The sequence below is a fragment of the Camellia sinensis genome, chromosome 3 (assembly GCF_055761805.1).
Source record: "Camellia sinensis isolate YWXY chromosome 3, ASM5576180v1, whole genome shotgun sequence".
NCBI lineage: Eukaryota > Viridiplantae > Streptophyta > Magnoliopsida > Ericales > Theaceae > Camellia > Camellia sinensis.
Window position 1 is genome coordinate 55,323,172 of NC_138963.1, and position 72,089 is coordinate 55,395,260.

At 37.5% G+C, this 72,089-nt stretch overlaps 4 protein-coding genes and 1 long non-coding RNA gene across 5 annotated transcripts; 2 read left to right on the top strand and 3 right to left on the bottom strand.

The window, feature by feature from the left end:
* The first annotated feature begins 779 nt into the window (after positions 1 to 779).
* On the top strand, positions 780 to 2,765 carry LOC114300680 (metallothionein-like protein type 2). Its single transcript, XM_028245539.2, has 3 exons — positions 780 to 1,186; positions 2,162 to 2,239; positions 2,505 to 2,765. Exons 1-3 carry the CDS (start codon positions 1,122 to 1,124, stop codon positions 2,596 to 2,598), a joined length of 237 nt encoding a protein of 78 aa, XP_028101340.2. The 5' UTR covers positions 780 to 1,121; the 3' UTR covers positions 2,599 to 2,765.
* Positions 2,766 to 2,960: 195 nt separating this feature from the next.
* Positions 2,961 to 8,219, top strand: LOC114300679 (Tetratricopeptide repeat (TPR)-like superfamily protein). The gene is made up of 2 exons (XM_028245537.2): positions 2,961 to 5,613; positions 6,497 to 8,219. The coding sequence occupies exons 1-2, from the start codon at positions 5,242 to 5,244 to the stop codon at positions 7,745 to 7,747; spliced, it is 1,623 nt and encodes a 540-aa protein (XP_028101338.2). The 5' UTR covers positions 2,961 to 5,241; the 3' UTR covers positions 7,748 to 8,219.
* Positions 8,220 to 10,014: 1,795 nt separating this feature from the next.
* OEP16-1 (outer plastid envelope protein 16-1) lies at positions 10,015 to 39,534 on the bottom strand. The gene is made up of 6 exons (XM_028245543.2): positions 39,239 to 39,534; positions 39,094 to 39,145; positions 19,923 to 19,954; positions 11,797 to 11,830; positions 11,607 to 11,674; positions 10,015 to 10,444 (listed from the first exon to the last, which is right to left on the bottom strand). The coding sequence occupies exons 1-6, from the start codon at positions 39,350 to 39,352 to the stop codon at positions 10,304 to 10,306; spliced, it is 441 nt and encodes a 146-aa protein (XP_028101344.1). The 5' UTR covers positions 39,353 to 39,534; the 3' UTR covers positions 10,015 to 10,303.
* LOC145820858 (uncharacterized) lies at positions 17,126 to 19,603 on the bottom strand. Its single transcript, XR_014362903.1, has 2 exons — positions 18,360 to 19,603; positions 17,126 to 18,323 (listed from the first exon to the last, which is right to left on the bottom strand). It is a non-coding gene; the product is annotated as an uncharacterized LOC145820858 (long non-coding RNA).
* Positions 39,535 to 48,222: 8,688 nt separating the features above from the next.
* CXIP4 (CAX interacting protein 4) lies at positions 48,223 to 56,102 on the bottom strand. Its single transcript, XM_028245536.2, has 3 exons — positions 55,945 to 56,102; positions 54,489 to 55,496; positions 48,223 to 48,483 (listed from the first exon to the last, which is right to left on the bottom strand). Exon 2 carries the CDS (start codon positions 55,466 to 55,468, stop codon positions 54,503 to 54,505), a length of 966 nt encoding a protein of 321 aa, XP_028101337.2. The 5' UTR covers positions 55,469 to 55,496; positions 55,945 to 56,102; the 3' UTR covers positions 48,223 to 48,483; positions 54,489 to 54,502.
* Positions 56,103 to 72,089: the final 15,987 nt, after the last annotated feature.

A 72,089-nucleotide genomic window follows, 5' to 3' on the forward strand; every position in this document is an offset into this window, starting at 1 on the left:
ATTATATGTGTGTTTTTACTAGTAAAATTGACAAATATCCCATTGTTAAAAAAATTTATTTAATAAAATTAATTGAAAAAATAAAATTTTTAATTATTCTTTTATATAATAATAAAATTACTTAAATTAGTAATTGAAATAAATTTTTAATATTATTAAAAATTATTAATTAATTTAATAAATAAATAATTTATTATAAAATTATAAACTTCAGGCACACGAGATGTTATTTTTTAAAACTGCACAAAATAATATATATTTTAAATAAATTTATTTATAACTTATTCTTAATTTTATAACAATTGTGATAGAAACCCCCGTACATGTATAACCCCTACAATTCCTACTCTCATTCCAACCACTCATAACGTGGGGTCCACACTATGAGTGGACTCCACACACATTAATGAGCAAGGATCCCCTTCTTGACTTTCCTTCTTGACTTCCTACTCGATGGGCTATTGGGTCTAACTTTGGGCCCAATTTCGATGATCAAAACTATTCATATTTTAAAATTTGTCATGTACATCATATCTGCAAAAAATCAAATTGATCAAATATCGAAAGAACTAAAAATCGTTTATTAAAAAAATTTAATAAATAGTTTATTGTTTAATAAAAATTTTAGTTCATGTGATTTTTGATATCTGATCGACTTAATTTTTTACAAATATGATATACATGACAAATTTTAAAACATGAACAGTTTGAATTATCAAAATTAAACTCAAAAATTAACCCAATAACTTATCAAATAGGAAGTTAAGTAGAGTGGTCAAGGAGGGAATTGCTCCACGTTAAGGGCCCCAATCAAATTGGGGACCATAGAATCCCAAAAAAAAGGATCCAAGCATTTTTGATTTTATAATCACTCATGGGATGAAAAGTCATGCATTACATGGGCAACATAACAATGAAGACGTTACTCTGCTCTGATTCTTACACGTGTACGGGTGGATCAACACCACTTTTTCCTTCACCTGCTCTATAAAGTCAAGGACTCTCTGCCCATTAAAATCATCCAAGAGCTTTTTGTGTTTGGGTGAATTCAATTTCCATTGAAGCCATTTTCCGTAGCTTTCTCTTTTTCTCTTTCTTTTTCTCATCTTAAGGGAGGAGGAATGTCTTGCTGCGGAGGAAACTGTGGCTGCGCCTCTGGCTGCAAGTGTGGCAGCGGCTGTGGAGGGTATATCCAACTTCACTACAATTTTATTGTTATTATATATATATATATATATATATATATTGGGATTTTCAAAAACAGAAAACAATGAAAAGTTCAAAAAACTTGAGAAAATTACAACCAAAAAAAATTTAGAGTTTTAATTTTGTCAATTTAAATCATAATTTTTTTAATTAATTTTTAGATTGTATGTTTCAAATCCCGAAAAAAAAATGTTATAATAAGAGTTGAGTCTTTAAATGATCTTCTTGATGAGTCAAGGCATATTTAAGGTTTGTTCATATCATATAACGATTTTTTCATTTAAGCCTTGTTTTGGATGGGGGGTTGGTTTTTAGGTTTTTTTCGCTAGTCTGTGTTAAAAAGTATTGTTTGGATAGATTTTTTGATTTTTTTTTTTTTTACTTTTGTAAGAAAAAAATAAAATAATTATGATTTAGATGCAGTATTTTGTTTTATTAATTTTTTAATTTATGTTGTCATTTTATGACTAAAATAGTTCCAAACCACATGCCAAACATAGCCTAATATTAACTGGTTTTTGGATTGGATGCATTTAAAACTCTAATGAAACAATTTTTGAAAATTTGAAATTAATTTTGATTTGTCTTGAATGGTAGGTTGTTTTTAAATAAGTTTGCCAAATAAATTTTTTATATTTTAAAAAATAAAATAAAATAAAAGTAAGAAGCAAATTTTTTTGGGTTGGTCATATCGTAAGATATTTAAAGTAGATTATTTGAGCAAGTTTATTCCGCTCTATTAACTCGGAAGCTAAGATCTCACCTCACTTTATAATCACTTGGACTAAAATCTCATCATTGATACCTAAGTCTCATGATCACTTCAACTACAACTTGGATCTGAATACAGGGTTAAACATATCTAAAAAAAAATTATTCTAAAATTAATACGTCTAAGAAGTATCTTGTTTATGTATTTGTTTCTTATCCCTTTGATTGGGTAATTTATTGGCAGGTGTGGGATGTACCCTGACATAGAGAAGAGCACCACTACAACCACCACCATAGCTGGTGTTGCACCACCAGTGAAAATGTACGTGTATATATAATTATCATTGAACATGTTTGTTTTAGGGGTGTTTTGGGAACAATGGTAATAAGTCAGTTTTTTGGTTTTTTAACTTTTTTTTTTTTTTTTTTTTTTAATAAAAAAAGTCAACTTTTTTACCCAAAACAATCTAATTTTTTTGTCAAAAAAAAATCAATTTTTTATCAACTTCTCAAAACACTGCTTAGTAAAACATATAGATTAGTTTTCCAATAAAAAAAATATGAATTTAAATTGTACAACCTTTCAGGGACTCAGAGGGGTCTGAGAAGAGCTCTGGAGCTGAAGGAGGTCATGCTTGCGACTGTGGATCAAACTGCGAGTGTGACCCATGCAACTGTTAAGATGACTTGGGTTCTAATGCCAAGCCTCAACCAAAGCACCCTTATATGTTTAGTTTGATATTAAAATAAAATTAAAAAAAAAAAAATGTATGGGTTTGGGTTTTTATTTTATGTATTATGAGGATTTGCGGGTTAAATGCAATAAAATAATGGACTTGGTTTGTACAGGTGAAGTTTGTATTTGTGTCTGCTTTGTGGGATTTGGAGTTTGATGATGTATGTATGTGTGAAAGGAGGGTTGAATTGTATGGAAACAAATTGATGCATATGAAATATCTAGACGCCTTCAATTGTGGTGTAATATTTGCATCTCCACCACCCAACAGTTATTAAAACAATACTGATTGGTCGTCTGAAAAATCATAATTCAAAATATCTAAAATAACGTCGACGTCATTTTGATACATTTGAATTATAAAAATTTGAGTCACTAAATATTTTTCTTTTTAAAAATAATAAAAGATAAAATCCTCCAATAATTTGACTAGTTAACTATTGAAATTATGTTTTTTCTTTAAAAAAATAATAAAATAAAATAAAATCCTTCAATAATTTGAATAGTTGGCTGTTTGGTTCCTTGAAAATCATTGGAAAGTAGAAGTTCTATTATTAGACTGGAATAATTTTTTTTCTTTATTTCTCTCTTGTTGATGGTATAAAATTAAAAAAATATATATATTATTATTTAATTTTGATTTTTTATTTATCAATATTATAGGATGTTAGTTAATTTGTTAGTAAAATTTAATTATAACTAAAGTGATGTTGTGCTCTATCAACTCGTATCCCTAATTTTTTTTCTTTTCATCACACAAGTTCGTTTATTTTTAGAAGTAAATTGTTCAATTATTTTTATATAAAATAATAAAAAAATATAAAAATGTTAAACATTGATGTTTTAAAAAAATGTCTAAAAAATTTTAAAAAAATAAAATAAAAAAATTTCAAAAAAAATAAAATAAATAAAATAATGATTTACTCAATAAAAAATACAAAAAATTAAATATTAATGTTTAAAAAAAATGTCCAAAATATATAAAATAAAATAAAAATTCTAGTTCAGTAGAATATTTTTCTAATACCTAATTTTGGAGGCCCATTTACATCATAATTCGGAACTCACTATCAATCCCTTCTTTATCTCTCAAAATAGACACAATATTAATGTGTCTCAACTCACTACTAATTCCAATCTCCCGTTTTTAACTTTCCAAACAAACGGCCACTGGGCTACTCTCTAAGATATAGATCACTGGGCTAAAGTGGGTACGTGGTAGGCCCCATAGTGCAAATTGGACAGTCCAACGACGTGCACTGAAGCCTGCCCCATTCATTATTTATCTTACATATGATCTTATTCTATGAAAAATCTTATATGTTCCTTGCACAATTATAAAGAAATTATTTGTCTATTTTTTCTTCAGACTAGTTATAAGAATTTAAATCTGAACTTCAATTAAGTTAGGAAGTATTTCAACCTATAAACTCAACCAAAGTTTACATTATTCAATAAAAATACTATATATATCATGAATTTTATTCTTAAGATTTTATTTTTTGAGGACTGGATGTTTAAGCTAGTTTAGAGCAACTCTAATCACTCTCTTCATTTTGCAATGGCTAAAATATAAGAAAATATATGTTCTTTATTTTACCTAATTCCTTTTTATCTATACATTCCAATGTTACTCTTTATTTTACCTATCTATCAATGGATTCGTTTGGAAAGTGTGTTGACTTTTTAACTTTTTGGTTATTTTAGCCTGAGGCTAAAAAGTCTCGTTTGAGAATGACTTTTTGACTTTTTATAAGAGAAAGAATGTAATGATTATGGATTAGATGTAATATTTTATTTTATTGAACTAAAAATCTTTTTTATTTTTGTGTGACTATTTTAGTCAAAAAAATCTCAAACCTCAACTTCCTAAACAAGCTCTATACAAACTCTTTGAAGAGTCTTTCAAGGCTCTCCCAATGTAGTTAGCTTTGACTTTTTTTGCTAAAACAATTATTATAATAGTTAGTTTGTGAGAGCGACTAAAATATGATAATTTTATATAATAACCACCAAGTCTCTTTTAAAAAGTTGTTCTTACACACTTCTCAATTTTTTTATTTCTAAATTTACTGTGAAAGTGAGATGAACAATTAGGAGTTGTTAGGATGACCTAAATAAGTGTATTTTTTATCTTTTTATGAAAAGATGTGCAAAAAAATAGAGAAGTGATGTGATGAAAAAAAAATAAAAAGATAAATTATTGTGTATGTCAAACTTGGCCTTAGTAAGATTTGGGCCACACCTATAATAAATATGGTTCATAATTTTAGTTTTTGAATAATTTTCTCAATAATTTTTCAATTTATATCATCTAATATTATATAAATAATAATATATACCAAAGCTGAACTCAGACTAAAGAAAACAAAAAATGCTACGAATTTATCCTTATAAAATTATAATTTATTTCAAATGTGCTTGTGTAACAGAAATTAAATTGACCAAATATGGGACCCACAAATAATATAAATTTGAACCACTAATTCATTTTTCTAAATAAATTCTGAATTTATAAGTATGAATTTATGGTATTATCGTGAAGAAAAACATTGTGGAATTCATATTCATTCAAAACGTAAATCAACATGAAAGCAGTGGCCCTTTTGTTTGAGATTGAGAGGAGGAGGGTCTTTAGAGTCGTAATACATGGAACCATTTCAATCTCTCTCTCTGCCGCTACCCAATTCCATTCTTCAAGTTTCAGCTTCTCCCCCCTCCCCCCTCATAATCATTATTCATCTGAGAATGAGACTTCAGTTTCGACCCACGAAGGAGGAAGAGAAGAAGAAGAAGAACCAAAGAGCTTGTGTTGGAGGATTGAGAAGCTCCCAAGAACAGAGCCTGTTGGGTCTGCCTTCCAGAGCTGGATGGGTGACGGATTTCCCATTCACAGAGGCCATGTCTTTCACACCATCAACCGCCTAAGGAAGCTCCATTTCAACAAACGCGCTCTCGAGGTCTCCCTTTCTCTTCCTTTATATATGGCGCATATATCTATGTTGGGCAGTGTTTATTTTAGCTTGTTAGGCAATGCAATGGTGTTGGCTCTTTTTATGTTAAAAGAGTGCAAAGAATCTATGCTCACTATCTGTTTGTTTATATGCTTCGATGAATTGTTCCAGTTGCATAATAAGGTGAAATGCAGGCAATGTTCAACCTGCATATATGAACCTTACATCTACTGTGGGCAGTGTTAAGTTTAGCTGTTAAGGCAATGGTGTTGGTTCTTTAGCTTAATAAGTGTGCAAAGCATATAAGCTCATTATCTGTTTGTATATATGCTTCAAAGAATTGTGACAGTTGCATACTGAGGTGAAATGCAGGGTATGTTCAACTTTATTTAGTCAACACTTGATTTCAATTACTCGATTGTGTTAATCTTTACCCATTATGTTGTTGTGAAATGTATCAACAAACTGCATTGCCACCGTAATCGATTTTGTGTGTCTTCTCCAATAGTTTATTAAGGGAAAACTTGAACATCTTGTTTGCCTTCTGGGGTTATCTTGTGGACTGCCCAAGTTTCTGTACAACTTAGACTCATCATATTCATCATTGTTTTCAAACCAGAGAATGATCTTCACCTTCATTTTCAAACATGTGGTCGTTATGCTACTTTTATTTTAATGAAGTGACAAACCATCATCACTGTAGTTTTTTAGAATTCCCGTCTTATTACTTTGTATTGGATTTAGTTCAACATTTTAGTACTGATTTCTTGTTCTGCATTTTAAATGGTGTTTAATATCCCTTCATAATGTCTTCATCAGCATGATGACGAAAGAAGAATTTGGGTTTTATTAAGGCTGACCTTGAGTATCTACCTGTAACTTTTAACAGGTGATGGAATGGGTGATCAGGGAGAGGCCCTACAGGCCAAAAGAACTAGACTACTCCTATCTATTAGAATTCACAAGTAAGCTTCATGGGGTATCACAAGGGGAGAAACTTTTTTCTTGTATCCCACCTGAATTCCAAAAGGAGTTGCTGTACAACAATCTTGTTATTGCATGCTTGGACAAAGGCATGATAAGGCTTTCACTTGCATACATGAAGAAAATGAGGGAACTGGGTCATCCGATCTCTCACTTGATTTTCAACCGCCTCATTATCCTCCATTCTTCGCCGAGCCGTAGGAAGGCCATCACAAGAATCCTTAGACAAATGAGGGCTGATAAGGTGGATCCGCATGTTTCCACTTACAACATTCTGATGAAAATTGAAGCTAATCAACACAATATTGAAGGATTGGTTAAGGTATTTGTTGACATGAAGAGAGCACAAGTTGAGCCAAATGAGATATCCTTCTGCATATTAGCAACTGCACATGCCGTTGCAAGACTGTACACTGTTTGCGAGGCCTATGTTGAAGCAGTCGAGAAGTCAGCAACGGGAAATAACTGGTCAACATTAGATGTCCTTCTTATATTGTATGGATATTTGGGGAAGGAGAAGGAGATAGATCGAATTTGGGGTATTTTGCAAGAACTTCCTCATGTCAGGTCTAAGAGTTTCTTGGTGGCTATTGAAGCATTTGGCAGGATTGGGGGCCTAAGTCGTGCTGAACAGCTTTGGTTGGAAATGAAATCAAAGAAAGGGTTGAAATCAACTGAGCAATTCAATTCAATGATATCTGTTTATTGCAGGCTCGGGTTTATTACTAAAGCAACTAAGCTGTATAAAGAAATGGAGCAAAATGGATGCAAACCAAATGCCATAACATATCGACACCTTGCTCTTGGTTGCTTGAAAGCGGGGTTAATGAAAGAAACTCTAAAAACACTAGATTTGGGAAATGATTTGTCGGCAAGTACCAAGATCAGGAAATCAACCCCGTGGCTTGAGATTACTCTTTCAATAGTTGAAATTTTTGCTGAGAATGGTGACATAGAGAATGCTGAGAAGCACTTTGAAGAATTGAAGAAAGCAAATTATACTAGGTATACTTTTGTGTACAATACCTTGATTAAGGCTTATGTCAAGGCCAAGATTTATGATCCAAATCTTTTAAAAAGGATGATTCTGGGAGGGGCTAGGCCAGATTCCGAGACCTATAGCCTCTTGAAACTTGTTGAGCAGTTTCAAACCTAATTGTGTGCTGTTATGATTGGTTAAGTTGAATTTTTTTCAGTGTATTGTAGTTATTTTGTATGTTGGAAAATAAACATGGAAGAGATGGAGGAAACCACGATCATTCTGCAGGAGGATATGACAAGAAAGCTTGAGCATGCCAAGAAAGCTCGGATTGAGTTGCCATCCACCCCTAAAATCTTTTTGAAGTTATAAATTTTTTGCATTCTCTTGGAACTTAAAGCATATCATTCACATCTGTGTATATTACCTAGTGTATACAATTTTATTTTATTTTTTTGTTTAGCAATTTTTTGCCAAGTACAGATGGAAACGGAATACACATGTTCAATTCTGTTTGCCTTTCTGTGACCTGTTTGACAGGCTCAAAATTTATGGCCGTGACTGCTACATAATGTGATTTTCTGATTTCTGGAGACAGTTTGAGATTGTATGTATGCAGCTAGTAAAAAGAATGAGATTGTTCGCTCAATATTCCTTTATGTTTGGTGAAATTTGAATTTATCCTTGAAATCTTTTGGGCAATGTTTGGATGGAGAAAAGTTCAACGACGAATTCAGATCATTTGGCCAATATTAGAAAATTTGGCTTAATAATTCAGTAAAAAAAAAAAAAAAATTGTTTCTTTCATTTGTTCTTTTGAAGGCTCAGGTATGAATTCCTCCTATAGCTCTGTGTATCATCAATATTCTTTATTTTTTGGGTAAATTACCAACACCCCCCTCGAGGTTTGACTAAAATACCGATTCCTTTCGAGGTTTGAGAAATTACATCCCGCCTCCTGAGCTTTATATTTGCATAATAAATTGCTCCTTGAAGTTTATATTTACATAACAAGCTGCCCTCTCATTTGTTATACAAATATAAATTTTAGGGGACAATTTGTAATTTTTCAAACCTTAGGGGAGAATTGGTATTTTAGTCAAACCTCGAGAGGAGTATTGGTAATTTGTCCTTATTTTTTAAAGCAGTTTTCTATTTGTAGAGACCAATCACAAAACCGAACGTAACCTCTCACATGAGAATGAGATTCCCAAAAGATCAAATCCGCCTCATATGAAAAGTTTGTATCTGATTTTATGATCGGTTTCCGTGTTCTTAAACTTTTTTTTTTGAAAAGTCCTTTCTTCATTGTGAAACAGAACCCTCCATGATAACAGGTTTTAAGCTCAATTACACACTTTTTGCAGCACTTCAAAAACTATTTAATTTGAACACTTTAAAATAAACAATACATTAGTCGTGTAAATTTGAACAAAAGTAAATGATAAATGCACTTCATAGAAAGCCCCCAGCACACTTTTCATTCAACAACTTGCAATTTAGTTCAATAAGAAACCCTGAACGAGTTGTTCAAGCCAACAAGATTGGGAATCTATGATTATAATTTGTGATGAAAATTACGAAAATTTATGGTGTATGTAATGTTAATTTATGATAAAAAAAAATTATGAATGAAGAATTTATGGTGTACATCTTAAAATAAAAATTATAATTTTGTGGTGACTAGAAAATTGTGCTTTTTGGGGCAAATTACACTTTGTCTCCCTTTATATTTGATTATTTTTTCACTTTGACCCTTGGAATAATTTTTTCTTCTTACTTTGGCCCTTCATATTTTAAGTTTTTTTTAATTTACTTGTAAAATTAACTTCTATTCAAAATTAGATAAAAAATGTCACGTCAACTACCATATGACATAATTTTTTTTTTCTTTTCTTTTGAGAATATAGATATATATTATATTGAGACTTGAATTTGTTTCATAAGTATGAGTTATATATAATAAAATATTTTTAAGCAAGTGGCTATCAATGTGTCATTTCCTATCAAATTTTGGTCATAAGTTAACTTTAAGAATAAATTGAGAAAAACTTAAAATATAAAAGGTCAAGGAGAAAAAAAACCTCAAAAGTCAAAAGTCAAAAAATAACCAAACCAAAAAAGGAGTAAAGTGTAATTTACACTACTTTTTGTGATGGAAAAAGTTATCATTTTATGATTTATGTTCAAAAAAATTTGTTGTTTCGGAGTGCAACCTAGTAGCATCTCAATAAGTAATTCTTGGATGAAGTCCCTTCCCAAATTATTTCTTTCCATCATCACAATCATCTATCATCTATACCATTATAAAAATATATCAATTGTGATAGAGACCCCACACATACATGACCCCTACAATCCCCATTCTCATCCCAATCACTCATAGTGTGGGGCCTACACATACATGAGTGAACCCCACACACATATCAAGGGCCAAGATCAAATTAGGAGTTATGGAACCCCCAAAAAAGGGGGTCCCAAACATTTCTCATAGAGAAAAGTCATTATTGATTCTTGTTGGCAAGCAACTAAACACTAATTAGGAGAAAAACAGACATTACACCAAATAATTAGGAGTGGGAAGGCAGTCATGGTTTGAAGTTACTCTATCAACATAATGGGGATGTTGTTATCACTTACAAACTGAGAAGTTTCAAAGGACAGTGACAAAATAAACATCTCAAAGTATTTCCTCAGAATTAGCTGAGGTAGGGAGAAAAACCAGTTCGAGGTTCAGGTGAGCTGGTTGAAGAACTCGGCTGCAGTCGCAATGGCACCTCCAGCAATGGCATCCATTACAATCTTGTCTCGATTGCTGTTACTGGCTGCGGACACCAAACCCCCAGCTAATGCACCCCCGAGCATTGCATTTTTCTGCAACAAGGGCATTGTTACTTTCAAAAGAAAGAAATGAAATAAGTAGAGACATCACAGACAGTAAAAATGATATGAATTGAAAAAAAAATAAAAAGGTTAAAAACAAAAACAAACAACATGAACTCAAAAGGGCCATTTTCACATCAGGAAGTTTTGATTCCAATAAAGAATGGTTGAGCCTTGACATTATTTTTTGTTCTCATTAATTAATAGCATTATACAGTCAAACCATCTGATGAAACAGAGCAATATTGGGAATATGTGCAAAAAAACTTTGTTAGAACTTTGGAATCCTTTTGAAAGATGGGTCTAAAAAAGATTCAACCTTGGGCATTTTTCCTTTCAAGGATAGGCTGCATTCGACATTATGCAAGTGCATGCATATGATAGTGGATAAGGACTGTCACACCGGTAGATAAAATGAAAAAATAAAATAAAAATGTATACATAATTTCAGATAAATGATGCGTATTTTTATCTAGCCATCATCAAGGAAAGAAATTTCATGGGAAGTAGGGAGTCCCATTAAATTTTTTTCTCTTTCTTTTTGGTCAGAAGTCGACAGTAATCCACTCAACGGGCAACACATTTCCGGTAGCGTACTCACCAACATACCCAAACCTTGTGACAATGGGGAGCAAATACAGGTCTCTAGTACAAACAAAAAAAAAAAAAAAAGGGACAACAACAACAAAAACAAAAGACTTCACTAACAGTCTAGATAGCAAGATGGTGTGTTAAAGAATAAAGCTTTGGACCCCCAGTGGGGGTACTGGGGGTCACCTCCCATTGGTTCAAAAAAAACAGTTTTTTTTTTTTTTTTTTTTTTGAGTTTTCAGCCAACCGCAGGCCGACACGTGGCACTGGGGGGGTCACCCCCACTGGGGGTCTGTAGCATTGCTGGTGTGTTAAATGGGCCAATGCAAAAAGTGATTTCTTTAAAAATGCTCCCATAAGCTTCTGTTGGAGAACTACATGGATTCTCAGTATGCAGTCTAATGGTAAGTATAATTATGGGGAAAAAACATGGAGATAAAAAGAAATAGCAGACTGAGAAACAGCAGTAACAACTATGGAGCCTCATGGAAAATTGCTTTAGCTTTGAAAGAAGGCTCAACTATGGTACGGAAATTAGTCAACAATGAAATGCAGAATTTACCCAGTCCCGGGTGCCACGTACTCTCTCCATCCCATACTCCATTCCCACATATACTCCAGCTATAGTTCCTGGCAGTAAAATAAACAAATTTCTTAAAGGAAGTCCTTGTGTTTCAGATATATCATACCAGCAATCTCAGAAGACCTTCCCAATCTCTCATATTCAAGTTTCAAATATGATTGATACTTACCCCAGTAGGCACCTTCCTTGCACATCTTCTTTAACTGCAACAAGAAGGACTTCCATTAGTATGATAAGCATCATTGTTGTGAATTATACTAATGATAACCATTAGTAGGGAGAAATTTTGTATAACCAATAGAGTTGTTGCAACTGACAAACAAGAGAGTAGACCTCTCACACCCTCCAAAAGTGGCACTCTTGATTCATGACATGGGAACCAACAAATCGATCATATATATCAAATGGCACATATTGGTTGGCACCCCAACAGTACCATTCTGTTGGCTAACTCGGTGGCTTAGTTCTGTTGAGTAAAGCAGCAATAGGCTATATAATTAGATCCGAGAGATGTCTGGATTTGAGAAGATCTACAACTAGGACTAAGATATGACATCCCATAGATGGAGAATGGATTGTTAGAATTTCCCATCTTTACCTTCACCTACTCCACTACACACTCCACTTCACCTACCTCCACTTCACCACACACTCCACTTCACCTAACCCACTATCACCTCCACTACACCTACTACCACATTTTCTTCTATATATAGATTGTATAGGAATTGTAATTAAATCAATCTTGTAATACATCAATCAATAATATACATCAATTTATTTTTACATGGTATCAGAGCAGATTTAGAACCTACTATTTTCGCTTCCCCGGCGGGCGGTAATCTCACCTTAGCCGCCCGCCGGACGCCGGACGCCGGACCTCAACCTAGTCCGCTAAGATTTTTGTTTACACATACCTCGCCAGAGCAAAACCTCCATACCTCGGCGGGTTCAGCTCATCTTCATCTTCCTCTTCCTCAGCCACTCTTGTACCAAAAAGTTGGTGAACAGCTTCTTTTCCTCTGCGCATGTCACTTTCATCTAATACGTCATCATGAATCAAGCTTGCAGTATGGATCATCTCAATAATCTCTGCCAAGCGCCTATGTTCTTTGGTAAGTTCCGTCAAGCCTGCAATTTCTGCTGTTGCTCTTGACACTAGTAACACCAAAGCTGGCCTTATCCTCTTCCCACCGGCACTGAAAATCTGTTCAGCGGCAGACATCAAAACCAGGTTGTCTGCACCAACAATAGACTGTAAATTTTTGTTCAATGTTTGGAGGTCATCAGCAACCACCAAAACGCCACTGCGGCGGCGCAACCCCCGGAGGCCGTAGCCGTCGAGTCGGACTTCGTCGTCATCCTCGCCGCCCTACTCTGCGCCCTAATCTGCGTCGTCGGCTTCATTGCCGTGGCCCGATGCGCCTGGCTCCGCCGCAGCACCTACTCCTCCTCCGCCAACTCCAAGCTCGGCGAGTGCCGCTTGCTTCCTCCGTGCGGCCACGGATTCCATGTCGCCTGCATCGACACGTGGCTCGGATCTCTCTCCTTGTCCTTGTAAATCTCTGTTCTTCGTCTGCAGCTTTCTCTCTCTAAAATCGATCAGAATCATGATATATGTTGGCGGAGTTCCATTTTCTGTTGGCTCAGCATCTTCGTCTCAGGAAAGTGATATGCTGTTTGCTTTGATGGAGCATCCAATTCTAGTGGGTTTGATGAAAAAAAAAAAAAAAAAAAAAAAAAAAAACGCATGTGACTTGTCCCCTCTCTCTCTCTCTCTCTCAAACAACAAAGTCCCATATTTACACATGCTGTTCTCTCTCCATTTACACACGGATCCAACTCAGATTGGCCTGGATGTTATCAAAAGCCGCTGTGATAAATAATTAATTCTCTGGTGTTGAGAGTGGGATATGAACCCACGCCCTTGAACAGCTGTAAAGCTTATTGAGCACCGGCGACACACATCATTTTGCCCACTTTCTATTTATTATTATTATTATTATTATTATCCACAACCACAACAACCCAACACCAACAGTTTAAAAAAAAAAAAAAAAAAGAAGCGGACGAAGAACTGCACACCAAACTCCTTTTATTCATGTCGGGCTCACCCCGATCACCATTTTCCACCACAACTCCAAAACCACAAAAAAAAAAAAAAAAAAAAAAAAAAAAAAAAAAAAATCACTCCACCAGGAGGGATTTTTCTTTTCCCTTCTCTACTCTACTGCAGGTCTTTTCTTTTTGCCTCCGTCCTGGCCGGCCCTTGACGGTGTTGCCTCCGTGCTTCCTAGACCACCAAGCAAGTTGCCTCCTCCCTACTCCTCCACTACAGCGTATGGTGGACCTCCAAATCGGAACATCACGGTGGCCTTCCGCTTCAGCTCCTTGTTTTCCGTCTTTAGCACGCTTATCTCTGCTCGCGCATCCTTATACATGCGTTGGAGCAGAGCCAGCTGGGAATTTAAATGCTGCACCTCATTTGTCCTACTCTGTAGCCGGTTCGACAAATTTGTGACCGCCGTCATGCTTTCCACACATGCCTTCAGAGTATACTGATTAGCCTCAATATCAGTTTGCACCGCCATTTTTTGCTCCACCGACCGCATCGGAAAGTTCAATGGAGCAAAACCAGAGGTGTTTGGTTGAGGTTCACTGGCCACCGCACCAGTTATTTCTCTTGTGGGCTCGTTCAGTTCTGGAAAGAGCGTGAGCAGGTTCTGGGTAGCTGGACGGGAAGAAGAGGCTATGTTTTTGGGTTGCTAAGTGTTTCAGAGAAAGGTTGGTTACCGGGTGTTTCAAGATTTGCAGAGACAAGCTCTCCGAGCGTTCAGAGGTTTCAGACTAGTATGCACAGCCTTCGCCTCAACCTTGTTTTAAATAGCCAGGGCCAGCCACGCGCATCGCGCGCCTCTTGACGCCCGACAAACTGGCACGCCTTTTCATGGCACATCTTTTGATAAAGTGGGCACGCCTTTTGATGGCACGCCTTTTGAAAAATTGGGCACACCTTTTGAGGGTGCAACTTTTCCAACGGTCCGACATGACCCTATAAACTGTCCCGACATAGATTCCGGTTAGTTTCTACATGGGTCCGACAAGACTCTGTAAACTGTCCCGACATTGATTCCGGTTAGCTCCTTTATGGGTCCGACAAGACTCTGTAAACTGTCCCGACATTGATTCCGGTTAGTTTCTACAAGGGTCCAGCAAGACTCCGTAAACTGTCACAACAGTGTCTGTTACAACGGTCCGACATGACCCCGTAAACTGTCTTCTACATCGGTCTGACACCACCATACAGTGTCCTCTACAACGTTATGACACCCCATACAGTGTCTTCACCAACGGTCTGACACGACCATACAGTGTCTCCTATCCTTTTTTATTTTTATGTATTTTCTTGTTTTGTTACTCTCTCCAAACTCAAGTTGGTTAGTTTCTCTCCTCCTTGAGTTTGCGGGGGGCTGTTAGAATTTCCCATCTTTACCTTCACCTACTCCACTACACACTCCACTTCACCTACCTCCACTTCACCACACACTCCACTTCACCTAACCCACTATCACCTCCACTACACCTACTACCACATTTTCTTCTATATATAGATTGTATAGGAATTGTAATTAAATCAATCTTGTAATACATCAATCAATAATATACATCAATTTATTTTTACATGGATAATGCCAGAAACTATGAACAAAAATTTTCATTTAAGGTATTCTGTTGAACGCATACCAAGATTGGCAATAAACATTTTTGTAGCTAAAATTAAAGACCAAAAGTGCTGGGATCACCCTTCATTGGGATTCCAAAAAACAATATGAGCATTTCATTCAGTCATAAGAAGAACTTTTAAGGACTAGACGCAAAAAAATTGTAATTGACATATGTAGCCATAACTATTTTCCAATACCAAGCAGGAAGCAGAGCTACTACATTAAGTCCTCTATTTCCAATTCATTACGAACAACCTAAGTTGTAAACTCATAAAAGTTCATTTAATCCACCAGTAGTTAATGCCAAATCAACATTGAAGGTTCACCACTTACTAAAACTTAGAAGAACAAAAATAATAGGTGCATCACATATCAATTTCTCTAGTTTGGACGTTTTATCAGTTACAAGACTTAGAGTTTTGCGTGTTGGAAATTTCTGTAAACAAAACATAGACTAGGTGTCTAGGTTAGGTGTATTCGAAGTGTCCAAGTGATTGAAAATGTTATGAGACAATGAAGCGTGTGCTTTGATCCAATCTCAGGCAAAATTGCACGAGTATATTGCATTAGTTCAAACTGAAGATGCATTTTGCCATCAAGTTTTTTGCATGTTATGTCCAAGTCAAGTGAGAGTCAAAAAGCCAACTTATGACACTTGGTTTTTGAGAGCTAGGAATCCCTTAGAGTTAAAACATGTTAAAATCTACCATCACCTACTCCACCTACTACACCTACCACCACCTACTACCACCTACTACACACCTACCACTACCACTACATCTCCTATATAAGGAACCCCTCACCATTTGTAATATATAACATACAACAATCAATAATACATCAGTTTTTTTACATGGTATCAGAGCAAGGTTAAGACCTTAGTGATTCCGCTTCACCGGCGGGCGGCAGCCTCGCCTTGGCCGTCCGCCGGACAAACCCAAATTTTCTAATTCTCTCTCTCCTTCCTCCATACTTTTCACCCACATACCAGTGCACAAAAGCCCTCTTCGCATACATCAGATCAAACTTATGATCACTCCTCGAGAACACCTCAGCAACACTTGTGGAGTTGGAGATCATGCAAACTGCTCTCTGAACCTTAGCAAGATCACCACCAGGAACCACAGTGGGTGGCTGGTGAGAGAGAAATGGGATGCCTATCGACCGGCAAACTATCCGCAACCGCCATCTGCGCAATCGCACCCTCAACCGACCTTGCCTCAATTATCGAATCATCGCGATTCGTATTCGCAACGAGTACTATTTTCTCGTACTCCTCTTCTCCCTGAGTCCGGCTCCGCCGCCGCTTCGCCTCCCTCTGCCGCTGGAGCTCCGACTCGGTGACTTTAGGCACCGGAATCGACACTCGGTTCGCTTTCTTATCAGGCTTGCGGCTAACTTTCTCGAGCTCCTTCTCCTCCTGTTCGGCGATCCGGTGCGCCTCTACTTTGCGAGCGGCTGCCTCGGCGCGTTTCTCTGCCTCGTCGTGTTTCAACCCTTACTGTCCGACAGAGCATGTTCCAAGGGTATTGCCAAAGGATGAGGACCCAAGCTTGGTTAATAGAAATAAAAAAATGCTCGGACAGCTTTTGGGGACATTGGAGAGAGAAATATATTATATAACCTTTTCTATTCTAAAATATTCTCCACTCAAAACCATCATCACATTTTCCACCGCCCAAACCCTCTTTATCTTATATATATATATATATATATATATATATATTTTTTTTTTCTTTCCACCGCCCCACTTTTTATTAAAAAAAAAAAAAAAAAAAAAAAAAAAAAAAAAAAAAAAAACCATTGCCGATTTTCAAAAAAACCCGTGGGACAAGAAACCACGTGAACCACTTTTCTTATTTTCCCCATCTTTCATTTTGATTTCAAATATATTCTTCTTATTTCTTTCTTTATTTTTCTTTCACATTCTTTTTACTCTTTTTCAAATTCCTTTCATACCATATAGCTTTGCACACCAAACCATATTTTATTCATCTCCGGGATCAACCCCGATCACAATTTTACACAACAAAAAAAAATAAAAAAATAAAAAAATAAAATAAAAAAAAAATAAAATAAAAAAAAATAACAAAAACAAAAATAAAAATAAAAATAAAAATAAAACACCACAAGATTTGTTTTCTTTTCTGCAGACGGCCACCCACCGACCTCACTTCTTCGCCTATTCCGCCGGTCTTTTCTTCTTGCCTCCGTCCTGGGCGGTCCTTGACGGTGTTGCCTCTGTATTTCCCACTCCACTGGGCACGATCACTCCACCCTGCTCCTCTACTACAGCATATGGCGGACCTCCAAATCGGAACATCACGGTGGCCTTCCGCTTCAGCTCCTTATTTTTCGCCTTTAGCACACTTATCTCTGCTCGCGCATCCTTATACATGCGTTGGAGCAGAGCCAGCTGGGCGTTTAACTGCTGCACCTCATTTGTCCTACTCTGCAGCCGGTGCGACAGGTTTGTGACCGCTGTCATGGTCTCCACACATGACTTCAAAGTATACTGATTGGCCTCAATATCAGTTTGCACCGCCATTTTTTGCTCCACCGACCGCATCGGAAAGTTCAACGGAGCAAAACCAGAGGTGTTTGGTTGCGGTTCATGGGCCACCACACCAGTTATCTCTCTTGTTGACTCGTTGAGGTCGGGAAAGAGAGTGAGTAGACCACGGGACGAAGAGGCCATTTTCTGGGTAGCTGAACGGGAAGAAGAGGCCATTGTTCAGATGTTTCAGAATGCAAATATTCAGATATTTCAGAATGAAAATGTTCAGCGATTTCAGACTGGTTTGCACAGCCTCCGCCTCAACCTTGGTTTAAATAGCCAGGGCCGATCCGCGCATCGCGCGCCACTTGACGCCAGACGACAAAACAGGCGCGCAAGCCAAGGTAATCACGCGCCTCGCCATCATGTCCGGCACGCCTTTTGATGGCACGCCTTTTGATGGATTGGGCACGCCTTTTGATGGCACGCCTTTTGAAAAATTGGGCACACCTTTTGAGGGTGCGACTTTTTAAGGGTCCGACAAGACTCTGTAAACTGTCCCGACATTGATTCCGGTTAGCTCCTTCATGGGTCCGACAAGACTCTGTAAACTGTCCCGACATTGATTCCGGTTAGTTTCTACAAGGGTCCAGCAAGACTCCGTAAACTGTCACAACATAAACTGTCTTCTACATTGGTCCGACACGAGCCAGTGTCTTCTACATCGGTCTGCCATAACCATACAGTCTTCTACAACGGTCTAACACGACCATACAGTGTCTCCTATCCATTTTTTATTTTTTTCAGATTATTTTCTTGTTTTGTTACTCTCTCCAAACTCAAGTTGGTTAGTTCCTATCCCCCTTGAGTTTGCGGGGGGCTGTTAAAATCTACCATCACCTACTCCACCTACTACACCTACCACCACCTACTACACACCTACCACTACCACCTACTCTACTACATCTCCTATATAAGGAACCCCTCACCATTTGTAATATATAACATACAACAATCAATAATACATCAGTTTTTTTACAAAACACCTAAAGTTGAAGATCTCATACCAATTTTTTTTCCATGTTTGTAGTTAGGAGCTAAAAATGGAACCTAAAACATTAATTATGAAAAATACCATATTTTGGGGAGATCACTATTTTTAGCCAATTCTAAGAATTTCGGATTTTGTTTTTGATAAATAGAGTTAACTTGCTATATAAAATATAATTTTTTAATATTTTCATTGAATTCAAATAGGGGGGTATTTTGCTATTTACATGTAATAGCTTAATTAAATGGGAAGGTAAATGATGTGAAGTGTACACATTGTCTACATATAAACAAAGAAAAATCTTATGTTGATGATCCTCGATTTGTGAAAACTTTCCCCAGGTATTTTGATAAAAAACACCTACACATCATATGAACTCAGATCATTCTTATTGCATTGGTGCATAGTTCATAGAAGTAAGAAAAATGGTAAAACCTTTATATTTCCAACTGAATTAAATTGAAGTGCACAATTCCCAACCATTTGAACTAAAGAACATTACCAACCCAAAAAAAAGAACTAAAGAACATATATATAAACACACATATGCACATGCCTAATTCAACAATAATGCCAATCTATCAAGCACTGACACTCCAAGGTGTCGTAATTGTGTCGAGCACATTTCGGAGACAGGGGACATACCAACTAATTCCCTCCCCCCCCGCCTCCTCCTCCTCCTCCTCCTCCTCCTCCTCCTCCTCCTCTTTCTCTTAGTGCTTTTGATGAATTGAATATTTGTCACTTTTTTCTTAGATTTAAATAATTAATAGATCATCCACAAAAAATACATAAATGATAAGAGCTAAGGTTTTTTTTTTTTAATATTAAATTAATATTTGCTTTTGTTATTTTTGTTATTTGTGAATATAATATTAATCTATATAGCAAATAAAAATATTTTTTATTGCCGTATCCCCCTCTTTCCTTTTCTTTTTTAAATCACCGAGTCCGTATCCATGTCCCCGTGCCTTCTTAGATGTGAATAACTACATAGATGGAAATGGGATAGAAGTTCTCACCGAGTGCTCCAACTTGTGACGCGAAACACTCCCTGCAAGAAGCATGTTACATCAACACATTTAGTCAAGAAGATCAACAAAAAATAAAAACAAACAAACAATAAAATGAAAAAGAGAAATTTAGTTAATTTTCCAAAAGAGAATAACGGTGTTTATTTAGCAGCATCATATCATATTACGAAATTATAGAATCGTATACATGAATTAATATATTTTGACACAACAGAATACACGGGGACTAGATATATCGTTCTAGTAGACGAAAGGGGCTCTCAAATCCATGAGAAAAATAGAACCTTAAATCCACAAGGAAGAGAAAATATCTTAATATTATTGATTGAATTGAATAAAAATTGTCTTTGCCATGAGGCTTACATAGTTATTTACAATAAACTAAACCTAATACTTGTAGGAAAAGTAATTCTAAAATAAACTAGAAAACTTAAATCAATACAAATTAGGAAACTTAAGAGAATAAAGAAACTAAAATTCTAAACTATCTAAAATCCTAACCAAAATCTAATTCCAAAATAACAAAATTTAGGAAACTTAGGGTATGTTTGGTTTGCATTTGGGAGATGAGTTTTAGAAAAAAAAATTCTAAAAAATTGTTTGGTTTGAGTTTTTCTCAAAAAATTTCCAAAATCACTTTCTCTCTCTTACACATCAATCAATCACTTTTTCTCTCTCATCTTTCATTCTCAATCACTTTTTCTCTCACACACATCTACTCAAATTCTCCCAAAATATCAAATCGTCCCAAACTCCGAAAAAAATAACTCTCCCAAAATATACAACCAAACAAACCAAAAAAATTTCTAAACTCTCTCCTCAAATTTTTTTTCAAAAACAACTCTCCCAAAAACAAACCAAACAAGCCCTTAATAATTCTAAAATATTTATACTAAATTACAAGAATCCTAATAAAAATAATATATCAAAAATATTAAAACTAAAAATATAAAAATTCTTAAAATCTTGTTCTACATCAGGCTCCTCTTCTTTGAAAGAACTCGTCCTCAAGTTCATATTAGAGATTTGCCATCTTCCATGCCAAATAAAGAGATATTTTGAATATTTTAGTTGCTTGCCCCTCTTCCAAAAGTTGTATATAAACAAGTTTTCTTTCTGAAAATTCTTCTCTATATGCTTCAACCGGTTGACAAGATTAATTAGACCAGCATTGAAAATCAAATTAAATTGCTCTACACCAAGAAGATCAACCAAATTTAATTGATGTAGAACTTGCATGCTCTCTTGATGTTGCACCATCTTAGATTCAATTGATCCTTCAATTATCAACCTTGGAATATCAAATGTATCCCCAATCAACTTCTCTGGTGCACATGTCAACTTTATTACCTCATCTTTTATTTCTTCTTTTTCATTGAGTTTAACTAGATCTCCTTCTTTTGCGATCTCATAGCTATCATAATAATCAAGAGATGATAGTTCCGTCATTAAAAGCTCTTGGCTAACTTCAACATTTTTCTCTTGCTTCACCTCTTCATCGTCGTCTTCAAACTTCTTGATCAAAATAATTTCAGTGGCCTCTCTTTCATCAATTTCAACATTCTCACCATTGTTGAAATCAACTTGATTTTCTATTTCAATTGAATGTCTGTTTGGGTCTTCAAAATTTTGAAATATTGAGATATTCAAAACCTTTTCTTCTTCAATGCAATTTTATCAAGTCCGTAAGATGCAAATATAACCTTCTTTTCGTGAGGAATTTTCATGAATTCAAAGAAATTTTCAAGATCAAACAAGCAATCAAGAAAATTTTCTTTTTGAAACTTACTTGAACAGTTAAAATATGAAATTTGTGCAAAATAATGTAAGCTAACATTGAGCTAGGAGAAGCTTGGCCACGGGTGAATCCTCCGACGCAATTGCTGTCAACTATTGATTGCCTCTGGTTGACGATTAGTACCAAATCGGCAAGTAGATTACAAATCTCATTGTGAAGTTAATATACCTCTAGCCGATGTTTCTCAATCGCATCCCATATGGCTTCCACCCTACGATCAACGTCAATAAGAATTGTGTGTGGTCCATTGTCTTGTGTCATTGAGCTAGGAGAATCCATGCTCTGATACCATTTGATGCAACGGAATACACGGGGACTAGATATCGTTCTAGTAAACGAAAAGGGCTCTTGAATCCACGAGAAAAATAAAACCTTAAATCCACAAAGAAGAGAAAATATCTTAATATTATTGATTGAATTGAATAAAAGTTGTTTTTGCTATGAGACTTACATAGCTATTCATAATAAACTAAACCTAATACTTGTAGAAAAAGTAATTCTATAATAAACTTTATAGGTTGGTTTTTCTTTTCTTTCTCTCCAAGTCTCTTCGAGTCTTCATCAAGTCCACCAATTCTTATCCTCTCCAAGACTTCCAAGGTAAGTTTCTTGATAATTTTGACCCCCACCATTTTTAGATTTAAAAGGAAATTTTTCTTCATGAAAAATTGCATCACCTGATTCAAAAATTATTTTGTTTTCAATATCAAAAAATCTATAGGCTGTACTATTTGTTGCATATCCAAGAAAAGCACAAGTGGCAGCTTTCACACCTAATTTAGGTCTTTTAGGGTCCACCAGTCTAACAAAAGCTAGACAACCCCAAACCCTCAAATATCTCAAATTTAGCTTATGCCCTTTCCACAACTCAAAAGGTGTAACTTTTGTTTTTTTATGTGGCACTCTATTCATAACATAACATGCAGTTAAAATTGCTTCACCCCACAAATTTGAAGGAGCACCTGCTTCAATTAGCATAGCATTTGTAAAATCAGTTAAAGTTCTATTTTTCCTTTCTGCTATACCATTGGATGCAGGTGAATATGGTGGAGTAGTTTCATGGATTATTCCCAAAGACTGAGCAAACAAGTTGAATCCAAAAGATTCATACTCCCGGCCTCTATCACTCCTATACCTTTTAATCTTTTTACCGAATTGATTTTCAACTTCAAAAAAAAATTCTTTAAATTTTTCAAAAGCATCGCTTTTATTTTTCAACAAGTATACATAAGTGTATTTTGAAAAATCATCAATAAAAGTAATTAAATATCTATTTCCACCACGTGTTAAAATTCCTTCAAATTCACATAAATCAGTGTGAATTAATTCTAACAATTCAGTATTTCTCACCACACTTTTATGAGGCCTTTTAGTTATTTTTGCTTAACTGCAAACTTCACATTTCTCAAACTTATTTGTTAGTCTGAGAATTAATCCTAAACTACTCATGACTCCCACATATCGGCTATTAATATGACACAGACAAGCATGCCAAAAATTCATAGAAGACAACATGTAAACAGAAACATGTGCTTTCTTATTCTCAACATTTAATTTAAACATTCCATCACAGGCATACCCTTTCCCCACAAATATGCCTTTTTTAGTGATTACATATTGGTCAGATTCAATAGCCTGTTTGAAACCAGCTTTGTTGAGCAAATAACTTGACATAAAAAATTTCTCATGGACGGTGTGTACAACACATCCTTTAAAACAAACACACGTCCAGAGGTAAAATTCAGCTCAACATCCCCACACCCGAGCACCTTGGTTAAACTAGTGTCACCAAGCATAACAGTCCTCTCCTCATTAAAAAGAGTGAAATCTTTGAACCAATCTTTATCATAGCAGACATGCCTATTGGCACCAGAGTCTGCCCACCACCCTTCTACAGATTGAACCATAAAAATATCTGTGATCATAGCCACAAATGATTCCTCGGTAACATTAGCCTGTGGTCGAAACTGTTGTTTTCGAAATTTGCAAGTTCGAGCAATATGCCCACTTTTGCCACACACAAAACATGTCACATTTGTCAGATCTTGTGAAGGGGGTTCTTGGTTCCATTTCTTTTGCCTCGGATAATTTTTATTTTGTGGCCGTCCAGTATTTTTCCAAATTTTCTTAACTAGCTTCAAGTGACTACTTTTATGAAATCGACCTTTAGGTAAAGTATTTTCAGAAGTTAAATTTACCTTTGCAATGGAATGCTCTTGTGTCATAAGCGCATCTTGTCCTCGTGCTTCCTCATCCACCCGAATCCATGTGATTAGAGTCTCCAAGGACATCTCTTTTTGCTTGTGACGCATCGACTTCTGGAACTCCCTCCAAGATGATGGAAGTTTGTCAACAATACGTGCTACAACAAGATTGCCTCCAATTTTCATGCCTTCGGATCTAACTTCAGCCACTAGCATCTAAAAATCTTGAACTTGCTCCATCACTGATTTTCCAGCTATCATCTGATAGCGGAAAAAACGGCTTGCAACATATTTGTTAGCGCCTGCCTCTTCAGTGTCATATTTGTTCTGCAAGGCTTTCCAAATTTTCTTGGCAGTGGTGTAAGTAGTATTGTACGGGGAGCAAATATTCCGGCAAGCCCGTACTCCTTTCTTCCGAGCTCCGTTTCTGTCCGATCACCTGTGAGCAAATAACGGTGAGCTACCCGGCGGTGTGTGGCTGGAAAAACCCTCAGACGATCAAGTTAGCGCACACCTTAGGATAGAGAGAGAGAGAAGCATGTAAGAATTTCCTTACAAAGTGTTCCTGTCCAGCGTATGGGGCGCACAGATATGCTTATATACCCTTCTGCGCCCCAAATCTACTCCCATTGGTCTCTCGACACGTGGCTCTGTTATCCCATCTGTCAGCACAAATCTTGCTATACATCACCTAACCCAAATGCCAGCCCACTCTGCTGGGAGCACGGCAGCCGGGCAACATTATCTCGGCTATCAACGGCCATACTGAACATGTCCAAGTGCAGTTGATGTCGTAGTCTCCTACTACCGGGCTTAATTCCAGCTGTGCTCAACTGTATTCCGGCGAAGCTGAGCTGGAGATTGGTAACGCCGGTCAGCCAAAGACCTTCTCGGCCAAGCTCCAAGCACAGGCCTTCCTACCGGGTTAAGGTGCGTGCATTACAACCTTGCAACGCGTGAGCCGGGGAGCCTCATCTAGGCTGTTCCTCCACCTGTCCGGCCTTCGCGGAACCGAGATCAGATAACTCGGGTTCCACGTGGGCTTTGCTATTACCGAGCAATATCACGGCCTGATCTTGGAGCCCAATACCTCGGCCCAAATCTGTCCGGCTAACGTCACGGCCCAATCTCAGATCATAAATCTCCCACTCAATTGCCCCTTAATTCCGTCCGCAAAAGCGTGACTGGGATTACTTATTTCGACCGGGATAACACTTCCTCGGTCCTCAGAATGCGAAATGGCGACCGGGCTAGTTGACATTCCTGTCCGCAAACTTGCCCGGTTATACTCCTCGGTTGACGTCCTCTTCTTCAGAAGTAGCCCGGTTGACTCAACTCTTCAACCCGTCTCTTCAGTTCTGACGTCGTCATAAATGGGGACACGTGGCGGGCTGCCATTGGTTCTCGAGCAGCCAACCCGCCGTCTTGCCAGAATTTGAATTTGGGCGGTTTCGTCTCCTCTATAAACATTCCCCCCCTCATCTTCCTTGAGCTCTTACTGACTCACTGTCATTCCAAGCAACCCAGAGCTCTTGCCTCTCCTCTGCCATTACTGAACTCGTGCTCGAAGAAGAAGCAGCCACTGCTCCATATTGGTAAGCCCTCCAACCCTTGTTATTGTTATTTTCCTTGATATTTCACACAATAGGGCAATAAAACGTAGTTCTTAGGACATAGGCCATAGAAATCGTCCCAAACCTCCCACTGTTCATGGTGTTCTTCATTTTCGCTGATGAACTTCGAAGAACTGGGGCGGACCGGGCTCCAGGTCTTCATTTGATCCAAAAAACCATCCCGACCGAGCAAATAACCTGTTAGACTTAACCATAGCAAGAACCGCGATAACAAAGGTCTTGGCCGCTCAACCGGACTAAAATCTGGTCTGCTTGGGCGGCCGAGCTCCTTGGTTAGCCTCTACGATCGAGGTGGTTTGGCACTCTAGACGACTGAGCTAAAGTCAAGCTCGCTTTGCGCGACCGCGCTCCCTCTTACACTTGCCCTCCTTTTCCTGCAGAGTCCAAGGGGACCACTGATCATTCCTGAGGCTCCCAAAGACCGAGCAGCCACAAATCACCTGACAGTGCCAAACCACAGCCGAGCTAATTTAGCCGGTCATAAATGGGGAAATTCCGCTTCCTCGTGGATACTCCAGCTGCGCTAGCTGCGTTCAGGGAGGAGTACGGCATCCCGGCCGACGTCCACCTTGAGCTCGCAGAAGAAGAGACCACGCCTTGGGGCAGAACAGAACAATGCCCCTTCACTGTGCTGTCCACCGTCGAAGGAGGCCTCCGCTTCCCACTTAACCCACTTATCACCGAGTTCCTCCGCTGCACCGGGCTGGCACCCACACAAGTGTCCACCAACACTTACCGAATTATCAACGGCGTCCATGAACTGAATAACCGGCTAGGCACCAACTTAGGTCTAGCCGAGATATTAAGGTAATACACGATGGGTCACACCGGTGACGACCTAGCCTATTATTTGAAAATCAGACCGGGCAAGGAGAAAATTGTAACCGGCACCCCGGATAAAGACTTGCACGACAACGATTTTTTCTGGGTGTCGGGCAATTACGAAACAGCCGAGGTACCAGGCTGGTTTATAAGCAAGAACTTCGGTTCCTCATGTAAGCCGCTCAAACTTGCTTGGTCAGCCTACCTTCTTTATTCTGTAATTAACCAGTTTTCTTGTTTCTTTTACAGCAATCCAAGCCTTGCAAGCCAACTACCAATTTCCCAACGTAGAGGCAATTCGGACCGTGCTTCGCCATCGCCACCGAGATTGCAACGAGCTGCTCGGTTACACTCCAACCTACAGATACTCTGCTCCCCGCCGGAGTAAAGTTACAGACTTTCTCCGTGCTCCATCACCTCCTCCAGATCCAACTTTGCCAGACGTTCCACTAATCCGGTTGACAGAAGAGCAAGAGATGGCCAAACGAAGCCGAATCAAAAACCTGCTCACCGCAACGTCTGCCGAGATACCGAGTGTCGTCACCCGCTCTCCAGCCGCCGGTCAGTCAAGGGGCGCCGTGGTCGCCCTAGCTTCTCAAGCTGCCGGGGAGTCAAGCCAAGCAACACGCCGTGCTGGCAAAAGAGCTCGCGCGGACCCGTCTGCCGAGCTGATTACCGAACTATCCACCGAGCAACCTACCGTCACAGCTGACCCAACGTCGGCATGGAGACCGCAGCTCAAGCACCGGGGAAAGGAGATCCCGGCAATGGCCTCCGTCAAGGGAGACAAAGAACATCTTCTTGCCTTTGATCTCTCCAAAGCCCTTCTCCTGCCGAGCGACGTGGTTGGCAGCGACCACATTCCTGACACCCGACTGGTGAAATCAACCGTGAAGTCTATGACCAGGGTAAAAGTCTTAACCTTCTACTCCAATTTTCACTAGTGTTTGCACGGTTTCTTCTTCTTCTCTGATCAGGTTTCCTTTTTGCAGGCCATCCAAAAACAACACTTAGTCATGGAGCGCATCCACCGACTTCGGCAAAAGGCAGCCGACACTGACAGCCAAGTCCAAAGCCTCCAAGCCGAGCTTGGCTGGGCAAAAGCATCTCTCCAAATCGCCAATGCTGACAACAACAGGTTGCACGGTCAGCTTGACGAGGCCGAGAAGAAGCGCGATGAGCTCCAGGCCGAGCTAGACGCTCTGAAAAAGTCAAGGAAGAAGGACTGCAGAGATACAAACAACGCCGGCTTCATAGAAGCCGAGGAAAGCTACAAGAAGCAGGTCTTCGCTACCCAAGACATCTACTTCAAAGCGGGTTGGAAGTCTGCCTGCGAGCATCTCGGTCAGGGTCCTGATACTGACGTCTTTGCCACCCCGCCGCCTGCTTCCCTGCCGGCCTACCTCGTGCCATATGCCAATGGCGTCTTCAGTGCATTGCAGGCTGAGGCCGAGGAAGGGCTTGAAGAAGAAGAGGCCGGGGAAGATACTGACGGAAAGGAGCAACCAGAACAGGAGCAGCCCGGCCGAACTGAGCCCGGTGTTGAAGACCGATCTCCAGCAGTGAACTTGGAGACAACTGCGGATGATGAATTCACCAATCTTTCCCCCTTAGCTTAGTTTTCTTTTTTCTATTGCTTTTTTGCGTTGCACATGTAACCGGGCTCTCTGCCCCTCCTTTTGTATTAACTTTCTATCAATGAAAAGTTTTAATTTCATCAAGTAGTTGCACGGTTTTCTCGAACTCTATCTTCAGCAAAACATCTCGGTTTAAATTACGAAGTTACACAAATCACCAACTAGCTTGACCGGAGTCAACATCTCGGTAAATTTAGTAAAATTGAGGAACTTCTTCAACCGGAATAAACATCCCGGTGGGAACAACAGTTGAACAAATCACTAATTCTTTCAACCGGACTAAACCATCATGGTTGAGCATGCCTGAACTGAACAAAACATCTTGTATAACCGGAATACACCATCTCAGTTTTAATTCTGATAGAATTGAACAAAACATCCTCTCCCTCAACCGGAGTAGGGCATCTCGGTTGGAATCTCTGAGTCGAACAAACCATCAACTCCTTTAATCGGAGTAACTCATCTCGGTTGGAATCTCTGAGTCGAACAAACCATTAACTCCTTCAACCGGAGTAACTCATCTCGGTTGGAATCCCTGAGTTGAACAAACCATCAACTCCTTCAACCGGAGTAACTCATCACGGTTGGAATCCCTGAGTTGAACAAACCATCATCTCCTTCAACCAGAGTAACTCATCTCGGTTGGAATCCCTGAGTCGAACAAACCATCAACTCCTTCAACCAGAGTAAATCATCTCGGTTGAGAATCTCAAATATTCAAAGCAATCAATCAAAATGCTAAGGCAAAGAAGACACTTCTATATATTGACAAAAAGAATTTACATTCTGAAGTGTAAGGCAAAAAATTCCTTTGCACAAAAAGAAAACAAAAGCTAGAAATAGTACAGTTTGAGATTGGCCGCATTCCATGGCCACGGGATTGCTCTACCATCCAAATCCTCCAAGTGGTATGCCCCCTTGCCCGCCAGACCAGTTACCTTGTAGGGTCCTTCCCAATTTGCACCTAGCTTGCCTTCTCCTGGCACCAGGGTATTGCCCATAACTTTCCTCAAGACCCAATCACCCACCTTAAACGGTCTGGGGTGCACCGTCTTGTTGTATTTCCTGGAGAGCTCTTGCTGGTAGGCTGCCACATGGATAAGAGCCTTTTCCCGGCGCTCTTACACCAGGTTCAATTCCAGAGCAATGGCCTCGGCGTTCAGCTCGGGCTCAAAACTTTCACTTCTGAGAGCGGGCATGCCAACTTCCAATGGAATGACCGCCTCTATGCCATAAGCCAAAGCAAATGGAGTTTTCCCGGTCGACCTCCGAGAGGTTGTACGGTATGCCCAGAGGACGCTGGGAAGTTCCTCGGCCCACTTTCCCTTGGCCTTCTCAAGCCTCTTCTTCAGTCCGTCAAGAATAGTCTTGTTTGACGCCTCGGCTTGACCGTTGGACTGTGGGTAAGCCGGAGTGGAGTTGCAGAATTCAATCTTCAAATCTTCACAAAATCCTCTGAATAGGCGAACGTCAAACTGGGTGCCGTTATCAGAGATCAAAATTTTAGGGACGCCGAACCATGTTACCACATTCTGCCAGACAAACCGCTTCACGTTTTTCTCCTTGATGGTTGCCAAAGGTTCGGCTTCAACCCACTTGGTGAAGTAGTCTGTTGCCGCGATGAAGAACTTCCGGTTGCCTGGTGCTGTTGGGAGCAGCCCCACTATGTCTAATCCCCACATTGCAAAAGGCCAAGGGCTGGTTAGGGGAAGAAGTTCTCTGGCCGGCTGATGGATCTGGTGTGCGAACTTCTGGCACTTCTCGCACTTGCGAACATATTTCTGGGCGTCGGCTTGCATGCATGGCCACCAATAGCCTTGTGAAATAGCTCGGTAGGCCAAGGACCTGCCCCCAATGTGACTGCCACAGATGCCTTCGTGAATTTCATACATAAAGGTTTCCACGTTACTCGGGTGCACGCACTTCAGGTAAGGACCGGTGAAAGACTTTTTGTACAAAACGCCTGAAGGAGAGAGCCAAAACCGCTCTGACTTTACACGCACTTTGTGTGCTTTCTTCTTGTCGGTTGGAAGAGTCCGTTCTCTGAGAAAAACGATGATAGGGTCCATCCAGGAAGGACCTAGCTCGGCGCAGAATACTTCCGTCTGCCCGGTTTCTTCAATACTGGGTCTCGGTAGGAATTCGATCAAAAGAGGGTTGGGAAATGAGCGGTCGACCATAGAGGCCAGGCCGGCCAGCTCATCTACCTGGTCATTTTCTTCTCGGCCGATCTGTTGGACCCTGATTGCCTGGAATCGCTTGATGTGGTCCTTGACCAAAGCTTGGTACTTTATCATTCTGTCATCCTTTTCCTGGTAGACCCCAAAAACTTGGTTAACCACAAGCTGGGAATCACTGTAAACCATTAACTCTGATGCCTGCATCTAAAGCGCGCTCTTGAGACCGGCCAAAAGCGCCTCGTACTCGGCCTCATTGTTGGATGCTGGGAAGCCAAGGGTGATAGAGTGTTCAATTGTCAACCCTTCTGGTGATATCAAAACTATACCTAGCCCGGCGCCGTGACGGTTCGAGGCTCCATCAACAAAAAGTTTCCACATCTCCCCCACGAAGAGCTTCCAGCATTCTGAGGGGTCCTGAGAGGCTTGAAGGTTGATGGGGTCACGACTGCTCGGCTGTTCAGTTTTAAGTTCTGTGTTGATTGGTTCCAATTCAGTCACCCTTGATGATTCGGCACCGGACTCAGCAAGTTGATCTGCAATGCTCAAGTCCGTAGGCGAATCACCAGGTTGCGGTATTATGCCGGCCGCAGGTTCTGAGCTGTGTGGTTCCATTTCTTCCCCCCTTGGTGATGCGGGACTGGACAGAGCAGGTTGGTCGGTGGTTCTCAACTCCGTCATCGCATTACCGGGCGGTAAAACCGTACAACCTGAGGGTGCTTCAGTGGTGTGCGCAAACTCCGCGTCGCTACCTCCACCAACTGGTTGTATCTCGGATGGTCTTGCGTGCACCTCATCATCTGCCGCGGTAATATTGACCGGGCATACCGAATGAGTTCCAGGTGAGAATTCGGCGACAAAATCGGCCAAAGTCTGGGCTTTGATGGCAGTGCGCGGCTGGAACTTCACATCAAACTGTCCCAACTCGACCGCCCACTTAAGAATCCAACCAGAGAAGTCTGCCCGCTCGAATAAAGCTTTGAGGGGGAACTCGGTCAAGACGATGACGGTATGTGCATGGAAATAGTGCGCCAACTTTCTTGAAGCCATCATTAATGCCAAAGCAAGCTTCTCCAACGGCAAGTATCTCGACTCTGCCGGTAGCAAAGTTTTGCTGACATAAAAGATGGGGAGGTGCTTGATTCCTTCAGCCTGGACAAGCACCGCACTGACTGCATGCTGCGATACGGCCAAATAAAGATAGAGTTCTTCTCCAGGCTCCGGTGTGACCAACAGTGGCGCTGAAGACAGATACTCCTTGAGCTCGGCCAAAGCTCAATCACACTCTTCATCCCAGGAGAACTTTGATTTTAAGGACTGAAAGAAAGGGCGGCAGCAATTTGATAACCGACTTATAAATCGATTAAGCGCGGCGGCCATTCCGGCCAGATGCTGCACGTCTTTCGCCGAGCTAGGCTGTTTTAACTCTTGCACGGCTTGGATTTGTGTAGGGTCTGCTTCGATACCTCGATTCGTGACTAGGAATCCCAAAAATTTTCCGGATCCCACGCCGAAGGCACACTTAGACGCATTCAGGCGTAGCTTGTGCTTTTTGAGAATGGCGAATATCTCGGCCAAGTCGGACAAATGATCTGCCTGATGCCGACTTTTAACCACCATATCATCAATGTAAGCTTCCATTGTCCGGCCCAGCAAAGAAGCAAACATCTTGGTCACCATCCTTTGAAAAGTTGCCCCGGCGTTCTTCAAACCAAAAGGCATGACTCGGTAGCAGAAGAGTCACCTTGGTGTAGTAAATGAGGTGATTTCTCGGTCGGGGCCATGCATGGCAATCTGATGATAGCCGCGGTAGGCATCCAAGAAACTTAGCTTGTTATGTTCAGCCGTCAAATCCACAAGCTGGTCAATTCTAGGCAAAGGAAAGCTATCTTTTGGACAAGCTCGGTTGACGGTCTTGTAATCAACGTAAACCCGCCACTTCCCATTCTTCTTCGGTACCACCACTGTATTTGAGATCCACCGAGGATAGTGCACTTCTTGAATTGCTCGCGCCTCTAGCAAATTCTTGACTTCCTCCGCAACTACCTCGGCGTGATGCAGCGCCGATCTCCTTGTTCGCTGAATGACTGGCTTGGCTCCGAGGAAGACATTGAGATGATGGCAAATAAAACTTGGATCGAAGCCGGGCATGTCGTAAGGCGACCATGCAAAAACTTCGATGTTGGCCATCAAAAACTCAACCATCTTGGTCCGTTCTGTGGCTGTAAGGCTTGAGCCGAGCAAGGAGAACTTGTTCGGCTGCTCTGTATCAATTCGCACCTCCACCAATTCCTCGACAGCTTTGTCCTCGGCCTTGGTGCCCACATCATCCAAGACACCCTGGTTCTCCGGTCCCTCAATCATTTGAACAAATCCTTTGGCAGCCCGGCTCTCGTTGACTGCCACGAAGCACTGCTTTGACATGACCTGATCGCCCCAAATCTCCTCGATTGCCCCTATAGCCGAGGGGAATCTCATTACTTGGTGAAAAGTCGATGCCACGGCTTGTATAGCGTGAAGCCACCCCCTTTCAAGGATCAAATTGTAAGTGGATGGCACCTGTAACACCCAGAACTCCACCTGTTTAACCACGGATCCCGCTTTGACCGGCAGGATAATCTTTCCCAAAGGCCACTCCGGGTGAGAGTTGAAACCAACCAATGGCGATGTCGCCGGGGCCAAATCCGTATCTCGGAGCTTGAGCTGTTTGAAAGCGTCGTAGTACATGATCTCGACCGAGCTTCCCTGATCGATCAAGATTCGTTTGACTTCAAAATCTTTGACGCGGAGTGTAACTACTAAGGCGTCATTGTGCGGTGTCTGAATGCGCTCCAAGTCCCTTGGGGAGAAACTGATCACATCTTTCGCTTCCGTCTTCCCCCTCTTGAGCGCAGGCTGAACTGACAAAACTTCCCTCATGTGTTCTGCCTTCTTGATCATACCACAGAGCTCGCAAACACGCGCCGGTTCCACTATGCCGTGGATGACATTCACAACCCCTTGAGGAGGTGCATCTCGGTCATCCGGTCCCCGCGGATCAACCGGAACCTAATTTGCCTTAACGCCCCCATCAATGTAAAGATCCAGGTGTCCGGCTGCGACTAGCTCCTCCAAGTGTTGCCTCAAAGGCAAACAGTCCTCTGTTCGGTGGCCTCGCTCTTGGTGAAATGTGCAACGATACCGCGGATTGTAGCCCTTTTGTCCATCGCCCAACTTAGCAGGAAACCGGACATACTCCTCGTCTCAGATTTCACTAAGTATGCGATAGATCAGAATCTTGAAGACCGTGGTTATGCCAGTCCTTGCCTTCAACCTTCTGTTTGCCTCCGCTACGTCATCTCGGGGGTAGTCATCCCGGTCATTCCGACGTCCTCTACCCCAGTTTTTGCGATTCGAGCCTCGGTCCGATTCCTCTGCTCGGTCACTTGAGCGGCTGGACTCTTGCCCAATTGCGTGCACTTTGCCTGCTGTCTTCTTGTCTGTTGCTACCGGAATTGCCTTCACGGTAGATGCTGACGCATCATCCTCGACTCGGATGTGCTTATTGATGCGTTACATGAGCTGACCCATGGACGTCGGTTGGTGCATGGTAAGCGAGTCCCGCAGTCTATGTCCGACCGGGAGACCACGCTTGTATTGAGTGATTGCAAGGTTGACCGGGCAATTCAAGATCTCGTTGAAGGTCTCCCAATACCTGGAGTTGTATGCCTTCAGTGTGTCGCTCGGTTCCATCTTGACACTTAGTAAGTGATCGACTTCCTTTGGTGTTTTTGTGTTGGTTTTGAAGCGCGTCACAAAGGCTTCAGCCAACTGATGCCACCTCTCAATACTCCCCTCCGGCAGCCTTTCAAACCACTTCAAGCCCAGTTCGCCCAAACTTGACGGAAAGATGAGGCACATAAGAGCATCATTCCGCCTATGTCCGGCCATAACCTGTAGGAAATGACTTACATGCATGTAGGGATCGGTTTTCCCGTTGTAAAGCGTGAACTTTGGCTGGTGGAAGCTTGCCGGAAGCGGTGTTGTTTCTATTTCCAGGGAGAAAGGGGTGGCACTCAACCTTGCCAAATCTGAATCCACTAGGAGTGGCGCCGCTTGGCGGGGTGGAGGCATTCCGACCTCCTCGCTGGCGTGAACCGCGTAGGATAACCGCTGGAACGCCGATATCGTCTGAGCTTCCCGCCGGCGAGCCCTCTCCTTTAGGACCGCCCGCAAATCCTCTGAATGAGCTGAGTAAGAGTACCTCGACGTCGTCACCGGACGTGAGGGCCGGTAAGTGCTATCTTGCGCGCTAGACTTCTCTGCATGCACGTCGAAATCACCAACCTGATAACTTCTGGTAATAGAAATGGACGGAGTGCGTCGCTGACTCTGACCGCCTGAACGGCGGGATGGGGTGCGCTCACTGTGGTCACCCACTCCAGCTACACCCTTCCCTTTGACATGCCGCTTGAGCTCTTCCATCTCCGCCGCCATTCGCCGGATGACGGCGTCTTGGTCCCTCAACTTGTGTTCCAGACGTCTGGCGTGTGACTCTCTCCGTCGCTGATGATCGTCTGGACTCCGCGAATGACCATAACTTCTCCCGCGATTCCCCTGACTGCCCTCCGGGGAATGTCTCCAAATCCGCCATTGGAAGGATGGCGGGATGTCCCTCTCTCCTTCGGATACACTCCGGGGTGGCTCCGTCGATGGTAGACAACGGAATCTCATCGTTGTTTGCCATGAACGGCGATTAGATGAGCCTGGAAGACAAGGTTTTGTTTGTTAATCTTCCCATAGACGGCGCCAATTGTACGGGGAGCAAATATTTCGGCAAGCTCGTACTCCTTTCTTCCGAGCTCCGTTTCTGTCCGATCACCTACGAGCAAATAACAGTGAGCTACCCGGCGGTATGTGGCCGGAAAAACCCTCCGACGATCAAGTTAGCGCACACCTTAGGATAGAGAGAGAGAGAGGAGCGTTTGAGTGTAAGAATTTCCTTACAAAGTGTTCCTGTCCAACGTATGGGGGGCACAGACATGCTTATATACCCTTCTGCGCCCCAAATCTACTCCCATTGGTCTCTCAACACGTGGCTCTGTTATCCCATCTGTCAGTACAAATCTTGCTATACAACACCTAACCCAACTGCCAGCCCACTCTGCTGGGAGCACGGCAGCCGGGCAACATTATCTCGGCTATCAACGGCCATACTGAACATGCCCAAGTGCAGTTGATGTCATAGTCTCCTACTACCGGGCTTAATTCCAGCAGTGCTCAACTGTATTCCGACGAAGCTGAGCTGGAGATTGGTAACGCCGGTCAGCCAAAGACCTTCTCGGCCAAGCTCCAAGCACAGGCCTTCCTACCGGGTTAAGGTGCGTGCATTACAATCTTGCAACGCGTGAGCCGGGGAGCCTCATCTAGGCTGTTCCTCCACCTGTCCGGCCTTCACGGAACCGAGATCAGATAACTCGGTTCCACGTGGGCTTTACCATTACCGAGCAATATCACGGCCTGATCTTGGAGCCCAACACCTCGGCCCAAATCTGTCCGACTAACGTCACGGCCCAATCTCAGATCATAAATCTCCCACTCAAGTATCATAATAATCATAAAATTGATCTGAAAGACAATTCAAAAGATAGTATTGACATTTATACTCATCTGTGTTGTATTTTTCGAGTTTTTCAAGATGAGCAGCATACTCCTCGTTGGTCATCTCTTCAGTGGGGACTTTGTTTGGATTTTTCTCGGTCAGGATATACGCCACCTTGAGGAGACTGAGGTAGAAAAGCACCTTGCCTTTCCATCTCTTGAAATGAGCTCCCTTGAACCGAAAGGGCTTGTTGAGATCGCCGGTATTCTCGTTGGGTTTCTCCAATACTGGCTCCATAAACTTTTGCTATTTGAATCTCCTTAAAATTGTTAGTGATAATTACAAATAAAACACTAGAAAATAAGAATAATAGAAATTATAAAAACTATTGTAAGGGCTAAGGCGCGGGAAATTCGCTCTCTTTAAGGAGATTCAAGCCCTCTGCGGTTAGGCAAAGCCTCACATCGGTGCAGCAGAAAAAATCTTGACTTGACCCCCCCAGGATACAACAGCCCGACTAAGTCGTATGGTTCACCAATACTGCACAATTGGTTGAACCCAAAGTTTTATCACACACATCATTTTTATTTGCCTGATAATCTCACTCAAGACATAACAACACAACCAAAACTTCTTCACCCTTGCACCAAGATAGGACATTAGCTCAAATATATAGGAGATAAGGCTTGGAGGTGCCTTGGTGGATATGAAACGGATGAGGACTTGGATGGATAAACATGGTAGACTTGAAAAGGATAAGTCTTGCTGGACCAAAACCAAGACTTTGGAAACTTACCTTGGAAGTCTTGAAGAGGATAAGAATTGGTGGACTTGATGAAGACTCGAAGAGACTTGGAGAGAAAGAAAAGAAAAACAACCTATAACACATTATAATATTAAAATACCTGCTAACATTGAAAGGGTTGAGGCGCGGAAAATTTGCTCTCTTTAAGTAGATTCAAGCCCTCTGCTGTTAGGCAAAGCCTCACACCAGTGCAGCAGAAAAAACCTTGATGGTATATTTCTTGATCAGTCGCATTATGTTGAGAAAATTTTGAGAAAATATCATTTTTATAACTGCAAGCATGTTCTTACTCCTTTTGATCCTCATGTGCGTTTATTTCCTATTGAAAATTATGAGGATGTAATTAATCAAAAGGAATATGCTAGTATGATTGGTAGCTTGTGTTATGCGACTGACTGTACTAGACCTGACATTGCATATGCAGTTGGAATACTTAGCAGGTTTACAAGCAAGCCTGGCAGTAATCACTGGCTAGCCATTGAGCGTATTATGAAATATTTATCTGGTACCATAAAATATGGCTTGTTTTATAATAAGTATTCTGCAGTACTTAAAGGTTACAGTGATGCCGATTGGAATACCTTGTCAGGTGATTCGTTATCAACCACTGGTTACTTATTTACATTGGGAGGTGGTGTTATAAGTTGGAAATCAAAAAAACAAACCATTATTGCTAATTCAACAATGGAGGTTAAGCTTATTGCTTTAGTTACAGCTAGTGAAGAAGCAAATTGGTTAAGAGATTTGTTAAATGAAATCTCTTATTGGGAAAAAACGATTCCACCTATATTAATTCATTGTGATAGCACCGTAGCAATTGGTCGAGTTAATAACTGTTATTATAACGGTAAATCCAGACCTATCAGAAGAAAACACAGTACTGTGAGATCTTATATGAATAATGACATCATAAATGTGGATTATATTAAATCTGGTAATAATCTTGCAGATCCATTAACTAAGGCCTTAGCAAGAGATAGAGTCTGGAATACATCGAGGGGGATGGGGTTGAAGCCCATTGAATATAGCAGGAGCCATGTATGAGGATACTCAACCCAGGGACCAGAGATCCTGTAACTGGGTTCAATGAGAAAAATGATCATATGATGGCCGTGAGAAATGCACTTATTTTTTATCTATCTCTATGATGTAAGTGCATTTATCCTGTAACGTTGTAGAGGTTGAGTTATTAAAAAACTCTTAATGCATTTTTGTAACTCTTATTGAGTGGGGTGTCATAGATACAAGAGCACCCTTGACAGAATTCACCTATGTGAGTGTGATAGTGGGGCCGCTACCTATGAGATTTGGGCTAATTCTCAAACACACTCATGAATCTTGGGATCGCACAAGGCCGTAATGTGCTAGCTTTTAAAGTTTTTGAGAACACCTGGAATATTATGTGTGTGTAATAATTATTTATTTCCCTTAAGTAGTCATAGTTCAATGCTGAGCATACTATTGGCTCTGGAGTAGATATTATTGTTTCAACAATGGAGGTTCAATGCAGAGCACACCTACTATGATGCATAATATCCTTATTTGCCTAATAATCTCAGTTTTGTTACCTATAATATTAAAATAGGTGGGAGAATGTTAGCAGGTATTTTAATATTATAATGTGTTATAGGTTGGTTTTTCTTTTCTTTCTCTCCAAGTCTTTTCGAGTCTTCATCAAGTCCACCAATTCTTATCCTCTCCAAGACTTCCAAGGTAAGTTTCCAAAGTCTTGGTCTTGGTCCACCAAGACTTATCATTTTCAAGTCCACCATGCTTATCCATCCAAGTCCTCATCCGTTTCATATCCACCAAGGCACCTCCAAGCCTTATCTCCTATATATTTGAGCTAATGTCCTATCTTGGTGCAAGGGTGAAGAAGTTTTGGTTGTGTTGTTATGTCTTGAGTGAGATTATTAGGCAAATAAAAAGGGTGTGTGTGATAAAGCTTTGGGTTCAACCAATTGTGCAGTATTGGTGAACCATACGACTTAGTCGGACTGTTGTATCTTGGGGGGAACAAGTCAAGGTTTTTTCTGCTGTACCGGTGTGAGACTTTGCCTAACCGCAGAGGACTTGAATCTCCTTAAAGAGAGCGAATTTCCCGCGCCTCAGCCCTTACAATAGTTTTTGTAATTTCTATTATTCTTATTTTCTAGTATTTTATTTGTAATTATCACTAATACTAAGAAACTTAAATCAACACAAAAAACTTAAGAGAATAGGAAAATATTTAAAATCCTAGTCAAAATCTAATTCCAAAATAATAAAATTTAGGACACTTAATAATTCTAAAATATTTATACTAAATTACAAGAATCCTTGATAAAAATAATATATCAAAAATATTAAAACTAAAAATATAAAAATTCTTAAAATCTTGTCCTAGTTCATATATTTACAGTAATAATTCATAAGAAACAAGTCATATAAAGCAAGTAAGCTATAAATGAGAACTTAGGTTATTAATACATGAAGAATAAAAACGTAGAAGATGAGAAAACCTGATTTGAAAATGTCATAGGTTTCCTCTGCTGCGGCCTTTGCCACTGCAACCTAGAAGATTTGAAACACGAGAAACGATTAAGAAATGTTAGAATTTGATAAAAATGGTAATGGTAATGGAGATGGTGATGGATAATTAATTACAGTGCCGATCTTCAAGAAGCCATCGACGGTGAGATTGAGAAAGGGATTGCCCATGTCGATCATCAAGTCAACCTTCGGGCTCATCAATGACCCAGCAAATCTACTCCTCGGCATCTTCTTCTTCTTCTTCTCAACCACACTCTTCTCTCTCTATATACCGCTCGCACCCACACGAACAAACTATCTTACTCCAATTTCCGGTGTTTGTTTATTGATGCGTTTGGGGTTAGTGCCACTGGCCCACCAGCCGATATTTTTAGGATTTCGACAAATTTCAACGGTGGTGTTATGGCCTTCGTTTGGATGTGAATGGATTTTTTAATTTTTTTAATTATTTTACTTTGTGGTTAAAAAATTTTGTTTAGGATAAATTTTTTGATTTTTTTAATTTTTGTTAGAGAAAAATAGAATAATTATAGTTTAGATATGACATTTTATTTTATTAATTTTTTAATCTTTTTTTGTGATTAAAATAACTAAAAAAATTATCCCAAACATAGCCATATGATTAAAAGCAATTTTTTTGTTTATAATTTATTTTGAATTACATTATTTTTCACAATTTTTTATATATTCTTTTAAAAAAAATTAAAAAATTAATTTTTAACTATTTTTTTAAAACAATCCTATATAATTTCTCTGCCACAGTTTGATCGAAGGAGTTGAAAAGTAATTTAGAAAGCCAAAGAAAAATAATAGGTAAAATATTAAAATATATATTTTTTTTTTATTTTATTTTATATATATTTTTTCTTTATCTTTTTATTTTTTTTTTTTAATTTTTCAACCAAATACAATTTAAATAACGTGATAAAATTAACTGAAATATTTTGAGAGAAGAGGGCATCGGTCATCAATGGACCTTTTTCTGGTCGCATATCACGGGGGAGGAAAAATTGTAGGTCGGTCATTGGGTTGGTTGCGGTGGTGGATTGATTTTTTAATTTTTTTAATTATTTTATTGTAAGGTTAAAAAGTTTTGCTTAAGAAGAGTTTTTTGATTTTTTAAAATTTTTATGAAAAAAATAATGTAATAATTATGATTATTTTAATAAAAAAAAAATTCAAACCTCAACTTTCCAAATAGAGGCATTAATGGATCACATATCAACGGAGGGGAACTTTGTTAAGGAAAAATTGTATGATTGTAATTTAGTTTCAATTTTCTAAAAATTGAATTTTTTATATTTTTTATTTTTAATAAATATTTTTAAAATTTTAAGTAATTTTTTTAGATATACCTTTTTTAGATAATTTTATAATTGTAATTTAGTTTCAATTTTTTGAAAATTTAATTTTTAATTTTTTTATATTTTTTGTTTTTAGTGAATATTTTTAAAATTTTAAATAATTTTTTTAGATATATCTAAGATATATCTAAAAAGTAAAATATTTATAAAAAAAATATTTTAAAATATTAATAAATACACAAGAATACGAAAAATATATTGAATTTTAGTTTTTAAGTGTATTTATATTAGGTATATCTAAAAATTAAAAAAATTACTTAAAATATTACAAAAATTCAGTAAAAATAAAAAAAATACGAAAAATATTAAATTTTAAATTTTTGAAAAGTGAATCCTGAGTTATGAAACCAAACAAATTGAGATTTTTCTTAATTTTTAGGTTGTGTTTCTATCATATATTTAAGGCTTGGTTTGGCATCTTTAAAAAAAGACAAAAAGTTAAAAAGTTAGGTTTCGTTTGGGAAGTGAGTTGACTTTTTGACTTTTTTGATTATTTTAGAATGGGCCTAAAAAACATGGTTTAGGAAAGGCTTTTGGCTTTTTTGACTTTGTTGACTTTTTGTGAGAGAAATAATGTAATGATTATGGGTTGGATATGATGTTTTGTCTTATTTGGCTATAAAACTTATTTTGTTTTTTGTGACTATTTTAGCCAAAAAAGCTCCAAAACCAACTTTCCAAACATAGACTAAAAAAGTTAAAAAGTTATCACTATTCACCAAAAAAAATTATAAAAAAAATATTTTTACACAAAAAAGGTATAACTCACTCCGACGTGAGTTGCCTTTGCCTAACATTGGTGAGAACAAATTACACAAGCAAAGGCAAGCTTAAGGGCAGTGTTGTTCGCCCCGTGGGGGCCCATCAACGGTTCCGTTTTGATAATCTGAACTATTCAATGTGTAGAACTCGTCGAGTACTATATGTCTATAAAAAATCACGTTGATCGGATATCGCTAACTACATAATCAAATCAGTTTTATATAAAAAAAAAAATAGATGGTGTTATAGTTAACGGTTGACAAAAAATTAATCCGATCAGATAACTATCGATATCCAATCAACGTGATTACAAATGTATAGTACTCGACGAGTTCTACACATTGAATGGTTCCAATTATCAAAACGAGATGCGTGGTAGGCCCCCACAAGCCGAACATCACCGTCCAATTCAATACGCGAAAAAGAGGCAAGCATGACATTTTCACTAGTCTGCCCACTACTCTGCTTTAAGGCCTGCCTATTCTTCTCTCCCTTCTCCTATACACTAAATTATACAAATTTTTAATACACATTTTTTCATAAAAAATCAAAAAATTATCCAAAACAATCATATTTTTTTCCTCAATTTTTTAGTCCAAAAAATCAAAAAGTCCACTTATTTAGGACATCCCAAACCACATCTAAGTAAGGATAGAAGATTAGTTTCTCTCATATTGACATCTCAACATAAGAGAATTTAAAGAACTTGTGGCTGTAGAGTTTATCAGTGTCTTATTTTGATAATTCGAGCTATTCATTTTGTAAAATTCTCAGCATATACCATTCATAAAAAAATAATAATAATTTAATACGATAATTGTAATATTTTTATTTTATCGCGTTAATTTTTGAAAAAATAAATTATAAATATATTTTTAAAAATAAATCATTCATTTTTTTAAAGACAAACATATGATAGATCCCAGCAGGCTCCTTTAATTCTCTCATGTTGAAATGTGAGTATAAGAGAAGCCCAATCCTAAAATATAACTATATTTCACTCATTTTTTTCACTTTTCCAAATCCCAACTTGCATGATCTGGACACAGTCATGAGATCATATTGAGATAAGATTTTGTTAGAATTTACCATAAACCTACCACCACTACCACCTCACCTACTCCACTAAACCTAACCCACTACACCACTACCACCTCCACTTCACCTACTCTTCACCTACTCCCAAACACACTCCTATATAATAGGAATCCTTGTAATTGTAATAGACACTATATCAAGACAATCAATCAATAATACATACATTTTAACATGGTATCAGAGCTATAAGATTTAGGCCTATACTCATTTCTTTCCGGCGGGCAGCCGGCCGACAACCTTGCCTTCGCTGCCCGCGGGAGTTTTTCAACACATCACAAACACATACCAGAATCGAAGCTCGCTGCTTGATCGCACGCCGCTGCGGTCTGATCAAGATCCTCGCCTGAGATCCATGAGCCGGTCGATGCGCCGAGCCACTGCGACGTCCTTGCAGTCGGCTTTGGTGAGGTCTAGACAGAAGTCTCCTAAATCTCTCTCTCTCCACGTCGATGCCTTCATACCTGAAGGATGCCACAAGTTCCTCGTTGTCATGCTTACTTCTGCTGTCGTTGCCAAGACTGTTGGAATCCGGCGGTTTGGCCCTTATGAGGCCTTGCCTACTGTGGCTTCTGCTGCTGCCGCCGACTCCAATCACCTCCAGATGGATCTCTCTCCTTTTTTTCTGTCTCTCATCAAAGTGTGCTTGCTGCCGAGACCGCCCTCTCGGACAAATGTGCAACGCACTGTAAAGTAGACACAATAATAATGAGCTAAGCCGTTTCTTTCCACCACCCACCTTTCTTTTTATTATTTTATTTCATCTTTCCATTCACACGGTTTCACCCCATGTGCACCATTCACAGCCCCATGTGCACCATTCATTTTCTTTATTTATTTTCTTTATTTATTTATTTATTTATTTTTTTCATTCAAAACAAAAAATAATAATAATCATACTAATAAAAAAAAAACAATAAAAAAAAATAAATAAATAAATAAAATAAATCACACACCTTTGCAGGTTTTCAAAACCGTGGGCCCAACGCTCCACTTTCTTTCTTTTCTTTTATTTTCTTTATTTATTTATTTATTTTATTATTAAAAAAAAAAAAAAAAACAAACAAACAAACAAACACGGAGGAAGAAGACGAACTGCAAACTCATTTTATTCATATCGGGCCTCACCCCGATCACCATTTTACAAAAAAAAAAAAAAAAAAAAAAATACAAACAAAACAACCACACCCACAGTGGGATTTTTCTTTTCCCTTCTCTATTCTACTGCAGGTCTCTTCTTCTTACTTTTATCTTGGGTGTCCCGTGCCAGTCCGGTCTCCGTGTTTCCTTATCCACCGAGCACGTTCACTCCCCCAAACTCCTCCACTGCAGCATATGGAGGACCTCCAAATCGGAACATCACGGTGGCCTTCCGCTTCAGCTCCTTATTTTCCGCCTTCAGCACACTTATCTCTGCTCGCGCATCCTTATACATGCGTTGGAGCAGAGCCAGTTGGGAGTTTAAATGCTGCACCTCATTTGTCCTACTCTGCAGCCGGTTCGACAGGTTTGTGACCGCCGTCATGCTTTCCACACATGCCTTCAAAGTATACTGATTGGCCTCCACATCCGACTGCACTGCCATTCTTTGCTCCACCGACCGCATCGGAAAGTTCAACGGAGCAAACTCGGGGGCGCTTGGTTGAGTTTCCAGTGCCACCGCACCAGTTCTCTCTCTCGTTGACTCGTTGAGGTCGGGAAAGAGAGTGAGCAGCCCGCGGGAAGACGATGAAGCCATTTTCTAGGCAACAGAGTGTTATACAGAATCTCTCTCAGAATATCTCTCGCAGGTTTTTTTGCCTCAGCCTCAGCCTCTGTCTTATAGCCGAGGCAGCCACGCGCATCACGCGCCTCTTGACGCCCGACAAACTGGCACGCCTTTTCATGGCACATCTTTTGATAAAGTGGGCACGTTTTTTGATGGCACGCCTTTTGACAAAATTGGGCACAGCTTTTGAGGGTGCGACTTTTTAAGGGTCCGACAAGACTCTGCAAACTGTCCCGACATTGATTCCGGTTAGCTCCATCAAGGGTCCGACAAGACTCTGTAAACTGTCCCGACATTGATTCCGGTTAGCTCCTTTATGGGTCCGACAAGACTCTGTAAACTGTCCCGACATTGATTCCGGTTAGCTCTTTTATGGGTCCGACAAGACTCTGTAAACTGTCCCGACATTGATTCCGGTTAGCTCCTTTATGAGTCCGACAAGACTCTGTAAACTGTCCCGACATTGATTCCGGTTAGCTCCTTTATGGGTCCGACAAGACTCTGTAAACTGTCTTCTACAACGGTCCGACATGACCCCATAAACTGTCTTCTACAACGGTCCGACATGACACCATAAACTGTCTTCTACAACGGTCCGACATGACCCCATAAACTGTCTTCTACAACGGTCCGACATGACCCCATAAACTGTCTTCTACATCGGTCTGACACCGCCATCCAGTGTCCTCTACACCGTTATGACACCCCTATACAGTGTCCTCTACAACGTTATGACACCACCATCCAGTGTCTTCACCAATGGTCTGACACGACCATACAGTGTCTCCTATCCTTTTTTATTTTTATGTATTTTCTTGTTTTGTTACTATCTCCAAACTCAAGTTGGTTAGTTCCTATCCCCCTTGAGTTTGCGGGGGGCTATTAGAATTTACCATAAACCTACCACCACTACCACCTCACCTACTCCACTAAACCTAACCCACTACACCACTACCACCTCCACTTCACCTACTCTCCACCTACTCCCAAACACACTCCTATATAATAGGAATCCTTGTAATTGTAATAGACACTATATCAAGACAATCAATCAATAATACATACATTTTAACAGATTTTTAGCTCATTTAATTTTCGAACTAAAATTTGGAATAAGAAGTTTAAGCTAGGCCTGCCCATTCATAAAATAATAATTTTCATTTTTTAATTACAAAATAAATAGAAACTATTTTTAGATGAGTTTTCATTTACTTTTAGTGATTTTTTTTTAAATATTTTAATCAATTCCTTATACTTTTTAGATGTACCTAATCATAATGAGCCTCCGTTTGGGAAGTGGGTTGGCTTTTTGGCTTTTTAGCTTTTTTGGCTATTTTAGCCTGGGCTTAAAAGCTTGGTTTGGGAAGGGCTTTTTGGCTTTTTGACTTTTTTGAGTTTTTTTGTGAGAGAAGAATGTAATGATTATGGGTTGGATGTGATGTTTTGTTTGTTATGGCTAAAATAGCCTATTTTGTCTTTTGTGGCTAAAATAGCCAAAAAAGCCCAAGAACCAACTTGCCAAACAGACTAATCTAAAAAGTAAAATAAATTGGCTAAAATATTTTAAAAAATCACTGAAAATATAAAATTTGAACATAAATCTGTTTACTATATAAAAAATCATTGAAAATATAAAATATTCTTTGTTCGAATTTTCGTTTATTTTTAGTGAATTTTTAAAATATTTTAATTATTATTATTTTTTTATATATTTTTTAGATACATCTAATCTTGATATATCACAAAAATTATTTTAAAAAATTAACTAAAATATGAAAAAAACTTCAGTAAAAACTCCTTTTTACTATATAATGTAAGTCTAGCCGGAACCTAACCCAATCTAATATTTCCACCTCTAGTTGGGATCATGCATTTGGCATCCTTGTTAAATTATTTTTAAACTTATGATGTAAGCATAACTTAACGAATAATTGGGTTTGATTGTTCATTTACCAAAATGCTACTCATATTTGATGGTAACGTGTATCTTTTTTTAAAAAATACCAGACAATCAAAAGTGGCGAATTTATTTACCAAAAAATGGGCTGTAATTTTTATTAAGGTAAATTACTAATAGATTTTACTTTTGAAATTCATTACCTATTAAGTCTTATTGATAAATTTATCAGTCTCTCCTGTTTTTATAAATAAATTTATAGTAAGATTTAATGGATAATAAGTCTAAAAAATAAGACCTATTGGTAAGTGTCTCTTTTTATTATTATTTTATTACATAGAAAAAATTATACCCTCCATATCTTTATATTATTTTTAATCTTGTACACTAATTTATAATTTCTCCTTTTATGTATTTATTTATTTATTTATTTTTGGCATGTACAAGGTGAATGGGATTGGACGTTGGGGAGGTTTGGCATTTTCAATCTTGGCCAAGTATGAGTTTGCTTGAAATCATGCAATCGAATATCCACTTTGTTATCGTTCCAAAAAAAAAAAAAAAAAACCCACTTTGTTACGGATACAAAATATATATATATATATATATCCACCTTGTTTACTATGTACTCTTCCTCTATTTTTGAGATCTCTGCTACTATTTTTTATTTATTTTTAATTGCAATTGGCAGTCCCATCTTCATTTATGCCCTGTTAACCATTGTTTAAAGCATCAGCTTAATTGCATAATATTTTGAAAGTGTTAATATTATATTTTTAGTGATAAAATTAAATATTTAATGATAAATCATTATCCTTTTGAGATCAAAAATTATTTCAAAAAATAAATATTTTTAGTACCAAATTATTTTCTTATTAATGACAACTCTCACGATAACATGAATTAGTTCCTAAATTTTTTTGCAACAAGACTTTACTTTGAAATAAAAAATTTTAATTTTTACCAAAACAAAAAAAAATAAAAAATTAATTCTTAAAATCTCTATATATTCGTATTGTTAGCTTAACAATTCCAGACCCATAGTTTAAACAAAAATATTTTAGAGCTCTAAAACATTTTGTCCCTTTTTTTTAAAAAAAAAAATTCCAAGTCACTAAACCCAGCTCTAAAGCTCTCAATCATCACCCTACTTTAAATTGATGATTTGATCCCATAGGGTTCAACAATTCTAGACCCATAGTTTAAATTGATGATTTGATCCGATAGGGTTCATGCATGGACCAGTAGAAGAGCGACAACGATAGCTTAATTACAAAAGTGAGGACATATATTGACAACCGGAGGAGGGAAAAAAATGCTTTATCACATGCATATGTATCTCTTTTAGTTTTTTTCCTTATTTTTTTAATTTATATTTTACTTAATTTAAATTATTTTTTTATATTTCAATAATCTTACGGGTGACATGATTTTCAAAATACATCTAATAATAATAATAAGATAAAGAAGCATTAATATTACATTAACCGTGTGAATGTTCTATAATATAAATATTTACAATGTCAAATTTATTTAATGGGACCAAGTTGCTAAGGGTCAAAAAAATATTTATGAGGATAAAATTTTCTATAAAATGCCTCAAATATAAGAATTAGAATTTAGTTGGTCAAATATTCGAAATAATGAGACTTATTAAAATATAAGAATATCTTATGAACTAATTAAGATATAAGTATTAAAAGATGATTTTCTAATAAATATCCCTTTCTATTTTGACAAACTTTAATAAATTTAAACCAAATTATATCCATTATCTGTAATTTACCTCTTGTATTTATTTAATTATGTCAACATTACCATTCAATTTTTGTACATTATGTAAATTTAATTCAATTAATAACATTCATTAAAAAAACATTGACAAAATTATTCATTCAAAAAATAATGATTCATTTCAAATTAAACGGTAACCTTTCAGATTGAATTGACTAATTTAATTTTAATTCAATTTCTAAAATAGTAATTAAATTGACACAACATAAAAAATTCAAAAACAAAATTGATACAAGTAAAATTACATAAACTAAAGACACAATGCAAATTGTAACGAGTAGTAATTTGCCCATAAATTTATTTCAAGATGGCATTGATAGATAAAATCTTGAACAACCAACAGATCAATCGCAAATAATGATCCCCTTCTCATCCTGATAATATGATTCTATTGAACCACTCAACTCCACTCCAAATATTGTAAAAATCATATTTATAACCGTCTAAAATATATGTAGTCTTGTAATAAAACATTCAATACGGAAAGCATACTTCAATTCAAATAGAAAACAAGTCAGTTATAATATAACATGTCAAACACCTGAACACATGTCTATTCGGAAATAGAAACATACGCACTAAGAATTTTAGATAAATAGCTGATACAAGTTTAGTCTGTCTGCCATTGGTCATCCAAGATAAAATTCCAAGATATTATCAAATTCATGCTCCAAGGTCCCTGCAAAACCGATAAAGCTCGACCGTTAGTAATGCCGATTAACCAGCACACTTTGAAAACCATCCATAGGGTGGGTAACCTCTGATGACAAAATATGACATTTGAAAACAAAATCAACCAGGAACTAAAAATCATTCAAGACCAAGTTAATCTGCTGCACAAGACAAAAGGGCTTAAAATGATTGAATAAAAAGGTAAGCAGCTGCATAAGATAAAGTGTCCAAGATTATTAATTCACCTTGTGTTGAACAATTTAAATATAAAAAAAAATGAAAAAAAGAACTTTGAAGTAGTTAGAAGCAATAGACTATCTTCTAAACCAGGCAATGACAGTGATACAAAAACCAGAAGATACCATTAGTGCTGTGCAATAGCATCTCCATTTGGTGATGTTGATGGTTTTATTGTCAATTCTAAATGAAGGTGCACATGGTCATGCCAGCATTTTGAGAAAGAAGGGACCCAATTAATTGCTTTTAAAAATAATAGCTTTTGCTTGCATTGACCAACATCGCTCGTCTTGGTTTTGAAATTTTGAATATGCAAAACATATGATAACTTTGTGATTCTATTACCATTGTGGCCTAAAGTTTTCTGTCAAACTTCACATAAAGCCAACCAGCACAGGCTGAACACATATCATCACAAACCATTACTTTTGGGATTACAATTTCTTGCCTCAATCAATAGCAAAAATACTTGTTTTATTAGGACAATAACGTGTGCGATTTGGGCATTGAGCTGCCTAGAAAACAAGTACTTGGGCATTAACAATGGAAAAAGGGACTTGCAAAGATTTGGTGCATGTTCACACACATTGTTCTAATGGTTAAATATCTATTCAATTTTTGCCAGTTAAAACATATTGGTTTTGACTCATGGAAAATTAGTCCTTAAAATTAATTTTCAAAAAGTTCTACCTGTTTATTGAACTAGCCCAACCCAACCTATTTTGAGGCTTGGGACAGTTACTGTATAGCGATCCCGGTTATCCTTTTACTGTTCTGTTGTATTCCGGACTCAGTTCCGTGAAGTTGGTAGTGGCATCTATCTTGTTGTCGTCCTTTAATTCCACTTGATTGAGTTTTAGGATGTTTTGGGCTTGTGTTGAACAGGTGGGTTAAGCCTTGGTCTCTATCCTTGTTGTCCAGGTTTTTGGTGTTACGCTCGAGCGGGTCATTCTACGCTCGAGCGGAGTTTGGTTTCTAGTTTAGCGCTCGAGCGGATATTGCACACTCCCAGTATTTTGTGTCCCTGCAAAACTTCTGCAGAGGAGTTTTCTACGCTCGAGCGGGTTTTTCTGCGCTCGAGCGGGTGACGCTCAAGCGGGATTGTTGGCGCTCGAGCAGGTAGTACTGTCTTGGTGAGGGTTCTGGGAGAGAGAGATTTGCGCTCGAGCGGACTGGTTTTCTCGCTCGAGCGGATGTACTTTATTCCTGTGTCTTGGCGCTCGAGCGGGCCTTATTGCGCTCGAGCGTGTCCAGATTTTTGTTCTTGGCGCTCGAGCGTTGTGTTCTCCGCTCGAGCGGGTCATACGTATATGAATTATCCGCTGGGTGATTTTAAATCACTTTTTGCTTTTCTTTCTCTCCTACTTTTTCTAAAAACCATTTTTGAGAGCCTCTCTCTAGAAACTCCCTTCTCTCTAGGGTTTGATCTAGTTAGAGTGTCCTCCTTCTCTTCGGCCTTTGTAAAAGTTGTGTGGATCGTCGAGGGCGTCGTTTTGATCCGAGAATCTTGGTCTTTGGAGCATTTTGGTTTTGGCTTCTTCTCCATCCGAGCTCTAACTTCGAGGTAGGGATAACCTACTCCTTACTATGAGCTTTGTCTTTAAATTTTAGTATTTTGAGATATTGGGGTTGGCTTGGTAATTTTGTGAAAGTTTGGAGCCTTTGTGTAATTTTACAAAAGTCGGGATTTTTATTTATATAAAACCAAAATTGCATGTTTGGCATGGGAAAGTGGAATTAATGTTGAAACATTAATGAGAATGGAACCTAAGGGTTGTAATGTTAATTATGAAAAATGCCCTAATTACATTGGCTGATTAATTTGCATAATTAATTATGAGAAATAAGGAATTGATTTGGAAAGGTATGGGATTAAAGGGTGTAGTTGGATTACTTATCGCTCACCTAGTTGAAAAGTTGATTATATATCCATTGTCGCATTTATTTTCTATATAGAAATAACTGCTTTGGGCTATCGGTGGAGGATAATCTTGATTGTTGTAGACAATGCATGATGATTAGGCAAACTGAAACTAATCACTGGAATGTGTCATTGAGTATGACGGTTGAAAGAATACATTAAATTTATGTGTTGTGTGATGATGTGTATAATTATTGTTTATATGCATTGTGTTGTGTTGGAGGAGATAGGGGATGTACTTCACGGTTTAGGGGAAGATAGGGGATGGACCTCTAAATCGGATGTTGTTGGGAGGAGATAGGGGATGGACTCCATAGATAGAGCTCATATGCTTATCTATTAATGTGTTGACAGAGCTCATATGCTTGTCATTGGAAGTGTGATAGTGCTCATATGCATATCTGTGAAAGTGATGATATAGCTTGTATGCTTATCTGTTGGTGTGTGATATAGCTAGTATGCTTATCTATTATGAAATGGGAAAGTGCTTAATATGAGTTACTGTCTCATATGAGTTGTTTGGCCAGGTTCTGAGCCATGGTTATAAATTGAGAATTTGAAAGGAATTGGAAAATGAATGGTAATATGGACTTGTATGTCATGAAAATGTAAAGTGTGATAAGGGAAAGTATCAGTGTTGGCTATCTATCAACTGCTAATCTTTTAGTCATTGTTCATATTTGGTTTAGTGTATTTCTACTGGGCTGTGGCTCACCCTATATGGGAATATCATTTTCAGGTACAGGTAGCATGCCACCTCCAAGGACATAGCTTGGGAGGCTAGAGGCAGGCGGACTTTTGTTGTTTTATTTCTTTAATGTATTACATGTATATTCAAGCCAAGGGCTTAATGTATAAATGAGTTAGTACTCTTTTGTTGTAACCAAGTGTTAACTTGGAAAGCTGTAAGCCTTTAGGGCATTTGCTTTTGTTGTTAACATGTAATACTTTTGGTAATGGAACTCTGATGAATAGAAGAAAGTGAAACTTTTATATATCAATGCATGTCTATATTGATGGGTTTAATGTTGTTATCTTGAGGGCGTTACATACTGAATACTTTGGTTCAAGCTAGGTTAACATAGTTAAGGCAGATTTAACTTTGGTACATGCCAGAGCAGAGGTGGTCGCCAGCTTAAGCCGGATTGAGCCAACCTAAGCCCGATCTGATGTTTGTGCATATATAACTAGTCACCATATGAATATATATGTTTTTGTCAGTTGTATCCTACACAATTACAGTTCTTAGCCAGCCACGATTTATTTGGATTTTTTTATTTTTTATTTTTTATTTTTTTTTGGGGGGGGGGGGGGGGTGATGTTAACGTGCTTTGAGGCTGTATCCAGGCTTTTTTTAACCTATCCAAGATGGCTTTAATTAATCTTGAGGTGGTGGATAATATGGAGCAGTTGACTGGGACTTTCAGGTGCAACGTGGATTCCTTGCCCACTACTTACTTTGGTTTGAGACTTAGGGACTTGTTCAATGCTAAACCTATTTGGGATGTGGTGGTGGAGAAATGCAAGAGGCGGCTTGCCTCTTGCAAGAGGCAATACTTGTCAAAGGGGGGAAGATTGACTTCGGTCAAGAGAATTCCATTCAGCTTACCCACATATCTTATGTCAATCCTTACTATTCCTTCCTCAGTGGCCAAGATATTGGAGAAATTACAGAAGGCTTTTCAGTTGGGAGTATGGGGATAAGTTCAGTTTGGAGTATAGAGAGCACGGGCATGTGGGGATCCAGAGATTGGAAGTGTTCAAAAAGGCTTTATTGGGCAAGTGGTTGTGAAGGTTTGCCACTGAACATGACAGCTTGTGGAGGGAGGTGGTGGAAGCCAAGTAAAGTGGAGAGTGGGGTAATTGGTCCACTGGCAAGATTGTGGGTCCCTATGGGATGAGTTTGCTAAGAGGAAAAATTTTCAAGGTGGCAGATAGGAGAAGAAATTGGTTGTGTCTAGACATGTGGTGTAATAGGTCCTCCTTTTCTCATTGCCTCAATACATGTCCTTCTTGGCTTTACTCTTATCCTTTGGCACCTTCCACCTTGATAAAATCACTAAACATTACAGTTCCATTAAAATAATAATTGAAACATTTAGAACTCAGACTGCCCAAAACATTCACACAATGGCCCATATGGCACAACTGGGTTTAGAAAGCAAATGTGCCTTCTAAAACTTTTGTTAGTTAATTTATTGTCCAATGGATATCCTCTAACTGGGGGAAAGGGTCATTTTTAAAGCAACATTCATGTTACATTTGTTCTCTATAAAAAAAAATTAAATTTACAGTGTTGTGCAATCTAAGAAATTATGTGCTCCTAGAAAATCAAATAATAACATAATCCTGCCAATATCAATAAAGAAGCAAGTACATAATTCTTGCAATTTTGATAATACAACAAACATCATTGTTTGCATGCAAATAACGAAGTGCAAAAATTAAGGACATGAAAGGAAGATATTGATATTCAGAATCAACCTTTAAACTAACCCCATTTTAAACATAATTCATTTTACATAATTATCACAATACATTCTTTTTTAAGATGGATTTGACATGTAAATACAAATCAAACACCTCTAAAATAAGAGCAATCTTAATTTAGATTAGCATTATAAGCAAATTTTGTCACCTAATCAAAAATCGAATTGGAGCAGGAATGGTCAAAAATCACGTAACCTACCCCAAATGATTGGGGGCCAAGGGGTTTTGTTTCAGTCAAGTAGTATCAGGACGGTTTTAAAGACTTGAATTTATCACTCAATGTCAGTCAAGCTTAAAAAGAAACCTATGATAATAAAATTGGATAAATAGGTAAATCCACCATGCATTATAATGCAAAAGAAACGGGAGAATATCCATAGAAATTACATTTATAATCAATTTCTTTCCAACAGGTATGAATAAGTGATTTTATAGATTAGACATACTTGATGGCTAGATTTTTGTGTGTTCCATTGAAGGATTTGTTATTTCCTATTCTTGGTTAGGATTAGTTGAGTCACTTGAGGAGTTAAAAGAGTTTGTTTTCTGGTGTTTATATAAAAGTTTCTATGTTCTGAAGTTGTCATTTTATTAGATGTTCTAAATATAGCACTTCAACTCATTAAGAGTCTTCCTCTCTTTGGGGGCATTCAAGGCTGTTGTCCACTTTAGAAGTGAATATAAAAAATAAAAAGAAAAAGAAAAAAAAAATATCTTCCTTAATTATCTTTTTGGGCTAGTAGTTTTGAGAATTTGCCCACAAGCTATGTGAATACTTAAATTTTGAAGGGGTAGCTGTGAAAAGTACCATTAAGTTGAAATAATGAACCTCAATACTAAAGCACTAGTAGACCACCACATGTCATAAAATGTCTACGCTATCAAGGCCAGATTTCCTTCTCTATACAGCTATACAGGTGTAATTTTGACCACAATATCCTGTGACCTGTCTGTGCAGTGCACTACCTCACTAATTATAAAAGATCTAAAGTTTAAAAAATGGAATGAGAAGCAACCAAATGTCGATAAAAAATACAATAAACAGGTTATGACAATCCCACATAGACAAGCTAAATTGAACATGAGCAGAATTCAGGAAGTTTACAGGGGTCATTGAATAAGCACATTCACACATGCAATCACAATCATTTGCATAAGACAATATGCAATTGAACTGAGAAAGTTTCAACTTGGACTTTGGGAGAGGCAACAAACAAAAAAGAATATTATTTTGGATAATTTGAAGATTACATGGTAAGAAGCAATCATCTTCCAGTTCGAAAAAAAAAAAGCATAAATGAAGTATAAAAGCATGTCATTCCATATCACACAAAGGAACAAGAAACCAAGAACATATCTATTACCTTCCAGAAAATTACTAGTCCTCTTCATGACGGTGTTTCCTGCTCCTCTTCTCAGAACGCTTTCTGTCTCTGCCAACCCAAGAATCTTCTGAGCCGTTAACATCAGAAACAGATGGTGAAGCTGCCCTCCTGCTCTTCCGCTTGCGTCTTCTGGCAGAGTCTTCAGATGCATCTGAATCATCAGAATGCTGATGACTCCTCCTCCTCCTCTTGTCCTTCCTACTTTTCCTCCTCCGATATCGTCGCTCATCATCCTCATCTGATGACTCATCCCTCCTCCTCCTCTTCTCCTTCCTTCTTTTTCTCCCACTTTCATACTCACTGTCAGAATCAGTATGTGACTTCTTTCCACTTCTCCTCTTCTTTGACCTTCCCCTTTTCTTCCTATCCCTAGAATCTAACTCATCATCATCATCCGAATCCTTTTTCTTCTTTCTTGATGAGTTCAATTTGCTACTACCCTTCTTTCCATACTTATTCGCAATAGCCTTCTCAATTTCGGAATCATAGTCAGAATCTGAACTCTCGCTCTCCTCCTCCTCAGAACTTTCCTCTGAGCTCTCAACTGCAGTTTTATTCCTAACCCCATTACCCTTCAACTTATCCAACCCCGACAAAACTGCTGCCTCAATTGCATCCGGGTCTTTATCCTTATTATCATCCTTAACACTAAGAAAATTCCGACACTGAAAGGTGAGATGCCCAACACGCCCACACTTCTTGCAGGCTCCACGAGCCTCATCAGCATTAGAACCAGTTATACGGGCTAGTGCGAGCAATCCCTGGAAGCTGGCATACGCATTCTCACCTTCCGGTTCTGTGGTAGAGGACTTCTGCTGGGAGCTCTTGTTGTCTTCCTTATTGGGAGCATAAGGGTCATACCCAATGGCACTCTGCCATATACCGTGAGTCTGTAGGGCAGCACTACTGTGCACCCGATTGTTCGCGGGCATACGAACCCTACCTGCTGTTGCTGGCATCTTGAAATCCGAAAGAACAAACTCAACCCTATAGAGGCAAAGATAGACACCAATAAGACTTTAAGATCTTGACAGAAGATAAATTGAAATGAAATTCAAAATAAATTCGAACCCCGATTATTAACAAACTAGAAATTTCAATTTCAAATTCGAATCCAGATCATTAACAGAATAGAAGGAGAGAAATAAGTATAGGAGTTCTTTAAGCAGAATAATTTTAGGGTTTATCTATTGGGGATACAAAAAATCAAGGGTTTTCATTACAAGAAATTCAAACTATGTGATGTTTCGACAATCAATCTAATACAGCTAACAGCGAAATTTGAATGCAAACATAGAATACAATTCGTTCCTTTTTTGGTTCGAATTGGTCCTCAATTAGAGATCGAAACAGATTTGACAACTGAAACTATTGGAGAAAAAATAGAAAAATATAAGACAAAAACTAATGAATTTTAGAGAGAGCGAATACATACCTGTATTGTTCTCTGAGATTCGAAAGACAGCAAGAGAAAGGCGATGAATTGGAGAGAAACAGAGATACGGCAATTGGCAGAGAGAGAGAGAGAGAAGATACAACGAGTTCGGTTTTGTAATATGGACTCAGAAGTCGGTTTGTTTTCGGAGGTCCAAGGGATTGTGGGGAATAGTTGCTAGGATAGGAAATGTTAAATTATTTTTATATAAGGTAAGTATAAAATAATAAAATAAATATAAAAATATTAAATATTAATGTTTATAAAAAATGTTTAACATGTAATAAATAAAATAAATAAAATTATAATTTTTACATAACGAAAAATATAAAAAATTAAATATTAATGTTCAAAAAAATGTCCAATATGTAAAAAAATAAAAAATAAAAAAATATATTACAACGGATTAGTTTTCTAATATCAAGTCTCAAGTCTCCATCTTAATATCTTTCCCAAGGCCCATACTAATATTAAGGGATTAAGAATCTCTTTTCTATCTCTCAAAACAAACCTAACATATAGTGGGTCTCATCTCCATTTCAATCACAATCTCAATCCCAACTCTAACTCCCTAAACAAACGGGCCAGATAATGTAACCCGGATAGGGAAAAGGGGTCACTGCTGTGCTCAAAGCACAACAGTGACTGTGGTGCCTCCGTTTGAGGTGTATTATGATCTTATTTTTATTATCCAAACTATTTATTTTGTAAGATTTGTTGAGTACTTCATGTTTACAAAAAATCATCTTAATCGGATATCAACAACTATATGATCGATAACCAAAAAAATAAATAATAAGTTTTTCTTTTAAGAAATAGCATAAACAATATGCAATTCGATCATATAGTTATTGATATCCGATTAGTATGATTTTTGGTAGGCATGAAGTACTCAACAAACCCTACAATATGAACGGTTTAGATCATAAAAATAAGACCATAATACACCTCAAACAGAGGCACCACAGTCACTGATGTGCTTTGAGCACAGCAGGGACCCCTGTTCCCCCGGATAGACCAACCTTGGTCTGGTCTTAAAATAAATAAATAAATAAATAACGTGTTATATCAAATTAAGGATAATTTTGAGTTGTTTTAAGATGGTTAAATATTGATTTTTTGATTTTTTTTTAAATATGTAAAAACTGTGAGAAATAATGTGACTCAAAATAGATTAAAAACTGGAAGATAACTTTTAATCATCTTTCCAAAATAGCCCTTTATTTACACACCATCAATTCTTTTAATACATATCATTTAATTATTAAATTTATATGAGAATAATATTTTCAAATAAAATGATTATTAAAAACAATATTGGTGTGTACATACTTATTTTAATAATTCACATATGAAAACACAAATATCTCTATACACACTATCACCTAAAACAAATAAATATATATATATTTTTTTATTTTTTAAACTCAAAATATTATTATTTTAGAATATTTAGGGTTTTAAAACATTAAAATCAATTGGTTTTAAATATTTACTTATCAATAACATTGATTTGGAACAAAACTGTCACGATCCGACGCCAGTACTCAAACGTTAGACGTCGCAACCCATCAATAACTAGGGCTCTCAAAGGTTAATTCTAAATTTAACAGATTAATAACATAACGGAGTAAAATAAAAGGTGCCCCATTATTTATTTTATTTAAACATAGCTCAAAATTTTTATTTACCTATATTGTCATAGTTAGACTATGTTTATAACTATATAAGGCGTATTATGTCTACTCCAAATCTGACCCTGCTACTTCTAAAATTTATGAATATAGGGTTAACAACACCTCCCTAAGTCTTATCATCTGAAAATTTATAATAGTTATAAATACATAACAGAATGAGAAATATTATACAAAGAGTATAAGGATATAAAAATTATCATGGATAATTATTTAGGCTAAATAGTAAATAATTTGGTTCGAATAAATAAATTATTTTAAATAGCATAAATATAATATGCAAAATAATTATAATCATAGTGTAGAATAGAACAGAGGGTCAATAGATCCATAATAAAAAGAGAGTCATTAAAGTGACTAATCAAAGAACTAATGGTTGTTTAAGTCTCCAAGGAATAGGACCTCCATGGTGATACTTACAAAATATATCATCCAATATCAAATCAAAATTAGATTTAAATAAACAGCTATATTTATGATTTTTCGTTTTAAACGAATATGGTTCATTAGACAAATAATATATTTGAAGTGCTAAAATAATTTATAAAGCATAATTTACATAAAATAATTTGTGACAACGCAAGATATAATAGTACTTAATGTTGATTTTGTTGGGAAAATGGTGTTATATAGGTTTATTTTGGGCAATCTTTGAGTCCAAAATTGAGTGGACCCCAACCGTTTTTTGAGTTGAGTCCGAAGAAGTGACGTGTTCCTTGCCCCGTGGCAAGTCACATAGTGAAGACGGAATATCAAAGCCATTTATGAGTGAATGGTAAGTTGACGTCGTTTTCAGGTCTAACATTAATTTTTTAGACAAAATACATTTGAATTTTTTTCAAAAAAATTATTGTGAGAATTTAGTTTAAATCTAAATTCAAATTTTGGTTTCTTAAGTGGTTTCCTAAGAATGTACCTCTTCCTTTATTGATTAAACTATTCAAACAGTTTAATAAAAATATTCTAACGTTTTAAAAAACTGTTCCACCAATGGATACTTTTTCAAACTGTTTGAACTTCCGGACAGATTCATTTCTAAACTGCCCAGGCAGTTATAGGTTCAAGTCTGGACAGTTTCCAAACTGCCAATCTGTTGAAACAGTTGTAGAATTGTTTGAATTTTGAATCAAATCTGTTCAAAACAGTATCACACCTATTCACTTCCTCAAAGCACCTGTTCGGGTCAGATTTATTGTCTATAAATACAGCCTTGATTCCAGCAGTCTTAGCATCTGAAAAAATCAGTCTGCAATTTATGCTTTTGTTGTCCAGATTTTATTTAGTGCATTATTCTTCATTCTAGTTTTAGGAAAAATCAAAGAGAGTATAGAATACAGGTTCGGTTCGCCGTACAAATTTGTTTGGAGTGCTACTACAAATTTGTGAAGATCATTGTAGCCTGGGAGATAGACGCCACATAATCGTAAGCATCATAGCGGGGCAAATCTGTCTTAAGGACAGAGTGTCACACACTCGACTTAGTCTTTTATTTTTCATTTGATTCATCAAAATAAAATTTGTAAGTTTTTATTTTATTTTGTTTGAATTAGTTTCAATTTATTTTATTTACACAATCTTAAGACATATTCGAATTATTCTGTTTATAGAATTTTTCGTTTGTTTCCTTTTCTCTTTGTTCTTTTAAGAAAATTATTTTCTGTGGATTTACAAAATAATATTCTGGTTGGAAAAACAAATAGTGATTATATGCTATTTGACAGATAGTAGTAATATACTGTCTATTTTCTTTGACAACTAGTAGTAATATACTGGTGTCATTAATAATTCAGAATATATTTTTGTGAAATTTTTTCAGAAATTATTTTTGGTTTTTAGAAATTATTTTCTGAATTTTCATTAATTAAAATTTTGTTTCAATATTTCAATTATTGAAGTGTTACAGAAATTTAATTTTCTGTGTGGAATTAATTTGGTTAAATAAAATTTTATTTTATTTCCAAATTAATTGAAAAATAAAAGTTGCATTCTTGTTTTTTTTTTTTTTACAGAATTTAATTCTTTGAATTTGGATTAATTTTCTGTGTAGTATAAATTCTAATTCTAATTTTGTTTTATAAATTAGAATTAATGGCTACTGAAACAAATACTCAAACAAGTACTACTGTGGTGGCTACAATGACGCCAACCCCCTCTCCTGTTGTGACAGTACCGGTAAATCACGGTGAAAAGCCAGAGAAGTTCTCAGGAACTTATTTTAAAAGATGGCAACAGAAAATGTTGTTCTATCTTACAACTCTGAACCTGGCTCGTTTCTTCCGTGAAGATGCTCTTATTTTGAAAGAGGATGAAACCGATCGACAAGTGGTTGTTGCGGTCGATGCCTGGAAACATGCTGATTTCCTTTGCCGAAACTACATCTTGAACGGACTTGATAACACATTATACAATGTCTACAGTCCTATCAAGACAGCAAAAGAACTTTGGGAGTCTTTGGAGAAGAAGTATAAAACGGAAGATGCCGGCTCAAAGAAATTTGTGATTGGCAAATTTTTGGATTTTGTAATGGTTGATTCTAAAACTGTGATTAGCCAAGTTCAAGATCTCCAACTCATTCTGCATGACATTCACGCAGAAGGCATGTCTCTCAGTGAATCCTTCCAAGTTGCAGCCTTAATTGAGAAATTACCACAAGGCTGGAAGGAATTCAAAAACTACCTCAAACACAAGCGCAAAGAAATGTCTTTGGAAGAGTTAATTGTGCGTTTGAGGATTGAGGAGGACAATTGCAATTCTGAAAAGTGGGCTGGTAAGCATCTTATGGAGTCTAAGGCAAATGTGGTGGAACATGCTCCAAAAGCAAAGAAAAGAAAGTCTTTTGGAGAAATTTCATCACAAGGCTCTAAAGGGGGGGGGAAAATAAAAAGTACAAGTTTAATGGCAAATGTTACATCTGTGACAAAGAGGGACATCGGGCCAAAGATTGTCGTAGCAAAGGCAAAAGCAAAAGAAGAACAAGCAAGAAGCCTGCTCAAGCCCATATGACCGAAGTGGACAATATTTCTAATGGTGTAGATGATATCAATCTTTCTACAGTTGTTTCCGAGACAAATCTTGTCGGAAATTCTAAAGAATGGTGGGTGGACACTAGTGCTACTCGCCATATCTGTGCCGACAAAAAGATGTTCACATCTTATTCTACAATGGACAATGGTGAACAACTTTTTATGGGCAACTCTTCAACTTCCAAAGTTGAAGGACAAGGGAAGATTGTTCTCAAGATGACATCTGGAAAGGAACTCAATATCAACAATGTGCTGCATGTACCGGACATTCGCAAGAATCTTATTTCCGGATCTTTGTTAAGTAAGAATGGGTTTAGGCTAGTATTTGAGAGTGATAAATTTATACTTACTAAGAATGGGATGTATGTAGGAAAATGTTACATGTCTGATGGCCTTTTCAAGTTAAATGTAATGACCGTTGTACCCTTAGTTATTAATAAAAATACATCTTCTTCTTACTTGCTTGAGTCTTCAAATTTATGGCATGGTAGATTAGGACATGTTAATTATGAATCTTTGCGTAGATTAATTAATATGGAATATTTACCTAAATTTGACATTGATTCAAATCATAAATGTGAAATTTGCGTTGAGGCAAAATTATCCAAAACTCCTTTTTATTCAATTGAAAGAAGTACAGAACCACTTGAATTAATTCATAGTGACATTTGTGATTTTAAATCAATCCAAACTAGAGGTGGGAAAAAATATTTTATCACTTTTATAGATAACTATACTAGATATAGTTATGTTTATTTAATTCGAACCAAGGATGAAGCTTTGGAAACTTTCATACAATATAAGAATGAAATTGAAAATCAACTTGGTAAAAGAATAAGAATGAAATTGAAAATCAACTTGGTAAAAGAATCAAAAAACTAAGAAGTCATAGAGGTGGTGAATATAAATCACCTTTTGGTGAATTTTGTAAAGAACATGGAATAATTCATCAAACCACCGCTCCTTACTCACCTCAGCAAAATGGAATTGCTGAAAGGAAAAATAGGACTTTAAAAGAAATGATGAATGCCATGTTAATAAGTTCTGGATTACCTCAGAACTTGTGGGGGGAAGCAATACTTTCTACTAATTATATACTTAATAAAGTATCCCAAAAGAAAGTGAATCAAGCACCTTATGAATTGTGGCATAGAAAAGTATCATCCTACAAATACTTAAAAGTGTGGGGGTGTTTGGTTAAAGTGGCTATTCCTAGTCCTAAAAAGACTAAGATAGGTCCTAAGACCATTGATTGCATTTTCATTGGTTATGCCAAGAATAGTAGTGCATATCGGTTTTTGATTTATAAATCAGAACATTCTGAAATGCATACTATTATTGAATCTCGGAATCCATCTTTCTTTGAACATGCATTTCCAAATAAGACTGGACAAGAGACTAGTAACAATAAAAGATCTCATGATGCTATTACTAGTCAAGATCAAGAATATGATCATGAACAAGAGTTAGATCAAAATGAGGAAGAGGAACCTAGGCGTAGTAAACGTGCCAGAACCTCAAAATCTTTTGGTCTAGATTTTCTAACATTTTTGTTAGAAAATGAGCCTTTAACTTTTAAAGAAGCTATGTCCAGTCCTGAAGCTCCTTTATGGAAGGAAGCTATCAATAGTGAAGTTGAATCCATCTTGCAAAATCACACTTGGGAATTGGTGGATTTGCCACCAGGTTGTAAACCTCTTGGGTACAAATGGATTTTCAAAAGAAAATTGAAAGCGGATAGATCAATTGACAAATACAAGGCAAGACTTGTGGTCAAAGGTATTAGACAAAAAGAAGGTCTTGATTACTTTGACACATACTCACCGGTTACTATATTAACATCCATTAGAATGCTAATTGCCATTGCATCTCTATACAATCTAGAAATTCATTAAATGGATGTGAAAACCGCTTTCTTAAATGGTGAGTTAGATGAAGAAATTTAAATGGAACAACCAGAAAGTTTTCAGTTCCAGGAAAAGAAAAAAAAGTGTGTAAATTGGTTAAATCATTATATGGTTTAAAACAAGCACCAAAGCAATGGCATTAGAAATTTGACAAGGCAATGATGTCAAATGAATTTAAAATTAATGAGTGTGACAAATGTGTTTATATTAAAAACACAGACAAAGGTTATGTCATTGTATGTCTTTATGTAGATGATATGCTCATCATTGGTAGTAATAATGACATGATTAAAACTACTAAGAAAATGTTGAATAAACATTTTGACATGCAGGACATGGGCATTGCTGATGTAATTCTTGGTATGAAAATTACCAAAACATCGGAAGGTTATGCTTTGTCACAATCTCATTACATTGAGAAAATACTTGACAAATTCAGTAAAGATGATGATCATCTTGCTAAAACACCTGTAGATGTTAATTTGTTTCTATCTAAGAATGTACAGGAAAGTATTTCTCAATTAGAGTATGCCCAAATTATTGGAAGCTTAATGTACTTAATGAACTGCACTCGCCCGGATATAGCTTATGCAGTAAGTAAATTAAGTAGATATACGAGTAACCTAGCAGTAGAACATTGGAAAGCAATTATAAGGGTTCTTAGATATCTCCGATTTACTTGTAACATTGGGCTTAATTATACTAGATATCCAGCAGTACTTGAAGGATACTGTGATGGAAATTGGATATCGGATACTAGAGACTCAAAGTCCACCAGTGGGTATGTCTTTACTCTTGGTGGGGCGGCTGTATCTTGGAAATCTTTTAAACAGACTTGCATTGCTAGGTCTACTATGGAATCAGAATTCATAACTTTAGACAAAGCAGGGGAAGAGGCAAAATAGCTTCTCCACTTCTTTAAAGATATTCCAATTTGGCCAAAATCGGTGCCTGCTATATACATACATTGTGATAGTCAATCAGCAATTGGTAGAGCACAAAGTCATATGTATAACGGTAAGTCACGACACATTCGTCGTCGACATAACACCGTGAGACAACTACTCTCTAATGGAATTATTTCCATTGAATATGTGAAGTTTAAAGACAATATAGCGGATCCACTAACCAAAGGTTAGCAAGAGAGTTAGTTGAGAATTCATCGAGGGGAATGGGACTAAAGCCTATTAAATAAGAGTTACCACAACGGCAACCCAACCTAGTTGACTGGAGATTCCAAGATCTAGGTTCAAAGGGACAACCAAGTTGTGAATGAATTAGAAGGATTACTAGGGAGTCTAACTCCTATCAATTTCTATGATGAAATAAGTGATGTCTGCAGCGTTTTAGGTTAAGTAAAATTTTAATGATTCTTATATCTAGGTAAACCTAGTGGAGTATGGCAGGATACTCTTCATAAGAATCACCTATGTGAGTGTGAACAGGGCTGGTTCTATGAGATTTGTAAAGGGCTACAATTCTCTAGAGCACTCATGAAAGACCAGGTTGTTTAGGGCCAAAATGAATACAATAGTGAGAACTAAACTGTGTCTGGGGATATACTGTGTGAGTTCTATTGTCTTGGTTTATACAAACGGCTGAACAGTTCAAGACATCATGTTCACTGGTTAGCTAGTAAATCCGATAGTGTCTTATAAGGGAAGGTTCAAAGCCAAAAGTTACCTATCCTTTGCAGAATATTTCCAATTTATGTACTCTTTGTAATTAGATCATGTTATTGCATTTTCTCTCCGTCAAATTCCATTCATGTGGGGGATTGTTGGAAAAATGGTGTTATATAGGTTTATTTTGGGCCATCTTTGAGTCCAAAATTGAGTGGGCCCCAACCGTTTTTTGGATTGGGTCCGAAGAAGTGACGTGTTCCTTACCCCGTGGCAAGTCACACAGTGAAGACGGAATGTCAAAACCATTTATGAGTGAATGGTAAGTTGACGTCGTTTTCGGGTCTAACATTAATTTTTTAGACAAAATACATTTGAATTTTTTTCAAAAAAATTATTGTGAGAATTTAGTTTAAATCTAAATTCAAATTTTGGTTTCTTAAGTGGTTTCCTAAGAATGTACCTCTTCCTTTATTGATTAAACTATTCAAACAGTTTAATAAAAATATTCCAACGTTTTAAAAAACTGTTCCACCAATGGATACTTTTTCAAACTGTTTGAACTTCCGGACAGATTCATTTCTAAACTGCCCAGGCAGTTACAGGTTCAAGTCTGGACAGTTTCCAAACTGCCAATCTGTTGAAACAGTTGTAGAACTGTTTGAATTTTGAATCAAATCTGTTCAAAACAGTATCACACCTGTTCACTTCCTCAAAGCACCTGTTCGGGTCAGATTTATTGTCTATAAATACAGCCTTGATTCCAGCAGTCTTAGCATCCGAAAAAATCAGTCTGCAATTTATGCTTTTGTTGTCTCGATTTTATTTAGTGCATTATTCTTTATTCTAGTTTTAGAAAAAATCAAAGAGAGTATAGAATATAGGTTCAGTTCGCCGTACAAATTTGTTTGGAGTGCTACTACAAATTTCTGAAGATCATTGTATCTTGGGAGATAGACGCCACATAACCGTAAGCATCGTAGCGGAGCGATTCTGTCTTAAGGACAGAGTGTCACACACTCGACTTGGTTTTTATTTTTCATTTGGTTCATCAAAATAAAATAAGTAAGTTTTTATTTTATTTTGTTTGAATTAATTTCAATTTATTTTATTTACACAGAAGATTGTTCCAACAGATTTCAACTTTATAATATAACTCACCTTAATATTTATTTCAACCTTACTTTTTGTTTACTGTGATCCACTAATTACTCCCAAATTAAATTCAAAGTTTTGGTAATAAAACAACTTCTGTGAAAGAGAGAAAAAGCCGAAAAGAAAAAGAAACACCCCTAAAATTTTTATTTAATACGATTCTTCTCTCACGTTTAAAAATTACACTTATCTCATTGTCAGATTAAAATGACATATTTACTTATTAGCCTTTATACATATAAAATAATAAAATAATACTGATATTTTATTCATGTTGTTTCAAGAAAAAAAACAATATTTTCTTTGGTTTAACTCACACAAAAAATTGAATTTTTTTTTATTTTTTTATTTTTCATATTTTTTTATTTTTACTGATTTTTTCAATATTTTAAGCAATTTTTATTTTTATTTTACACCTAAACTAGATGTACTTAAGAAGTATAATATTTTGTAATTTTTTTTAAACTCACCTAATATAAAAATACGAAAATTCAGTTATACTATAATAAATATGGATGACGGTGTTTGGTAATATTGTAATAAATTTAGATAAATAGACGAGAAAGAAAAATGATGGTAGAAATAAAAATGAAAAATTCTACTCATATATACAAATATATACAAAAAAAAAAAAATCATAAAAATGTTATGATAGTGATACTGTTGTAAATATAAATCATGTTTATGAGTGTTTTGTTTTAAAGTGAAAGGTCAACATTAAGTTATATCATTGTGTTTGAAAATTTTATATAAATTTTATATTTGTTTATTATCACTCAATAAGAATATGTTTAGGTATAGTTTAATAATGGAAAGTTCTAGGATATAGCCATGATGACAAGAAGGAAAAAATGGTAGGAAAAAGAGTAAAATAGTCATTTAGAAAATTTTAGAACATGACATCAGCAATTCAAGGGGCAATTTATAATAAAATTACAAATCTCCAAAAGAAAAATGTAATTTTTTAAATGTGAAAAAAGAATTTGTATTAAATAAAAATTTCAGGAGTGTCAGTGTGATTTACCCAAAAAGAAAAAGAGACCTGCTGGGAATTAGGGGTGAGCAATGGCTATTTCGATCTGTCCAAACCGACTGAACTGAATTGATCTACCGCATTCTGGATGGATGTATAATGATGAGCGGACGGTTGTGGATTGATTTTTTTTTTTTTTTCAATTCGTCTAGTTTTAGACGAATGACAGATTTGAGGTTCCTTTGGCCGCAACCGAACTGTCAAAATGCAGGCACTCCTACTAATTTGTAAGACTTTAAATTTTCAATTTATTTATATATTATGTTTGTGTTTTCAGTTAAAAAAGAGTTTAGGTATTCTATTGTGTTTTCAATTTAGAAATCCTTTTATCAAATGACAAGGGTTAATATTTTGTATTTTTGTGTGGAAAATCTAAGACTTAATTTTGTCATTTAAAAAAAAAATCAAATTAAATAATTTTTGAATAAAAAAAAAGTAATGAAATAATTTTGATAATGGATGGTTTTCTTATGTTATTTATTGTTGGTATTTGACAATTTACTTTTACTTGATAATCTTTTGGTTATATTGAGTTGAATTATTATAAAAAAAAAAAAAAAGTTGACAAGTTATTGTATTATGTTCAAAATGTGTAAAAGTTTAAACCGTTAAACTAATTCGCATCCATCCGCCAATCCGTATCTGTCAATCCAGCGGACGGATGCGGATTGATTTTTTCCAATCTACCCATTCAGTGGATGAATGACGGATTGGAGGTTCCGCGGCTGCAACCGAACCGCAAACACCCCTACTAGGAATAATGGATGATCCGGATATGATTGATATATATATATATATATATATATATAGGGAGAGAGAGCCGTGGGCAACAAGGGACAGGCGTGGCGTGGGTATCAAGTATGTTAAGTAAAATAGAACATTTTAATGTAATTCGGTTTCAAAAAAATGGAGAGAAAAATATAATAATGTTCAGAAAATAATATCAAATAATAATATAAAATTAAAAATATTTTTTAAAATAATTTTTAGTATAAAAATATATAGTTTATTAAATTTAAAATAATGTGAATAATTATACATAAAAATTCAAAAAAATATATTATTTTTAATTATAAAAATAAGGGATTTTACAACAAATGTCATCCTCGAAATTTTTAATTCTAATCCTCCAAAATTTAATAACAATTACCTTCTTAAATCACACTCTTTCAAAATTTAATATTAACGTGGTGTTAAATTAATAAAACATTTGGAGTGTCACAAAAAGCAGTAATGAAAATGTCAGTTTATTTTATTATTTATTTTGTTTGTATTGGTTTGAAATAAAAGACCGTTGTTCATCTTTACAATAATGACTTATTCGCTCCGTACACACACAGAGTTGAGTATTTACAAAATGTTCAATTATTTATATTTGAACAAAATCTATTTGTTCATATTATTAAAGTTGAACAAGTATTAAACGTTCATACATAAAAACTCAACATTTTGGTTTAGTTTGAATATAAATTTGTGAATATATTAAGTTTTTTCAACATTGTATTTATGAATAATACTAAAACTATTTATTTATTTAATTTTTTGTAGAATACCACACTGATTGCTTATTCGCCGTAAAATTTCAATATGCCGTTTGATTCTCATTGTTTGCTCTCACGTTGCTTCCATAGATTTAACACAAATGAGAGAGAGAGAGAGACACACACACACAAGAATATAAAACTACCGTAAATTGTATTTTAGACATTTTCTTTTCAACTTTGATAGTGTATACATCATCTTATGTTCGGGTGTGTATTGTGTTGTGTATGCTAGGCTAAAAGAGTAATATTATGGTGTATATTGAGTGAAAAATAAAAAATTCAAAATATTATTAATGTGAACTAAATAATAGTGTGTACTGAGAGAATTGTTGGTGTGTAAATAGAATCACCCCATACCTAAATATCTCATTTTAATAAGATCTTATAAAAATATTACAAATAGTTATTGACGGGTGTTTTTATTTATACCCAAATAATAATCCAATGTGCCTAACTAAAATTTTGAAATTTTAATTTCTACTATACTCTAACATAAATTTAATAATATAGCTAATACATTTTAAATCTTAAAATAAAATATTATTATTTTTCATTATATATCCTAATCACATGTACGCATTGTTCATATTTAAGTCTCTTCATCTTTTTTCTAAGTTTTAATTATGTTTTCTTCATTTTCTTCCTCACTCCAAAATTTCAATCCATCTCACCAAAACTTACTGTACGAGCAAGAAATATTCTTCTCGTATAATTCTGTTGACCAAGTCTGTGCTCCTCCAAACGTCGTCACTTTACTCCCTGAAAACACAAACGTGAGCTAACCGGCGGGTGTGTGCCGGATACCTCTCCGATGCCTAAGTCAGCAAAATAGACAAATAGTCAAAAGTTCTGTGTATTCGGGAATCAAAGTTGCGTTACCTCTCCATAGGTGATGTTGTGAGCTTTTATAGGTTTCGTGTGGCACAATCCTAGTAGGACTCTTATTTCTCCATGCAGAGTCTTCTTAGGAATTACTCTCCTACAAGATAATACTTATCCTTCAACATCCCTCTCACTGCTTAAACCAAGTGAGATGGTCCTAGCTCGGTAGTATATCCAAACGACCGAGCTAGCATTGTCATGGCACAATGACAATGTAACCGAGCTAACAATACTCATGTTATATTTATCCCGACGCTTTATGTGTAACATGTACCTCGGTTTAAGATGGTTTGACCGAGCTAACTGTTACTGCGCCGACCGTGGTGACCGGGCTAACCACCAAGCTCTTTCAGACCGGGCTATCAGCAAGGCTCCTCTGGACCGTACTAATTACAAGGCCCTTTTACTCAGCCCTTCTTAGTGTGGCCCACAGAATGGCCCATTACCCAGCTCGGCCCAATTTACATATAAATTACCCTCTTAATTGCCCCTTAATTCCATCTGCGTAGCATGATAGGGATTACCTGTTACCAGTCGAGCTAAAAAAAACTTTAGCCTTCCAACCGAGCTAAAAAAAAAACTTTAGCCTTCCAACCGAGCTAAATTCACACCGTGCTACCAATCTGTCAGGTCAAAACGTCTCTTCAGTCTCTATAACTGAATCGATTTCCATTCCAAGGACATGTGGCAGACTCTAATTAGCCCAATGCAGCCGTCACGTCGTCTTCGTACTCCGCATTTTTTGAACAATCCCGCCTTTTGTCCTTCCCTTTACACAAAACAAATCCTTCGTTTTGAATCATATACTTCACTATTCATTTCCTTCTTTTTCTCTCTCTAAGCCCCTATCTCTCCCCAACCTTGTATTTGCAGAGCTCATGTTTGTTGTTGCTACTACCTCCATTTTAAGTGCCTTCACCTTGAACTGGTAAGTGATTCGAATCTTCTTCCTTTCTGTTGATTTCGCACCTCTTTTGCAACACAAAGCATGTTTTATTTGTATGTTTTTCAAAGCACATTCCACTTTTGCTTCCATATTTCTGGGAAAAACCACGCAATAGAACCACTTGATTTTTCGAATAATCTGAAAAATATTGTATTTGATCCAAAATCACACATCAATCGAACTAGGATACTGTTTGTATTAGATGCAAGCCTAGCCACACCCAACAACCGCACTAAAACTTCACGCCATATTTGCGGTTTCCATAGGTTAGGGACTTTTTGTTTCTTTTAACCGAGCTATCGAACCGTACTAGGTTTGCGCAATACCACGCTAGAAAGCCTCACCCACCGACCGAGCTAAAACTTGGGGCTAAACCAACTCCCTTAGTTCAAACCAAACTAAGAATGCTGCCCCAAAGGCCCAACCGGGCTAAAGGCCCTTGCTCAAACCGAACTAAGATGGGATAACGGCCCACGTAGCCGAGCTAGGACTACATTTATCTTGCCTTTGTTTTTTTTAGCACGGTCCAACGATCTGTGCTTAACACCCTTCTTTTTTCACTTTGCAGACTTAGGTTGCCAGGCACTCCCTTGAACGCTCAACCGAGCTACTCAGCGTCATTTCACGACCGAGCTAATACTCCGTTAATTTATACATAGTTTAAAACCTCATGGGTAAATATAGATTTTTGGTAAACACCCCAGGTGCCATGGCCGAGTTCCGAAGGGACTACCATATCCCTGATGATGTCCATCTCACTCTAGTCGAACTAGATATCACACCTTGGGAAAACCCTGGTTTTGTTCCCTTTACCCTTCTTTCCATTGTAGAAACCGGACTAAGATTCCCTGTACAGCCCCTTCTTTGTGAGTTCCTCAGACAAACCAACCTCTGCCCTACCCAACTTTCCACAAATTCATACCGTATAATAAATGGCATCGCCGAGCTAAACCGCCAGGCTGGCCTTAACCTCGGTTTAGCCGAGCTTTTCCACCAATATTCCATAGGATCGGCTGAAGATGGCTGGGTTTACTATTTAAGAATAAGGCGTTGGCGTGAAAAGATAATAAAGAATACCCCGGATAAAGATGTGAATGATGATGCTTTCTTCTGGGTATCTGGGAACTTTGAGGACCAACAAGCCCAGATCCCGGGTGACAGAATAAATTGGAACAAGGGTGTAGCTGGTAGGATTACCTCGGCTCAATTCCATGCTTTTCTTTACTTCGGTTTTCTTATCTTGAACCGTACTAACTGTTGCCTTTTTTCCTTCATGCAGATTTGAACTTCCTTAAGTCCCAGTACAGCTACCCCAACTTAAACGCACTTCGTGCCGCACTCCTATATCCAAACAGAAGCTGAGCCGAGCTACTGAATTTTGAACCGACCTACTGATATAGTAACCGCAGGAAGACCAGAATGATCGATTTCCTCCTTGAACCTTCGCCAGAGCTAGATCCATCCTTGCTTCAAATTAATCTCATCCCACTAACTGCCGAACAAGAAATGGCCAAAAAGAGAGCAGTAAGAGCCCTCCTAACCGAAACAAACCAGCCCGAGGTACCACCGACCAGCCAAACACAAGAGGCCGTGGTAGCCCTGCCAACCCATTAGCCTCCAACATCTCAGGCAAGCAAGCGTGCTCGGACTTTCACCACCAAGCCACGTCTTGTTGACGAAGATAAAACCATCCTTCCCCAAACCTTTCCACCGAGCCCACTATCGAAGCGTGCTCACCAAGCTAGCTCTTCTAAGTGGGCACCAAAGAACACTTTTTAGAACCGTGCTATCACTGACTCTGATTTAGTGGTCGCCGTAGACGTCCCCGAACGCCCCGGGAGGAAATGCCCCCCCGTTTTGTTCATTGGGCTCACTACAGTTCAAGACTCAATGTCACGGTCCTGTATCTAATCTCGCAGAGTGCAACGCAAGACCGATGAAATCATCAAAGAGTCCAAATTCGGAAAATCGTATTTGAAAACAGATTTTTTGAAAGAAGTGCCAAACATGGACTGCTTTGCCAGATACAGAGTCGCCACCTAAATATTTTATTTTGAAAAATCTAGAAAACCCTGACTCGTTGCCTAAGGCCACGTGTCCGTCATCACCAAAGTTGCCTCGGCTCGGGAACTTGGGTACGATTGGGGAAGGTCACTTCGTGAGCACCCCCGCTCGCCTGATCAAAGATCGGCCTCTACTAACCATGATATCTAGTTTTGAAAACATTATGCGTTCTTATCCCGATTATTAGCCTAGATTTACTATGTGATGCGCACAACATACAAGTATAGACTGGGTCGCCTGAATTGGAACGAAACATCTCATGCTTGTTTTGAAAA

What these genes read in the sequence shown, in the direction of transcription:
- LOC114300680 (XM_028245539.2), top strand. Translation starts at nt 1,122, where the DNA reads ATGTCTTGCTGCGGAGGAAACTGTGGCTGCGCCTCTGGCTGCAAGTGT. An exon ending in TGTGGCAGCGGCTGTGGAGG is followed by an intron (nt 1,187 to 2,161) that starts GTATATCCAACT and finishes ATTTATTGGCAG; the next exon opens with GTGTGGGATGTACCCTGACA. An exon ending in GTTGCACCACCAGTGAAAAT is followed by an intron (nt 2,240 to 2,504) that starts GTACGTGTATAT and finishes ACAACCTTTCAG; the next exon opens with GGACTCAGAGGGGTCTGAGA.
- LOC114300679 (XM_028245537.2), top strand. Translation starts at nt 5,242, where the DNA reads ATGAAAGCAGTGGCCCTTTTGTTTGAGATTGAGAGGAGGAGGGTCTTT. An exon ending in TCAACAAACGCGCTCTCGAG is followed by an intron (nt 5,614 to 6,496) that starts GTCTCCCTTTCT and finishes AACTTTTAACAG; the next exon opens with GTGATGGAATGGGTGATCAG.
- OEP16-1 (XM_028245543.2), bottom strand. Translation starts at nt 39,352, where the DNA reads ATGCCGAGGAGTAGATTTGCTGGGTCATTGATGAGCCCGAAGGTTGAC. An exon ending in GCTTCTTGAAGATCGGCACT is followed by an intron (nt 39,146 to 39,238) that starts GTAATTAATTAT and finishes CAAATCTTCTAG; the next exon opens with GTTGCAGTGGCAAAGGCCGC. An exon ending in CAAGGAAGGTGCCTACTGGG is followed by an intron (nt 11,675 to 11,796) that starts GTAAGTATCAAT and finishes TTTTACTGCCAG; the next exon opens with GAACTATAGCTGGAGTATAT.
- CXIP4 (XM_028245536.2), bottom strand. Translation starts at nt 55,468, where the DNA reads ATGCCAGCAACAGCAGGTAGGGTTCGTATGCCCGCGAACAATCGGGTG.